The 70,309-nt window shown below is 36.7% G+C and overlaps 7 protein-coding genes and 3 pseudogenes across 8 annotated transcripts; 5 read left to right on the top strand and 5 right to left on the bottom strand.

Annotated features, from left to right (window-relative positions):
- LOC121800608 overlaps positions 1-805 on the top strand; it is a 2,712-nt pseudogene extending 1,907 nt beyond the window's left edge.
- Positions 806-1,181: 376 nt separating this feature from the next.
- LOC121800257 (NADH dehydrogenase [ubiquinone] iron-sulfur protein 6, mitochondrial-like) lies at positions 1,182-3,449 on the bottom strand. Of its 2 annotated transcripts, XM_042199831.1 has the most exons (3): positions 3,279-3,449; positions 1,599-1,676; positions 1,182-1,495 (listed from the first exon to the last, which is right to left on the bottom strand). In XM_042199831.1, exons 1-3 carry the CDS (start codon positions 3,411-3,413, stop codon positions 1,358-1,360), a joined length of 351 nt encoding a protein of 116 aa, XP_042055765.1. In that variant the 5' UTR covers positions 3,414-3,449; the 3' UTR covers positions 1,182-1,357. The 2 variants fall into 2 exon arrangements, 1 of the variants encoding a protein (XP_042055765.1); XR_006050464.1 differs by lacking the exon at positions 1,599-1,676 and having other exon boundaries at positions 1,182-1,467.
- A 16,145-nt stretch (positions 3,450-19,594) lies between these two features.
- On the bottom strand, positions 19,595-20,308 carry LOC121799801 (norbelladine synthase-like). The gene is made up of 2 exons (XM_042199284.1): positions 20,065-20,308; positions 19,595-19,984 (listed from the first exon to the last, which is right to left on the bottom strand). Exons 1-2 carry the CDS (start codon positions 20,246-20,248, stop codon positions 19,686-19,688), a joined length of 483 nt encoding a protein of 160 aa, XP_042055218.1. The 5' UTR covers positions 20,249-20,308; the 3' UTR covers positions 19,595-19,685.
- Positions 20,309-23,134: 2,826 nt separating this feature from the next.
- Positions 23,135-27,510, bottom strand: LOC121798367 (D-xylose-proton symporter-like 2). Its single transcript, XM_042197332.1, has 14 exons — positions 27,351-27,510; positions 27,036-27,136; positions 26,822-26,900; positions 26,266-26,325; positions 26,055-26,121; positions 25,841-25,965; positions 25,390-25,491; positions 24,851-25,219; positions 24,719-24,766; positions 24,552-24,614; positions 24,189-24,269; positions 23,959-24,057; positions 23,513-23,650; positions 23,135-23,428 (listed from the first exon to the last, which is right to left on the bottom strand). The coding sequence occupies exons 1-14, from the start codon at positions 27,393-27,395 to the stop codon at positions 23,297-23,299; spliced, it is 1,509 nt and encodes a 502-aa protein (XP_042053266.1). The 5' UTR covers positions 27,396-27,510; the 3' UTR covers positions 23,135-23,296.
- A 2,932-nt stretch (positions 27,511-30,442) lies between these two features.
- LOC121798366 (protein EXPORTIN 1A-like) lies at positions 30,443-45,105 on the top strand. The gene is made up of 32 exons (XM_042197331.1): positions 30,443-30,733; positions 32,601-32,717; positions 32,864-32,956; positions 33,050-33,121; positions 33,246-33,353; positions 33,433-33,515; positions 34,286-34,424; positions 34,571-34,639; positions 34,720-34,797; positions 34,898-34,960; positions 35,719-35,763; positions 36,312-36,419; positions 36,512-36,610; positions 36,771-36,974; positions 37,085-37,144; positions 38,117-38,227; positions 38,554-38,651; positions 38,788-38,896; positions 39,101-39,166; positions 39,250-39,348; positions 39,485-39,565; positions 40,427-40,516; positions 41,593-41,678; positions 41,777-41,857; positions 41,936-42,139; positions 42,408-42,474; positions 42,734-42,844; positions 42,995-43,102; positions 43,184-43,321; positions 43,516-43,653; positions 43,732-43,836; positions 44,580-45,105. Exons 1-32 carry the CDS (start codon positions 30,635-30,637, stop codon positions 44,700-44,702), a joined length of 3,252 nt encoding a protein of 1,083 aa, XP_042053265.1. The 5' UTR covers positions 30,443-30,634; the 3' UTR covers positions 44,703-45,105.
- A 563-nt stretch (positions 45,106-45,668) lies between these two features.
- LOC121800607 lies at positions 45,669-48,823 on the top strand (annotated as a pseudogene).
- A 2,290-nt stretch (positions 48,824-51,113) lies between these two features.
- LOC121798365 lies at positions 51,114-59,498 on the top strand (annotated as a pseudogene).
- Positions 59,499-59,630: 132 nt separating this feature from the next.
- LOC121798695 lies at positions 59,631-62,141 on the bottom strand. The gene is made up of 6 exons (XM_042197826.1): positions 61,963-62,141; positions 60,978-61,548; positions 60,648-60,887; positions 60,503-60,565; positions 59,988-60,409; positions 59,631-59,916 (listed from the first exon to the last, which is right to left on the bottom strand). The coding sequence occupies exons 1-6, from the start codon at positions 62,074-62,076 to the stop codon at positions 59,842-59,844; spliced, it is 1,485 nt and encodes a 494-aa protein (XP_042053760.1). The 5' UTR covers positions 62,077-62,141; the 3' UTR covers positions 59,631-59,841.
- A 3,582-nt stretch (positions 62,142-65,723) lies between these two features.
- On the top strand, positions 65,724-67,829 carry LOC121798363 (cell division cycle 20.2, cofactor of APC complex-like). Its single transcript, XM_042197329.1, has 4 exons — positions 65,724-66,078; positions 66,221-66,478; positions 66,564-66,833; positions 66,935-67,829. The coding sequence occupies exons 1-4, from the start codon at positions 65,977-65,979 to the stop codon at positions 67,658-67,660; spliced, it is 1,356 nt and encodes a 451-aa protein (XP_042053263.1). The 5' UTR covers positions 65,724-65,976; the 3' UTR covers positions 67,661-67,829.
- On the bottom strand, positions 67,684-70,019 carry LOC121798364 (protein MODIFYING WALL LIGNIN-1-like). Its single transcript, XM_042197330.1, has 3 exons — positions 69,792-70,019; positions 68,617-68,819; positions 67,684-68,411 (listed from the first exon to the last, which is right to left on the bottom strand). Exons 1-3 carry the CDS (start codon positions 69,894-69,896, stop codon positions 68,084-68,086), a joined length of 636 nt encoding a protein of 211 aa, XP_042053264.1. The 5' UTR covers positions 69,897-70,019; the 3' UTR covers positions 67,684-68,083.
- Positions 70,020-70,309: the final 290 nt, after the last annotated feature.

Below are 70,309 nucleotides of genomic sequence, written 5' to 3'. Positions count from 1 at the left end.
GCATGACTGTGATTATTGTGAGCCCGTTTTCTAGTATTGTCTATGTGCTATGCTTATAGGGACTTGACTATGCACTGATGACTGGAGGTGATGTTGCGCCACTGGGCTCTCAAGCTGTAATACCAGATGTTCGATTAGGCCAAGAAATCTAACAAGGGTTTGTTGCTTTTCATTGATGAGGCAGATGCCTTCTTGTGCGAGTGAGTCAAACTATGTTTGCCATAATCTTCATCTTCATCTGTATAAATACGAAGTCTAAATGAAGCATTATTCCATATTAACATTTGAACATCTCCAGGCGGAATAAAACCTACATGAGTGAAGCTCAGAGTTCCGTACGGGAGACCAGTCCAAGGATATAGTCCTTGCTCTTGCAACGAACCGCCCTGGTGATCTTAATTCAGCTGTTTCAGATCGTATCGATGAAGTCCTAGAATTTCCTTTACCCGGTGAGGATGAGCGTTTCAAGTTGCTTAACTTGTACCTTGATAAGTACATAGCACAAGCAGGGGCAAGAAAGCCAGGACCATTTGCCAGGTTATTCAGGAAGCAGCAAAATAGAATAGAGATGCAAGGACTCAACGATGAAATCATTAGGGAAGCTGCAGCAAAGACGGAAGGCTTTTCTGGAAGAGAAATCGCCAAGCTTATGGCGAGCGTTCAAGCAGCAGTGTATGGTAGTCAGAAATGTGTGTTGGATTCCGATCTGTTTCAGGAGGTGGTGGATTACAAAGTTGCAGAACATCATCAAAGAAAGAAACTAGCTGGAACTGAAGAGAACCTAACCAAGTCCACCACCCTTTGATGGTTTTTGTGTTGAAATTAAACATGAATCATATGATCCTTTTTCCTCTAAAGCGAGGAAGTTTTGGTGTAGCTTAGCTTAGCATCCATTGGAAACATTGCTTATATACAGTGCTTGCACCAATAATGAAATCATTATATCATTTTTTTGTTATTCTCTACCAAGATTAACTCACCTAACAAAACCACTCATGATGAAAACTGCAATATAAGCAAATGTAAACGATACTCCCTCCGTCCCTGAAAATTTGTCACATTTCATTTTCTGCACTCATTTAGAAAATTGATAATAAATAGTTAAAGTGGAGTATTTATTATCATTTTTCCAAAATATGTGCAGAAAATGAAATGTGACAAATTTTCAGAGACGGAGAGTATAAGAAAATGTTAATGCTCCAGCAGGAGCAAAGTTTCATTCAAAATGTGCAAAAGCATCCTTATTTTGAGGAGAAAGAATACTTGGCAGTAATGCCAAACACCATGTTATCTGAAAATTACAGCTTATAACAACTGGGATGACTGGCTTTTAAAACAGCACAACCAGAGAAATTGTCTAGTGATGATGGTCTTGCACATAGCGCAAACCACAATACTTGCACACAGCTGGCTCGTCCTTCTCGAGGCATATGAACTCAATTGGATGACCCAGTGCCGGGTTACTATCTGTAGTAAAGTCAAAAAGGTGAGACACCTAGTAAAACATTATAAAGATGATCACTGATTCACTATTCATAAAGAAGGAAACTCAGATATATAACAAATTCTGCATCTCGACAGAAACAAATATTAGCAACACAAACAGCAATCCTGTCCTCTACTTTGATTGGTGGAACTTCATTGATCAACTCCATTGGAGACTTTTTACTCGTATCCTATGTCAGCATCCGTAAACCATAATTAGAATACGAGACTGCATACTGCTTCTCGTGACGATGATGTGTCACAAGTGCTAATATACGAACAAACCAGGGGCAGAGTGCCAATTTCTGAAACCTATAAGATAATTTTGAGTATTACTATAACCTAAAAGTAAGTAGCAATGGACTAAGGAGGTATGGAACTATGTATACCTACAAATCATAATCAAATTTCAAGCGTATTTTTATACACTAGCCCAGATATAGCAAGGAAACGGTTTCCTAGTAGCTTGGTAAATTACACGCATACTGCCCGCTCATGTAATTGGTGTAGAGATCAATGGCCAACTCAAGATTTATCTTAATCATCAAAGCCTACTCAACCGGATACACCACTCAATACCCAAATATTTCTTATTGTCCTCTCATTCAATAGCCTAAATAGATCATACCACTCTCATATCTCTCTTCCTAAGGGTAAAGCTATGTGGCCATAATGTGGCTGGCCATAAATGGCATTTCAGTAAATATAGGTATATTTGGATATTAATAATTTAATTTTCTCATTTAATGCTTAATTCAGTTGACAATACTACCCTTAGTCTTTAATTGTAGTTTCTTTTTTAATTTATTTGTTCCACTTTTTTAGAGTAATTTGTTACTCAACTTTTTTACTACTATGTTTTTATTTTTATTATGGTATATCATATTTAGGAATAAAGAGGGAGAAATTAGTGAGTAGGCTGTGATGACTATGTGGAATTACATTTCATTATTTTGACAAATTATTATTATTATTATTATAGTATCAATTTCACTATAAATTAACAGTAAATTAATCTATAGTATAACTATTTGAATTGCTTTTATATCAATACACTGTTGTATTTACATGTAGTACTAGTTTTACCACCCGTGCTATGCACGAGACAGAAGATTTTAAAATAATAAAGATATATTAATAGCTAAATATATTAAAATAAAGTATATAAAGTAAATAATCACTAATAAAGTATATAGAAAATAATCACTAATAAAGTATATAGAGGATATCAACTGACAACAGTCGTCCATGGATATCCTGTCTATATGCGAGGATGTCAACTGACAACAGTGCAAGTGCAGACACTCTATAGCGTACAGTAGTCACAATTTCCTCTAAACCAGATTGCAAAACTTCAGGTGTCATACATAATGCCCTCTCTTCGTCTAATATAGTCAACTCAAGAAGAAGGCAATCAGAAACATCTGCAGCCGTAACAGAGACTCAATCTAGGACCGGAAACGTAAATAAGAACAGAATATTAACATTATCTTGCATTTGCCCTTCCGTTTTTTGAGAAAAAATTATTGATCTACCAAAATAATCATGACAAAAAAATCTGGAGTTTTCTACGACCTTCGTATCCCTTTCAATTGATAAAACAAAAGATTTAAAAAAACAATACGAACAAATTCGCGATTACAGATATTCAAATCGACATCAACAAAGCCCCCCGCGCCAATAAAAGCAATCATATACTGGAATAAGAACAAGAGCATAAAAAAAACTCGGAAATTTTCATCACAAAACGAACGAATAACACGAATTTCCCCAGCATATGTATAATTAGATACCTGCATCCATTTTTGGGTATTAGAGGTGGAAACTTCGCTACTAACGATGCCGCTGAGGTTCCTCGAAGATCCAGTTAGAGTTTTCATGAGGTTTGTCGCCATTGTTAATGCATTATTTCTCCAGAATGCCGCCATTGTCGAGTGTGAGGTGCAGAGAGGAGCTCGATTTTGTTCAAGAGAAAAATGGGTAAATGAAAGTGCTGTGCCTGTGCTGAATATAAGAGCATCTCCGGTAAGACTGGACGTCAAATAGCCCTCACATAGCCTTCACACTGCCACATCATCAGCACTACAATTCTCCTGCCACATCAGCTTGCCACATCAACTGGACATCAAATAGCTCTCACATAGCCTTCACACTACCTATCCACATCACTAATAACAATTATATAATTTAATTTACACTCGTATCAACATAAGGAATTTAATTTATGAGATAAATACGGAAAATTCGAATAATAATATTAAAACTTAAAAAGTACATTAATTTTTAAAAAAAAATACAATAATTTTTAAAAAGTACAAAAATTAAAATGTGCATTAATTTAAAAAAGTAAAACAAAATCACTCATCGCCGCCGTCCTCGTCTCCGTCGTCGCCCAGCGCTTCTTCACCGTCGTCGCCGCCGCCTCCGTCGCCACCTACGCCGCGGCTATTCCCGCCGGTGTCCCTCCTCATCGCCTCCAATTCTTCACGCTGGCTCTGGAGCAATACACGAAGAAAATCCTTCACCTCGGGGTCCACCGCCGCTTGGAAGTCGGCTAAGGTCTTCACCATTTGAGCGCGCGTTTGTTGGCGCGCGAAAAATTTGAGCTCCTCGGTAGACCTGCCAAGGGGGGATGTCGAATGGACCCCCTGGGAACTCGGGGTGCCCCCCTCGCAACCTGTTGCGCCCGCCTTTGGCCAACCGGGCGAGGTCGGCGACCGAACGAACAAGGAGTCGGGACCTTCTGAGCCGTCTCGGGGAGGTCTGTCGAACCACCGCTGCTGTCGCTATAATCTCCGGTATAGTTCAGTTTCGGCCTCTTCGGCCAGCCAGCGTCGACGCCTGCCCGGAATTTCTCCGACTCGTTGAGCACAACGTAGCAGTTCCAGTAGGTGAACTCATAGTACTTCTTCTGCGGATCGGGGTAGGCTCTCTCCGCAATCCTCCTGCAGTCATCCTCTGTTTGGCCACTGGTCTGCATGCGGAGGGCGTTGGCATACAAACCCGAAAATCGAGAGACGCCAGACCTGATTCGGTCCCAGCACTTCCGGACCTCCTTCCCGGTGCACGGTCTCCCTTCAGGGCAAAATGCCCTGTAGGCTGCGGCTACCTTGGCCCACAAGTTGACGATCCTCTGGTTGTTCGAAACGAGAGGATCGTCGCAGACACTCACCCACGCCTTGGCAACCACAACGTTCTCCGCGTCCGTCCACTTCCTCCGGCCCCGGATTTCCGCCTCCGGCTGCGACGACTCGCCGACCTTCTTGGCCTTGCCCTTCTTCTTACCCCGCCCTACTCCCTGGCTTTGAATGAGAGTTTCCGGAACCTCGTTCATATCAAAACCCAAGTCCGCTAAGGAGAAGGTCTCCGTATACTGTGCATCCGTTGGGGTCGATGTGTGCGAAGAACCGGTGGAAAAATCAAAAGTCGGCCGATAGGCGTTGTCCCCCCGGTGCGTCCCCTGCGCCGGGGGAATCATCTGCTGCGCCGGTGGAATCATCTGCTGCGCCGGTGGCTGCATCCCGGGTGCCCACCCCGGCATCATCTGCATAGGGGGCTGCATGCCGGGTGCCCACCCCGGCATCATCTGCTGCCACGGGTACATGTTGTAGTACCCGGTCATCGGAGGCCAACCACCTCCCCCAGGAGCCGGGGAAGTATGGGACCCTACCCCGGGAGTCGGGGCCGTCTGAGACCCTGCACCGGGAGGCGGGGGAGTCTGAGACCATCCCCCGGGAGTCACTGGAGTACCTTCGTAGTTGTTCTCCATTGCTCGTTATTGATCTTGAACAGAAAGTAAGGTAGAGAGAGTACTCGTTAAAACAAGTGGTGCGAATGAAAATGACGTTCAAAGCGCGTATATATAGTGTTTTCAAAAGAAAAAAAAAATAAAAAATAAAATCTGACGCCGGTTTGACGCCGATCCGGGACCCACAATGGCGCCGTGAGGATCGGCGTCGGAACCGGCGTCATCGCGCGAATCGGCATGGCCACGCCGATTTTGACGCCGATTTCGCCGACGCCGGTTCCAATGGTTCGGCGTCAGAACCGGCGTCGGTGAAAAATCGGCGTCGCGATTTTGACGCCGTTACTGGAGATGCTCTAAATTCGGGATAATTACATATTTTATATAAAATATTTTTATTTAGTACAAAAAATATTAAGTGTACATATTCCATACAAGTTTATTAAGTTTTATTAAGTGTTTTAAGTTAATACATTCCATTAAATATTTTAAATACCGTTAGTTAGTTTATAATTTGTTCAACTTATCAATATAATTATAGAATAATTAGAGATTCAATACAATTAATCACTCTAAAAATAACAGTAATATCAATTCTTCCAGCAATTGATCGTAGTTTAAAAAAATATTGTCTCTCAATATACTCTATTTTTTTATAATGTTCTTTGTAGAACATAGTATAAAATAAGTCCATATTTCATTATTATAAAATGGCTAATTTGAGCTTCGAACGGTTAATAAGTCAATATTTATTTTTTACAAAAAAGATTCAATATTTTTTAGTTGTATTCTCCATTGTTATATGAGAAAGCTTAGAAAATAAAATGCAATTTGTTAATTTGATGGTGAAGAGTGGTGAATTTTTTCTCTGTATTTTTCATTTTTGTGAGTAATAAAAATAACTATTTGATATAATTAATGGAATATTTTAATTTAAAACTTTTTGTATAAATCTAAAACACTGGAGAAACTTTTTGTATGTATGATATATATAAAAGTAACGGTCTTAGTGGGGACTTGACGGAATGTATTATTTTGGAACAATTAGTAAACTTTTTGTTGAGAATGTGGCTGAGCAACATCAATGCGTGTGCATGGAGATGCATGGAGCTTAATGTGGACTACACAACATCAAAGCAAGGAGTTCAAAAAGTGGTTGAGCTACCAGCCGTTAGTTAGTTAGTTAGCTATAACTAATTCTTGAAGTGAAGCCTTCTTCACTTGTTTTCTTTGTTGATTGTGTATAAATAGATGAGTTAGTTAGTTGATGAAGTTAGAGCTTCATTTTGATAGTGTAAACACTTCTTGATTCATTGAATAAGATTTGGTTTTCTCTCCCACATTCATACTTCTCCTTCTTCTCGGTTCTTGCTTCATTGATCATTCATTGTCATTGCTTTTACAACAATTGGCGCTGTCTGTGGGAAACGATCAAGAAACAGTTAAAGATGGCCGCGCGCATAGAGGCTGAGAAATTTACTGGCAAAAACGACTACGGCTTATGAAAAATGAAGATGAGAGCAGTGCTGATCCAACAAGGGCTTGCGGCTGTGATTGCTCCGGCAGACCCTGCGAATAAACGGAAGGAGCCTGCCCTTGATGAGAAGGCTCATGCAAAGCTTGATGAGATGCAATTGAAGGCTCACAACGCTGTCATTCTATGCCTTGCTGATTAGGTTTTAAGGGAAGTTCAAGGTGAGACTACAGCGGCTGCAATCTTGGCTAAACTGGACAAGGTTTATATGGATAAGTCTCTTGCTAATCGCCTCTACATGAAGAGGAGGCTTTATTCATATAGCTTCTCTGAAGATAGGTCCATAATGGAACAGTTAGAAGATTTTTCCAAGGCTGTTGATGATCTTGAGGCCATTGATGTCAAGATCAGTGATGAGGACAAGGCCATCCTTGTTCTTTATGCTCAACCTAATTCCTATGATCAGATGCGTGCTGCAATCTTGTATGGGAGAGATAAGGTTATCTCCTTGGCTGAGGTGCATGCTGCACTCATGGCAAAGGAGTTACAGAAGGGTGCACCTCGAAAACAAGATCCTCAACCAGAATCTCTGAATATCAAGAAATTCAGCAAGAATAAGTTTAAGAAGAAAGGTGAGGAACCAAAGGCTGAGAGCTCTGGGATCAAGGAGACTCGGAGCTGCCACTGGTGTAAGAAACCTGGGCATTTAAAACGTGATTGTTATGCATAGAAGAAGAAGAAGAAGGCAGCAGAGGGTGTATCTCATTCCAATGTGGTCAGTGGTGATGCTGATGAGACACATGAGGTAATGAATGTGATGGAGAGGATGAGAAGGGATCATGGATCATGGATTCGGGCTGCTCATTTCATATGTGTCCTCACAAAGATTGGTTTCAAGATTTAAGTGAGACCTCTGGTATTGTGCTGCTAGGCAACAATCAAACCTGCTCTATTAAGGGAGTTGGAAGTATTTTCTTGAGAGTTCATGATGGATCTGTAAAGAAGCTATCTGATGTGAGATTTATTCCACAAGTAAAGAGGAATTTGATATCTCTTGGAACTCTTGAGAAGAAGGGTTTCTCATTTTCTTCAAAGAATGGTGAGATGCGGATATGCAAGAACTCAAAAACAATGATGATTGCTCAACGAATGGGGAGTCTGTACTATCTGCAAGCTACTGTGGTGAATGGTGAAGCTAACTCCATTATCATAACTGATCTGAGGAGCTGGCACCTCAGGCTTGGCCATCCAGCAGAGGGAAGCCTCAAGGCACTGATCCAGGAAAGCTTGATAGATGGTGATGGATCAGAGAAGCTTGGTGTGTGTGAGGATTGCCTGCTAGGAAAGGCTAAAAAGCTCTCATTCCCTACAGGTAAACACACCTCTGTCTCACCCCTTGATTACATTCACTTAGACTTTTGGGGGCCTGCTCCAATTAAGAGTCAAGGTGGAGGTTGAAGTGGAGAAAGGGTCCTTGCAAAAGGTGTTGAGAACAGACAATGGCCTTGAGTATCTCTCAAAGGAGTTTGATCAATTTTGCCACGAGAAGGGGATAAAGAGGCATAAAACAGTACCAGCTAATCCTCAACAAAATGGAGTGGCAAGGAATAGGACTCTTGTTGAGAGAGTAAGATGCATGCTATCTTCATCTGGAGTTAGCAAGAATTTTTGGGCAGAAGTTGTTTCAACTGCTGCATACTTGATTAATAAGTGTCCAGCTTCTGGGATTCAAGGTGAGATTCCAGATGAAATGTGGTATGGAGGAAAGACTGACTACTCAAGGTTTAGACCTTTTGGCTGTAAAGCCTTTGCACACCAGAAGCAAGGGAAGTTGAATCCCAGAGCTGTCCAGTGCATCATGCTTGGATATCAAAAGGGTGTGAAGGGGTATAGGCTGTGGTGCATTGAATCTGGGAATCAAAAAGGTGATTGTGAGCAGAGATGTAGTCTTTATAGAGGACATGATGCCATATTTGGAGCACAAATCTGATAAAGAACCAGAAAATACCAGAATTCCAAATGATGATCAATTTGAGGTGGAGCTAGATGGGGTGGTGAGAACACCAGTGCATACTGAGTCTGAGAATGAGGCCAGTGATGTCCCTGAAGAAGATAATGAAGCTCAAGAATCTGAAATGGATCAGGCTCAACAACATTAGCCTGATCTAGCAATTTATCAGTTAGCTAGAGACAGACAAAGGAGAACTAATGTAAGGGCTCCTGCAAGATTTAGAGATTCAGAAATGTTGTTCTTTGCATTGCATATTGCTGAGCAATTGGAGTTGAATGAGCCAGCATCTTACACAGAGGCCATCAGGGACTAGAATGTAAGCAATGGATACAAGCAATGAAAGAAGAGATTGATTCCCTGATCAGCAACAAAACTTGGATTCTTGTTGATAAGGCAGAATTCAGAAAAGTCATTGGTTGCAAATGGGTGTACAAGAAGAAATTTGAATCAGCTGGCTCAGATAAAGTCAGGTTCAAGGCTAGGCTTGTGGCTAAAGGGTTCAATCAAGAAAAGGGGATAAACTTCAATGAGGTTTTCTCTCCAGTAGTTAAGCACAATTCAATAACAGTGCTGCTGTCAGTAGCTGCTAGAATGGATTGGGAGCTTGAGCAGTTGGATGTAAAGACTGCATTCTTGAATGGGGATCTGGAAGAAACAATATACATGTCTCAGCCTCAAGGCTTAGAGGTTCCAGGCTCAGAAGGGAAAGTTTGCTTGCTGAAAAAGAGCCTATATGGGCTAAAGCAAAGCAGCAGGTAGTGGTATTTGAAGTTTGAAGAAAGCCTAACAAATCTGGGATTCACAAGGTCACTATATGATAGCTGTGTATTTGTGAAGAGGCAGCAAGGAAAGGATCCTGTATATCTTCTACTTTATGTAGATGATATGTTAATTTCTTGAGCAGACATCCATGAAATCAATAAGGTGAAGGCTCAGCTCAAAAAGGACTTTGAAATGAAGGACCTGGGAATTTCTCAAAGGATTCTAGGAATGGATATAATCAGAGACAGAGGCAACAAGAAGATGTGGTTATTTCAAACTGATTATATTCAGAAGACACTGAGCAAATTCAAGGTAGATAATATGAGGGATGCTGCTACTCCACTGGCAGTTTACTTCAAACTTTCAAATGAGCAGAAGCCAAAGAATGATGAAGAAAAGAGGGAAATGGAGTTGATCTCTTACTCTAACATAGTAGGGAGCCTGATGTACATGATGATTTGCACAAGGCCAAACATAGCTCATGCCATTAGCACCACAAGCAGATACATGATAGAATATGGAAAGCAACACTGGAGTGCTTTGAAATGGACCATGAGGTATTTGAAAGTTGCTGATAAGCTGGGAATATTGTTTACATGAGGAAATAGAGATGAGAAAGAGCCATTGATGGGATTTTGTGACTCAGATTATGCAGCAAACTTGGATACAAGGAGATCCCAAACTGGTTACATTTTTACTCTATATGGTTCAGCAGTTTGTTGGAAGTCTAGCTTACAAAATGTGGTAGCTTTGTCAACCACAGAAGCTGAGTATATTGCCCTCACTTCAGCTGTAAAATAGAGCAAATGGATGATGGGACTAATATCTGATTTTGGAGTGAAGCAAGACAGAGTTTCAATACATTGTGACAACAATGGAGCCATCTGCTTAGCCAGACATCAGATGTTCCATGAACGCAGCAAACACATAGATGTAAGGCTTCATTTTATCAGGGATGAAGTGGAAAGTGGAAGGGTAAAAGTGGTGAAGATAGACACTGCTCATAATCTAGCAGACATACTGACCAAAGCTCTGAGCAAAGAAAAATTTGACTATTGCTGCAGACTTGTGAACTTGTTTGCAGTAAAGTCTTAGGCATTGGTGTGCTAGCCAAGGTGGAGATTGTTGAGAATGTGGCTAAGAAACATCAATGCGTGTGCATGGGGATGCATGGAGCTTAATGTGGACTACACAACATCAAAGCAAGGAGTTCAAAAAGTGGTTGAGCTACTAGCCGTTAGTTAGTTAGCTATAACCAATTCTTGAAGTGAAGCCTTCTTCACTTGTTTTCTTTCTTGATTGTGTATAAATAGATGAGTTAGTTAGTTGATGAAGTTAGAGCTTCATTTTGATAGAGTGTAAACACCTCTTGATTCATTGAATAAGATTTGGTTTTCTCCCCCACATTCATACTTCTCCTTCTTCTCGGTTCTTGCTTCATTGATCATTCATTGTCATTGCTTTTGCAACACTTTTTGTATGTAATATGTAAACGTAATACTTTTTGTACTAAATTGAAACAATGGTAAAACATTTTGTATGAAACATGTAATTACCCCTATAAATTCACACTAGGCAATCTAACATTAAAATTTCCATTTATATGTTATGTGGAGTTATATGTTATCTATTTTACATCGCATAAAAATATTTTCATATTCTAATACCTAAAATTATTATATCTGTCGGGGGATAAAGATAGAAACCTACCTATCTTCTCATTCTCTTTGTAGTCCAACTATTTGATTATTAGTCCACTCTTTAGTACTCCATTGTCCATGTTAATAGAGTCATTTATCTATTTTAGGAAGTTCAAAGTTAATTGAGTCATTTCTATTTTTAACAAAGTAATTCTCACTTTTACTTTATTCTCTCTTCATCTCTCTTACTTTATTCTCTCTTACCTTTCCCATCATCCATTTAACACACTATTCTTAAACTCCGTGCCGAAAAAAATACATCTATTAACAAGAAACGAAGAGAGTACTATGATGCAAACATTACAAATTCTTTCATGGATAAAAGATTCAACTTCTTCCTATTATAAAAATCTATGGGGTACTTCTCAACTGATCTAGCTATGTAGAAGTCGGTGTTAAGAGCATCCCCATCCATGCTCTTGCCAAATAGCATGGATGTGGGCTCGGACCCACATTTATTAATTTTTTACTCTATGCTCTTCCCCAAGAGCACCACACCCACATCCATGTTCTTCCGCATGGACATGCTCAAGGGTCCCACCATTCCATTATTTAATTTAAATACTTCAATTACTAAAAATATTTCTACAATAGAAAAATACATTAAAAATACTCGAACTACTATTACAAATTAAAAAAATATAAATTACATACTTAACTCCTAAAAAATAAAAATTACATACTTAAAATCCTAAAAAATAAAAATTACATACTTAAAATCCTAAAAAATAAAAATTACATACTTAAATCCTGAAATAAAAATTTTAATCTAAAATGATTTTTAAATTAAAATTCGAACTGTTAAAAAAATAGAAAATGCCAACGGCTATGGAGTGCTGCCATGTCGCCCTGCTCAGCGGCACGGACGTGCTCGATGTATCGAGCTGCGTCGTGCCGTCAGCAAGAGCACAGCGGCAGACATAGGTGTGCCGCGTCGTCGGCACGGACGTCGTCCTTCAGGGAAAGCACCGATAGAGATGCTCTAGCATCTCATGCTAAAATAGTACTCCTGGTCATTTATTTTAAGGCTCTAAGAAATTTATACACTAACTATTACTAGTATCATTATCTTTTAGAGATCAAAAACATTCTAACTATTTAAAAGTCATATTAATATCTCAGACTATAAGAGTATCCACAATGGGGTGCCCTATAGCCCACTCTATAAGGCGCCCTATTGCTCGCCACGTCAGCATTTTATTCTCCTACCCATTCACCTGCAGTGGGGTGTTCTATAGCCCGCCCTATAGTTTTAACTACTATTTTGTTATTTTTTATGTTTGCAAATATGTCAAGCAAAATAAAAACACAAATATGTCAAGCAAAATATAAAGGCAAAACAAATTAAAGGCAAACCCTACATTTACTTAATTAAAAAAAATGTTACAACGATAGAAAGAGTGGATATAAAAACAAGTGCACTACTATTCTAGTTCATTCCCAACTGGCATTGGATATCACTGATCATCTGCTTGAGGTATTGCGCTTCACCCAGGTCAGTGGTCTGCCTGAGGGCATTGTGAGTGTCCAACAAATTCCTTTGGGCAGCGACCCTCACCAAGTCCCCGTAGGCATGCTCCGCACACGAAGCCGGGGCCGGGGTGGCGGTCGAGGTCAGGTTCTATGAGGTCGTCGCCTTCCCCTTCCCCTTGTTCTTGGCAGCTTTGTTGCCAATGGGACGTCGGGTGGACATCGGTGTACCAGAGTTCTCATCCTCGTACATCGGCTAGTTGAGGTCCATCGGAGGTGCGCCGTTGTCGCTGCTCGTAAAATCACCGGTAACGGTAATCTTCGTCCTCTTCGACGCAAACGATATGGGCATAATCCATCCTTGGAACTTCTGCTTGTCCTTCACGATGAGCCAGGCGGAGTAGTGCTTGAACTCGTCGTACATTGATAAGTACGACACAAACGCTTTATCGCGCACATTGGTCAAACTCTTGCCGCAACCATGATCCCTTAAGCACTTCGTATACTCCGCCGAGAACCAATTGAGTTGCTTCTTCACCTGACCGCAGTGCTTGCGGAGCTGCTCCTTCCTGCGCTTGTACGCGGCCGCCAGCTTGGTTTCGTTGTACCGCTCAGTGATGCGCTCCCAGTACGCGATTTGTCTTTGGTTTTTGGCAAACACTGGGTCCTCCTTAATATCAACCCAACACTTCGTCAAAAGAATGATCTCTTCGAGGTTGTAGTTCGTCCTCCCTGGGGCGAATAATTCATTCTTCTCCGGAGACGGCAACTTCTGGGATCTGCATTTGGTTTTCTTCTTCCTTTCCTTGGGTGCGGAGGCCGAGGGGCGGGCGGGGGACGTGATACGCTCGGATTTTGCACTGTTTTAAGGCCATTTTTTGGTCTGTTTTGAGTGTCAAATTTGCATTACATGTTCATTATTTGCATATTTTATCCATTTTGGTATTTTGACGTGTTTTTGTGATTAATGTGCAAAATAGAGCTGAAAAAGGGCATAAAAACGTCAAATTCTGGAAGCTGGAGTAGAAGGCAACCAAGCGGCACGCTGGACCCATGCCAGCGGTCGCTGAAAATCAGTCCAGAACAATCAGACTCTCTCCAGCGGTCGCTAGACCCATGCTAGCAGCCGCTGGACCTGTTCGCGCGCAGCAGTCCCAGTTTAATGTTCAGAACTCGTTTTACTTTAATTATTCCTTGGTTTATATTTAAATACTTGGTTGTTACTTTGATTATTGTTTATCTCTTATCGGTGATGACTTTGAGTGGTTTATATTTTACGTGTCAATACAATATTTGTGACATGAGTGTTGATACACGATAGGAATAGTTCCTACTAGAGCTTGAGTCGGATGAACATAGAACTAAATAATTAGAATTACTAATGAGTTGATGAAATCACTACCCTAGGATTCCCTTGTCTCGTCTGTTTTCTCAAACCAAGTTTACTACAATTGTGTTTCATTAATTGCTTTCTTTATTTTTTTTCTATCTAGTTAATTACTCAACCCAAAAAATCATGTTTTTCCAAACAGTATTTGAGGCTTTGTATGTGGTAGACAATTTGTAAATTTATTTCTCGTGTTCGATATCCGGTACTAACCTTTAGCTATGCTAGATCTACCTTGTATACTTGCAGGTATTTTTAGTGCTAATAAAAAGTGCATCGGGACGGCTCCATGTCGGACAGCCTGTACGAATATGTGGTGAAATCCGGATCAATCTGGGTGTATCGAAGGGCCGGTATTCGTCAGAGCCTATACCCGGCCACCGAGCACCACCGCCGAACATCGGCAATCCGTCGGGACTATTCGGATTTGGGAAATCACTCGGATTCATTTTGTAGAGAGAAATAGAGGAAGAGGAATGGAGAAGAGTGAAATAGAAGTTGGAAAAGTGTGATATATATAGATATAGACTAAAAAAATTAAAAACGTGTCGCATCATCCGCGTCGCCCGCAATGGGGCGGAAGATGCATAGGGCGCGGACGATGGATCCGTCATCATCCGCATTGCTACAGTGACGGGCGATAGCCCGCCCGATGCATCGTCCGCCCCACTGTGAAGGCTCTATTAATACATAAGTATTTTGTCAAGCTTTAAGAATATCAAATATCATTATTTATTATCATTAATGAGACTGGAAACATTTTATACTATACTTATGCGAAATTCCCTATAGTCTTCAAAAAAAATGTCGAGGTAACTTAGAGCTTCAATCCAAAAATATCAATTATTATCTATTTATTAAAATTCTTATCAATAATTTTATGTAACATTAACACTAGTATTCACAATACATCATTCTTAACTTAATACTTTATCGGTAATTGTTTACCCTTTAAATAAAATTAATAGAAGTATATCTTAAGAACACACAAAAGTCACATCATTATCTTTCAACATGTACTCTTACAACACCTTACGCTCCAATCTAGCTCCAATCTATTTCATTCTTCTATGCACTCATCTCTACTGGTTGCAAATTACCTTTACCATTTTGCCCTATCATAAATTAACTACCACAGAGACAATAACCATTACTTCAAAATAAATCTATTTCTAACCGTGAACTACTATTTTTTGTAAAATATAGTTGAACTAAAAAGAATAAAATAACACAATAAGGTTAACTTAGCGAATCGACACTGCAAAATATTTCTTAGTCTTTGTAAATATTTTGGCTGAAAACCAAAGTTGTAACTTTGACGCAGTATTTGAACAAATGGGCTTCCAATATTTAAAAGCCCTTAGAGGTAAATTTTATTTGAATTTTGGTTTATTAATAACGCTACAAAGATTTGGATTATGTGGAGTGGCTAGTCCCACAAAATCACCTTCTTTGTCACTCGGGAACTCTGCCCCATACTTCGGCAATCTTTTGACTTTATAAAACCACAAACTTCTTGTTATTCAGTGCACTTTGATTTTAATACGAGATCTCTTAAGACATCACATTTTCAAAAGAATAACTTTCTCAACTTCTAGGATTCAAACAAGTACACACTATATAAAAGTTCAAATGATGCATGATAGGAGGGAAAAGATGAGACTATGACTCTGTGTGTGTGTCAGCTGGCCAGGAGGGTACCTAGACCTAGCTGTGTCGTTGGGTCTGTGTCTATCTTCCCTATCAACAAAAAATACCTCAACCCACTTCTACTGGCTAGTATAGTGGAGTAAGGGTCGAATCCCACAGAGATGGATGTAGGCGAGATACACTTGCGATGACATTCTGGGAGCGGTTGGTTAGCTACCACGCTTTTTTGGGGTTGAGTTTTACCTAGTCGGAAAATGAAATGGAACCTATACCCCTCCTGACCAGTAGGTCAGGGTGGGCTCTAAATGCTGCGTGCTAAGAGAAATTAAAGTGCGTGTGTAAATTAGGGTACGAGTGTGTATGTGAGAAGCTACTAGACAAAACTTACTAAAAATGACTAGACAAAAGGTAAACAGAATCAAAGGACATGCTGGCAGACTGCCTCCTGGGTGTGCAGAAAAGCTGAAAAAGTGCAAGTACAAAAGCAAAAAGCAATAAAAGCAACACAAGTGGTCCCATTCTTTGATTGTGACATTATCTTCTTCACCAAGCTAAACAACAAGATCTAAAAAACTCCATTGATGAATGATCAAGCTTGAAAATTCGTAAATGCAATATTTAACTTGAAATCGAGAACGAAAGCTAAGAAAACTGAGATCTACGCAAACTGGTCAGCGAGACAAGGTGACAGAAGCAAGCAGAAACGATTCCCATGCATTTTTTAGAAACTTAACTCGATTAAAACTTGTAAACACTCCAAGAAAACCTAGATCTAACTAAGCAAAGCAGATTCAAGCACTTAAACCACGGAAATCAACGTAAAACTACCAGATCTAGCTACTTGGCAGAAAGAAATAATAAGCAAGCTGAAACACAAAATAAAACCACAATAAACTTCATTGCATTCAAGATTATCACCCAAAAGATATTCTAACTAAGTAGCTACTGGAATCCAAATCAAAGGCAAGCAAAAACAAGTACTTAAACTAAGAAATCTTAAAAAACAAAGCAAGTAAAAGATTGTTTGGCTCATCGGAAACTGAAACTGGAGGAATTTCTGGAACTATGGCGGCTGGAATGAATCAGGCATGATGCTCCTCGCCGGCAGGTGGCCGGAATCTTCAAGTCAGGATGCTGGATTTAGATGGAACTAAGAGCTAGAGGAGCTATTCTCCTCAAAAGTGATGATAAGTCCTAAGTAAAGTGGTGTGTAGATTCCCCCTTTCTTTATGTTCAGCTCCTATTTATAGGGTGGCTTGCCCTAATTTCTAGGGCTTTCTCTTCATGTGGAATGACAATTTTGCCCTTCTTTAGATATGTGATTATTCCAAGCAAGTCCTTCCTTCTCGTGTCCAGTTCTGTAGCATCCATCCTGGCCAGTTTGCGTATTTTCTGCTCATACTGACCAGTTTGCACACTTTTCGCAGCTTTCCCACTCGAATTCCTTCTGAACCTTCCCTCCTGATTTAGTACTTCAACCTGCACACTTTAACAACTATTTTGCAGATATTATCCAATAAAGCACCTTATACTGACCAGTAACCAAGGCCTAGAATGCGACTTATCAATGCACATTTTAATTAACACCTTAGGACTGATTACAAAACTATGATTTTAAACTTATGGTTACAAAACTATGATTTTAAACTTATGGTCTAAGAAAGACAATAATACTTTACGAACCTATATTCATACTTATAATCGAATATACCTTTCGAGTTCCTTTAATCTTATGCGTGTATATATTTTTACTCATCACGATATATTTTTATCAATTGTTTACTTTACAAAAAGGTCTACACTTATCATTTGATGACTACTGTCTAGATAACAACATTCCCTTCGGATTTCCTATAAATGTGGGTCTGATTGATAAGTTCAACCTCTTAATTCTATATATATTCAACCTCCGAATGTATTTAATTTTGAATTTAGTCCTCTAGCAAATATTTTGTCCTAAGAAAATTGTAAAGAATTATAATGTGATTTATTTATTAAAATATGCAATTTACAACATACTTTAAGCTACACAGTGAAACTGGGCTGTTTCTCTTCTAGCACACGTGTAATAATCGTGCATTGATGCACCTCAAGTTTCAACATAGCTAATTGACGTTATACTGTAGAAATGGACTGAAATAATTGGACAGGCACGCCAGAGCGTAGATTTCTTGAAAGATCAAGACGTGATCCTTGCGGTGCTTAATATCTTGCAGCTATCTTATTATTATTATTATTATTATTATTACTACTACTATTATTATTATTATGGTACTAAACCATAGAATGGTAGAAGGAAGAAAAACTTGAGAATAATCACTTAAACTCTGTTTTAACTTGTTTTATCAAAAATATCGTCACCGAGCCTAAGCTAGTCTGTGTTGGAGCTGGAATGGTCAATTAATATGATATCCATGCATACTTGTGATATAGGTAGAACTAGTTCCTAGTGCCGAACCGTCGAACCAAAATATAGTTCATTATTCGATATGAAATACTTCATTTTAAGATCATTTTGGTTTAGTCTTCTGCAATGAAGTATAACAGTCTAATAATTAAGTACGTATAAAATGAAGTAAAACAATCTAATAATGAAGTAAAACATTTACTTGATTTATTTCATTCACTAGATTAGAAAAATGAATGACTGAGATTAGATCTCTAGTTCAGTCTTTAAAATTAGTTTTAAAATTAGTTCAACATTGAATACATGTACATACATATATATGGAGTAATCAGTCTTATCTCGTGCTACTGCAACAGTTTCTTATTTCTTATGCAGACATATTTGTCCGTGAGTATACCGTTAAACTTTTGAGCTCGTCGTTTCCGAACATGACAGCATCTAAGGTATTAGAATTTTAGATGTTTAATGTACCATTTATCTATTTTTTGGTTCTCCTCATGTTACCCAATTTGTCAATGGACTTTTTGAGTAAAAAAAGATCACATACGAGATTATCTTGTCCAATCAAAAGAATTTTCAGCTCAGGTAAAATATTTACTCTTGATTTCCTGGTGAATCTTGTGAGGATGCTTCGTCGATGGAGTTCATTTATTGAGTTTTATGTTTTCCTATTTTCTTTTTTCGTGATGCTATCGAGGACTATATTTTCATTAAATAATTCAAATTGGGAGTATGTAATTACATAGTGCTAGTATTTGTCAAATTTTAACACTATATTACGATTTTCATAAATACAGTTATAGCATTATAAAAATTATATATTTTGTTTTACGGTCATTTACAATTAAATTTGAAGCAAATAACAATACATGTTTATATTTTCTCATATAGTGATGTCAATACAGTTTTAACATATTAAAACTTTTATAGTTGTATGATAGTAGTATTTATTTAAATTATAGTAATCGAATTAATGACATCTGTTATGTTAGTTTTATATTAAAGAATATTTTATCCTATTCAAACTTCAAAATTACTAGTTTAATTTACAAATAAAGCTATTAATTAGTATTCTCAAAAGACACGTAATTAGGAGAGTAATTTATTGTTATAGAAACCAGTAAATGACAGTAAATACTAAATATCATGTTCCATTAAATTTACTTTCAATCTGTGGAGAGAAATTTTCTGCCGTCCACCAATATTTATCACTCACTATGTGGAGCAATAGAATTTCACATACCACTAATTCATCCTCTAAATTTTTTATTATAAACTAATATTATATGGAGTGTAAAAGTAAGAGTATGACTCACATTCCATTACTTTTTTCAATTCATTTTCTATTAACATTTTTTAAAATTCATGACGGGATAAAGTGTGAAGTTTGATAGCTAACGGAGGGAGTATGATTTTCTTGTGGCAGTTTTTTCAAGAGTTCATAGTTATGAATTGATAAAATATGAAGATTCATATTGATTGTTGTTATTAAAAGCATGGAAAAGAGAAAATGAAATACAAATATATATTAGGAGGATAGAAATTTATTTTAGTAAACATGAAAGCTAACCACATGCCCCAAATTAATAGTAGATCAATTGCCATTGTTGCGGAGCAAATACTCAGCAGAGTGTTGCATGATGGCAATGAGTGGTTGAATGGCAACGAGCGCAACATTCGCTGCAGCTTCCTCTTTGAGCTCGTACTCGATCGCATAACGAATTATACACTGCTTCTCGTTTTCCTCCACCTCTATCACTTCGAATCTATTACGATACAGCGTGAACCCTAGATCCAGAAATCCACCTTCCACCACCTCTACCTCCTTCACACGCTTCTCGTGATCCAACACCATGAATTTCTCCTTGTACGACTTCCATCCCCCTCCCATCCCTGCTCAATTAATCAATTAAATTAATTCGGATAATTACATAAATCTAGCGGAATTTAATTGAATTGAATGTGGATGGTACCTGGATGGAAAATGAGCTCGAGAATGGTTCCGGCGCCGCCGTCGCCTTGGACAACGTCGATCCGGCTGATGAGGTCGGGGAGGGCTTCCTTCACAACTTTGGGGAACTGGAGAGTGCTACAGAGCTTCCAAGCTTTGGTTGCTGGTACGCCAACCGTCATCTCATCAGAGATTGTTCCGTACATCTTCAATTTCCGGTTGTGGGGGAGGAGATGTCTATGCTCTACAAAGAGGAGTTGATAATCTTGAGATTGAGAGGGTTATTATTTATAAAACAATGGTGTGTTTGAATTGGTAGATAGGGGAATTCATAGTGCATTTAATGGCCCAATGTAGTGTTTGATTTGTTGGTTAAATTTTCTGTGCAAGGCCCGTTGAATTAATGCTGAAAATGACTGTTTTATTATCATGAAAAATTCAGTGATAATAATATGTGCAACTAGGGCTGGGAAAAATATCGAAAAAATGATATATCGCTCGTATCGTATTGAAAAATATCAAAAATTTATCGAATTTTCGATATATCATAATTTTCGATACGATACGATACGATATTGTATCGTAAGTTTTCGATACGATAACGATATGAATTTCCTTATATCGCGATATATCGTTTTATATCGAATATACGATATATATATCGATATTTTCGATATATCGTTTTATATCGAATATACGATATATATCGTATATATCGAAACATATTGAAATTCAATACATATTAAAATTTAAAATTATAAATATATATAAATCCATTTAATTGTACTTGGTTGTGTTGTATTTTGATTATGGAGATAAGAACACTATTAATTTTATTGTGTTGAAGTTTTATTAATTTTTGTGTGAATTTTAAGTTTTGAAATTATAATTTTTGATATATCGAAATATCGATACGATAACGATATTGATATTATCCATATCGAAAGTTCGCTATATCGAAATTCGATGTATCGAAACTTTCGATACGATAACGATATGAAATTCTTTCATATCGATATTTTCGATACGATATACGATACAACGTTTTCGATACGATATCTCGTATCGACCCACCCCTATGTGCAACACTATTTCAATCTTAAATTACCTGGAATTTACTAATATATCCTCAGCCTTAGAAATATAAAAATAATGTATAAAATATCTTTAAAAATCGCGCCAAGTCAAACATGAACATCATTTTGCGGACGAAAGAGTACCAAAAATCATCTTTACTAGCTTTGAAACATCACTTGAAAAGACTAGTACAAGACATAATTGATATATGTCAGTAGGTGAAATAATTCTGCAACACGTTCTACCATCATACTAATAAAAATATGAAACATCTATGTCAATAATAATTCTGCTGGTGGATAACTTCGACCTGAGCTCGATTAGGATGGTTCTGTCAGGGGCGGCGCCGCTGGGGAAGGAGCTGGAAGCGGCTCTGCTCAGCCGCGTGTCGCAAACGGTTTTGGACAGGTGAAAAGTGAAAAATAACTGATATACCTAACTTCATTTTTTATGTCCTTTAAATGATCATTTAATACCGAAAACACTAAATTCAATTTAATTACTCCCTATATTTGTGTAGAGATTATAAAAATTATACTACTGATTGATTTACTTTATTTTACTCTAAATTCAGTGTTAGGAAAATTAGTTGGGTGCGTGGAGGAATGTGAAGTTAGGTCGGATTAATTTGTCATTACTCCTTATTGATGTGTTGCATATATAACTAATCGATTCAAATCCTTATTATGGTACCACTTGCATTTAATACTTTGTCAATTTTGAATTATAATATAACTAAATATTACTTACGAAAAAATATAGTATGGACACACATGCTAGGGAAATTATGTTTATTAGTCATCCCATGAATTTATTATTTTTGTCTAATATCATGAATTCCTTGTGGTCTATCTAACCCACCTAGAATAATGGATAAACGGGTTAGGGAATTTATGTTTATTAGTCAGCCAATTAATTTATATTTTTGTCTAATATCATGAATTCCTTGTGGTCTATCTAACCCACCTAGAATAATGGACAAACCTGCTAGGGAAATTTATGTTTATTAGTCAGCCCTTGAATTTATTATTTGTCTAATATCATGAATTCCTTGTGGTCTATCTAACCCACCTAGAATAATGGACAAACATGTTAGGAAATTTATGTTTATTAGTCAGCCCATGAATTTATATTTTTGTCTAATATCATGAATTCCTTGTGGTCTATCTAACCCACCTAGAATAATGGACAAACAGGCTAGGAAATTTATGTTTACTAGTGTTATCACCTGTGCTATGCATGGGACAAAAGATTTTCAAATAATGAATATATATTAACAGCTAAATATATTTTAAAAAAACATAGAATAAATAATATAAACATATATTTACATATAAGAATATAAACTAATTATCAAAATTATTCATAGCATTATAAATAATTTTATAATAACGATTGCAAATAATTAAAAAGAAGCCGGATTCTTTCGTACTAATCTAAAGGAAAAAAATTTCCAACTCGAAATACAATTTAATACATTATCAATATGTGGAAAGAAACATACATTACTCACACATATAAGATTTTCAGTAAATAAAGAGTTCATAAGTTTTGGTGACCAAAACATTCATTTTCGCAAGTGGAAACAACATTTCGAAGCAAACGAATAAAAAATTATGGGCTTTCAACGTATCCAGCCTGCACACAAATTTTTTTATAATTAGTTGGATTGAAGTAAACAAAATAACATTAAATTTATAAAAAAAAATTCAAAGTACAAACAATTTGGATAATTTAATAAAATAATCATTAACTAAACCAACATCTCAATATATAAAAACCTCAAAAAAAGGGGGGCCAGAAGAACTTAATAGACCTGCCCCCAAAACACATATCAGGCAAATTAAGTAAAATATATATAGCCCAAAAATATGAGCCAAAATATATTAGCCCAATTATACTTCATTCTTCAAATTAGTGATCCTAAGAATTAATAGACTTAGTTCACGGTGTAGATGGTGGGACACTTATTTCATAGAGGGTTAGCATTGCTCGTGAAATTTAAATACTAGTAATACAGAACAAATGTGAAATATTACTACGGTTCAAGAATCTATTTGGACATTGGGTCCATTAATTTATTAATTTCTAGAGTAAAAAACATGGTTAAAATTCGTAAAGAAGTGGCTAGCATCGTTTACATGATAAAACAGAAGCTATCCATGAAAATGTGGAAATTAGAGAATTTTAGCTTCAATTTCCTCCAAGGTAAGCCCCTTTGTTTCAGGTATATAAAAGAAGATGAAAATAATAGCTAAGATAGCTATCCCTCCGAAGATGAAAAACACAGCTCCAGCCCCAAGCAATTCCTGCAACCACAGTTAACACAAGATTTTACAATCTAATCTGAGAGTACTAGTACATATTAACGACAAAATTGCTTCAGTGTGTACCTGCAGTGGAGAAAATGCCAATGCCACAACTGCATTCGCACCGAAATTTATGAGAACAGCGATACTCAATCCTCGTCCCCTTTGACGCAACGGGAAAATCTCGGAGATCATCAGCCAACCAATTGGACCAAATGATAGCTGCAGAATAAAAACTCCAATAGTTGATACTTGACATAACAGGATACATTTCAACCAAGGCTGAAAGAAACAAAGACACAACATGCTCCTTTACAGAATATGGTAATTACACCCATCGTTAAAGCATGAAATTATAGAAACATCTGAGATATACGATAGCAAATTTAACCACTTCTACACCCACAAAATCGAGTTCCATAGGTGAGAGTTGTTTGGTTACATCTCAGTATTGTGACCCACAAAAACACATGATTTAGACCACAGAAAGTAATGTTAAGGCAATAATGCAATATCACAAATGGTATTACCTGGTAACATCCAACGTATACGAGCAAAGCAACAACTGCCAAAGCAGGTACATCACCCAGGAAAGAGTAATACGATCCTAGTAGAACTAGAGATACAGTCTGCCATGTGATACAAGTATGTCAGCAATAAGCTAAAGAGGCCGACAACTACTGGAAGAATGGCTAAGAACTAAAGTACTCTGAAGTCTGAACATATAAAAATATATTAAAGACGTGGAGAGATTACTTACAATGCCAGATACACCTCCAAGTAGCAATGGTCTCCTACCCAGCCTATCCACAACCAAAACGGCCACCCCCGTCATAATCAGCTATAATTCAAAGGCAATTTGTGAGCATACCAGGATTACGTGTATGAAGTAAGAAGAATTGACTACAATAGTAAATAGTGGAGAATAGAAGACTGAACAGGAAACAGAAATCTCTTAAACATATAGCACATACTCGAGAGCAATGTGATAACATAGTCCTAGAGAACAATAGCAATACTAGCAGTGGTGTGGAATCCAAACTAGGAGATGTTAGGAAGAAGTTCAATAAATAATTATAACTATTAACTAGAAAGTGCAATGAATAGGATCCCAGAAACTGACCTTCAATAAACCAAGTAGAACAGACACCTTAGTTGCATCTGATGCTTCAGGAAATCCTGCACTCTACGATACAAAAATTATTAGACTTGGAGATGTGGTAAAGTCATAGAATTCAGTACTAGGCGACCACATATGTTTAGCTTTCATGGCTGATGCAGAAGTAGTACCTGAAAAATTGTTGCGGCATAGTACAACACACTTGGTTGTCCTGTAATCTGCCATTAATAGATAAGATAGTTATGAGCTCATGCTTAGGTTTGCTTCTGGAAATTGAAACCCATTTATTCTGAACAATATACCTGTTGAAAGAGGACTAGCCCACCACCAATGATAAGTGCTTTCAAGCACTTACCCTGGAATACCTCAGCTAGCGTAGCTTCTTGCTCTTCACACATGTAAGAAAGCTCAGACAAAATCTCATCCACTTTCTGAGGAGCTGATTCACCTATAGCTGCACCTCGCAATTGACATAAGCAATCTATGGCAACTTTTCTTAAAACCTGAGCATCTCCTTTTCCCTGTACCACTCGTAGAAGTATCCATCTAGGAGATGCAGGAAGCCACCACATTCCAACTCCCATTATCAGTGATAGAGGTACACTAACTCCATACATGTATCTCCAGCCAGTGACAATGTCAACCAAAAGGCTACCAGCAATATACCCAACCTAAACAAAGTCCCCAAAAGTCTTATTTACAGAACTTAAGTAGGAGTAGTTTGTAAGGATGCGTTACAACTAAATATCACAAAGTTCAGTTTATGGTAAGACAAAATATAATATGTGATTGGATAGCTTGTCTAAGTATAGAGCTTTTCATTTAAGGCAGGCTTACTTACTAGCATTCCAAGAACTATGAAGAATTCCTTAAGAGAGATAAGCCGCCCTCGTATTTGACTAGGAGCTGTTTCAGCAATGTACATTGGTGCAGCATGCATTGCCTATATATGCAAGAAAGTGAAGTCAGTTACCAAAAAAATTCAAGTAATACAACACCTTGCTCTTATTGCTTGATTGTCACTTACTTCTGGGGCCAAAATGATTTTTCCTCTGTAAGTTTCAATATTCATAGAAAACTTTACATTTGAAGATATATATACAAGTACATTTTTAGGAAATCTACTAAATCTTGATACTTGTCTCATAACAATGAGTGCAAGAGAGAAGAACTTGCAGTCATCAATTATCAGCAACTCCTCTGATGTATTAGCAGAAATGATCAAGAAAGAATTGCATATGATAATAGCCATAGTACGCACACTTGGGGGTTGTGCAGAATGATCATCTTACCAGCCCAATTCCTATTCCATAAATGAAACGCCCAATCACCATGAGAGTAAAACTAGGAGCCAAAGCTGTTAGAAGACCTCCAACAAGGTATGTGACAGCAGAAACAATCAATTCCTTTCTTCTTCCTGCAGTGTTTAGTATCAATTCATCCAAAAATTGTGTATTGACCAATACTAGTACCAATCATTTGGTCTACATTGGAAGTCATACTAACCTAGGAAGTCGGCAACATTAAATGCCAAAATTGAGCCTATCAGTGCACCATAAAGTGAGCCGCTGGTCTGCCAGAATTAGGAGGTAGAAATCAGAAAACATGATTTTCCCAAACAGAAATATGCTACAGAATAGCCCAGGCCAACAGGAGAGGGCATATAACATGTGTATGAGTGTGTGAGGTAACAACCAGGAAGGGCGAGCTTGCTTACAATTAGACCAACTTGCAGAGAAGACAAGTTATACCATGAGATTCCACTAAGTGTGGCCGACTGCGGGAATGAAACACAGAATGACATTAGAATATAATTTGTAATGAAAGAGTTCCAAGAAATAACAGGACCGGAGGGAAGAAATACAAGAGCCCAACCCAGAGAACTAAACTGCTGATACAGGAGGATTGGAAAATGCCGAATGAGACTAAAGTAAAGTAAAATAGGAATATGCTTACAGATCAACTAGTCACTTTAATTCTGTGCTGCTAGAGTTCTACAACCACGTGTGCCAATCAGTTCTAGAATATTGTGAAAGAGTGGGAAATCTTATGTTTACCTATTTAATGATCATATATTGCCGTTAACAGGCATAGATATATTGCCAGATCTTCAATATTTTACTATGTAACCAAAAATATCAACATGCTCTCAAAACTTCGGCCAACAAATAATAACACAGTAAGAAATTACTCATCAGCCACTCGATTCACTTCAAGAGACCGTTAAGAAGTCAGATTAGAACGGAAAAACCATCGCCTCCCATATGCAATACCTGAATGGAAATAGTAGCAGAAGATGTAGCTCCAATATCATAACCATACAGCAGTCCTCCAAAAGCGGGGAACAGAAACCTGACCCATGATCAAACAATTAGCCGAAAAATAATCAGCAAATCCAAGTATGCCAAAAATTATCCTAAATTTGATAATCAGATGGAAATTATGAAACCAAATCAACTATTAGCTAATGAGAAGTTGTAAACTCACGGAAGAATTGCAGAAACCACAGAATACTCCTCAACTTCGTTGCTTCCATTCTTCAATAAAGGCTCTTGCTCGGTACCAATTTCACCGGAAGACGCTTCGTCCTATCAATTGGTACAAAATAAGAAAAAACAAATACCGTCACAACGACAGGGAGCCATGGCATCATATTATCGGATAGTAACTCAAATCAGCAAATCAACATTTAGTGAAAAAAAAGGCACAAGCAGCAACTGCTTCAAGAAGAGCAAACAACTTCACATATAAAAATTGCGGTGGAATGGATGAAATTAAGAAGATCAAGTTGGCAAAATGAACCTTAGAAATGGAGGAAAATCTCGGTCGCTCGACATCGGAAGCCATGGCAGAGTTGGGAAACTCGCGAAATCAACCAAAACTAAAGCACCGCTATAACTTACATCGTTGTTGATTTAATACAATGTGGTTGTTGGGAAAAAAGAGCAAAGTATAGTTTATTTTTAACATTGTTGTTGATTTTATCGGATAGATATGTAATGTGAGTAGGTAGACACAATGTAGATTACCAATTAGTCAATTTTTTATGACTTGCAAGATGTTTTGGTCACGTGATTTTATTTATAAAGCAACATTTTTGAAGAGATGTTACTATTTGGATTCGAATGGATTATAGATTTCTGTGTACTTAATTATATTGAAGTTATGTCAGTAAGAGAAATCATGTAAAGTAGTACAGGTTTGTGTATAAAATGTCATAGTAAATTGGAAGCGATTTGTTTTTAGCTAGAAACCGTGTGATGGTTTAAGATTTGAATTTAAATTCGTGTATATTAGTACTACAATTGTCATATTTCATTTTTAATGACTCATAGTTATATAATACTATGTCATTGAACATGAGTTTTGTGAAGATTTTCAATTGATCTGATGTTAACATGGTTGCACTGTTGCGCACACACAATATCCGCTCTTGTTTATAAGTACATGGCTTCACTCCTAAAAATTCAAATTAAAAAAAAAAAAACTATACCCACCATCACCATGTGACAAACTGAAATTATGCTTATTAATACGGTCAGCTACCAGTCAAAATCATCGCTCCATCATATTGACACCCTAACGCATCACACCCGTGGAATTTAAATTGTCCACGCCGATATACTACTAAAGAGAGTATTAAACCCAACCAAAATGTTACTCTCTGTCATTTAAATGTCTCAATATTATGAGATCGACTATTAAATATTCAATTCATTTTATTAATTTATTGTATTCATATCTTATTAGTGTAAAATTATGGAGTACTCCATTTTTCTACTTCTTTATTATAATTTTTTTAAAAATTTATATCGAACGAAATTATACATTACCACTACAAGTGAGACATTTCTTTTTGACCGTTGTTTTGTAAATATGATAATAAATAGTTAAAGTGGAGAAAAAATAAAGTAAGATAGTGAATAATATAGAAGAGAGTTGCACATACATTATTATTTTACTTACTTTACTTTATCTCTACTCTAACTATTTATTATCATTTTTGCAAAACAATGTCCGATTTGGAGCGCCTTACTTGTAGCGGGACGGAGGGAGTATTTATTTATAAATGGAGGGAGTATTACTCAGTAAAACTTTTGGGTTGACCTGAGCTTCATGGACGAATCTAGAAATTCTTAGCAAGAGGGGTAAAAATATACACGAATAAATTTTAAAAATTAAAGAAGGCGTAATTAGTGAAAGATTAATACAAAAATCTGTATAATTGGTTATACTTATATGTAAAGAATGAAATATGAGTAGGGGCATTTGCCCCATCTAGCTTAATGCTAGAGCTTAGACTTTTGATCAATTATTTATTTAGTGATTTTATCCATATTATTTATTTTTGTTCACTATAGCTTTAATTTCCATTTAATGGGGTATATACATATATATTAGGGTTAGTATACTAATATAATTTATTACTCCTGGAAATATTACATAATCACACACAACATGTACGAGATAGAAAATATATTCAACATGTACGAGATAGAAAATATATTCATAGACATGAATTAAAAAGTACACATCTCGCTAAAAGATCTACAAATGAATAAGTAGATGACAAATGGAATCACATAAACTGTTCAGTGCTATTTTGTTGATTTTTTGTATTTCGCAATTAACTAAAGTGATTATAGCAAAACAACGAACTTTCATTCACTTGTGAATTTATGATATTACATACAATATGATTTAAATTTTTTACAAAATATGTATTTATATATGTAAACCCTCCATTGTTCTCGTTCATATAGTTATCAACTTTCGACAATTTAACATCACCATGGTTTGCTGCAGTGGTAAATTAACGCCGTCCAAATATCACAAATTTCAAAATAGATCATTTAGTACATCAATCGTTTAAGCCGTACATACATTTCATGGGGTCCCGTCTTAGTAGTATTAATCTAGAGACAACTGACAATATTTTGCAAAATTCAACAGAAAGTTTGTAGATATGAAAGCATAATTTTTAATTGGACAAATAGCCCCACTAAAACCATCATTTTATAGGCCTCTATCTGTTTTCCCATGTACTTCAAAAATAGGATGTAACAAATATCGCAGACTATTTGAATGTGTTAATTTCTAACGGCAAGTTTTGTGGCAAAATAATCAAATCCAATGTATCGCTTTAGTACCAAAGAGATTCAAGTGGACATTGCATGGCTGATGAATTGGTAGGATTAAATATTCCACAGTGCCACCTCACACCCTCACATCTCCATCCCACACTAGTTAACCCCCTTCACCATCCTTTCTTATTTTATCCATGTCAAAAGATGGTTGAAATCAAAGTTTTTGGCAAGAAAAAATGGCTTCTCCCGTTGATTCGTTGGAGAGTCACTGTGCGGAGGAGGATAGACGTGCAATCTACATAGAAGAATCAATGTACGTCATCCAATGTCTCTCCTCCAACTCGATGAGACTCACTTGACTTCGTTGCCGTTGATTGGTCAAACTCCATTGATTATTTCTTCCTTTAAAATGAACATTTGTTCTTCATAAATGCCCATTTTTGGCCAGAATATGTGATATTTTATTCAATTAAAGTAGATATGACAATTAACTTCTCGAGTTGAGATGTTTTTATACTATAGACACAAAGCAGAACACGTCACTTGAATGATGCATGAGGAGAACGTGTCAGACAAGTGATCATAATGAAAGCTAAACTAAATTTTCAATCTTAAACTAAAAAAGAAATAATTTGAACTTAACTTCTTATTTAAAATGACATACTATGCTTACATTGAAAAATCGAAAAGTAAGCCTCAATTCCACTGTCGTTTTTGGTATAGGCTGGATTATTTTTTGCAGAACCGGAATCGGTCAATAGGAACCACGGTTTCATGTTAAACCGATTGAACCATCCCCCATTTTAAAAATCCATCTCTCTACCTCTCTAAAACCCTTCCCTTCTGCTTTATTTTGAAGCTGTCTTTTTTAAATTTCCAACTCAGTCCTCACCCCCTGTCTCCCTCGTTTTTCTCTCATCTCAAGTTTTGGTTTAGTCGAACTCTAGTTCTCTAGGGCTTTTCGACAACTGAGCTTCTCAGTGACTAGTGATCTCATCCATGGCGGCAGAAAAGCTTCGGGATTTGAGTCAGCCCATGGATGTTGCTCTGCTCGACGCCACTGTCGCTGCTTTCTATGGAACCGGATCTAAAGAGGAGGTATGGAGCATTTGCTTTTATCATGTTTTAATTTTACTAGTGTTTGGTTTTGTTTGTGATGCCTCAACTGTATTTGTCCGTATTGGTTGGATTGGACGAGAATTTGATGGATTTTCATCAAAAATCCTCAGAAATTAGTTCGTTCTGAGTGGTTTACTCCGCACACAATGCGGCTCTCAATCACTTGACATAGTATTGATGCAGGGACTCGTGAATTTGTTTTGTGCTGTCACGTAGTATGTTTGATTGAACTGGAATAATCTGGCAGTTAGTAAACTTGTTTGTTGAGCATAGTGGTAGTGTCACAATTGCAGTCCTTTTGTTTTTGCTAACAGTGAAGCGTGGTTGTTAAGTGATGAATATTGATCTCTATTGAAGGTATAGTAACTGCAAGCTCATACGACACTCAACATTTTTTACTCATGAATTTATGTCATTTTTTGACAAAACATGTTACCACCTTTTCAAACTATTTATTTGACAACTGGAGGATTAAAACGTGCTCCATATTAAACTAACTGCTTGACAGTGCACGTAAATGAGAAATTTCACTCATAAAAACCGGAGGAGTAACATGTATTATACTACTTCTTAACAGTGCATATAAAGGAGAAAACGTCAGTGAACATCCAAGCAAATGATTGTATATGAAGTTGTGCATCCGTTTTGTTTTACTTGGCTCTTTAAAACCTGATAATAGGCAGGTATCATTTGAAATTTTTGATACACAGACATTTTAGTGAACATCAAAATGTCAAATAAGTGACAGCATATGAAGCTATACATCTGTTTTGTGTTACTATATGCAGAATGTAATCTTTTGGTTTCTCCTAATCTATTTGTTTAGATGGCCACACGGTTGAACATATATAATATACTCCATGTCAAATAAGTGACAGCATATGAAGCTATACATCTGTTCTGTGTTACTATATGCAGAATGCAATCTTTTGGTTTCTCCTAATCTATTTGTTTAGATAGCCACACGGTTGAACATATATAATATACTCCATAGCCCCTCAGAAATTTCTTTTTGGTTCAAATTGGATTTTCACAGAACTGAAATTACATTGGTTTTCTGGACTCTGGAGTAGTATGTATTGTCTTTTAATACTGATTTAGCATTATTGATATGACATTATTAATATATGAGATAATAGATATATGTTTGTTCATGTTGAAACTTGAATCCAACCATGGAAGGTGACTGCAAGAATATCTTTTGGTGTTTAGCTATAGAAGATCTTTTGTAATCGAGGTGAAATGATAGTTACAACAGAATAACAGTGTCTGCATAGAATTGTATGTTTGGATTGTATCAAGTGAGGCGTTGGAGAAGTTGGTTGACCGAAAGGTAATGTATGTGAGAGATGCAAAGAAATAATGGCAACTTCTTGGATGCTAGCAAGCCATTGCCTGTTAACAACAAGAACTGAACAAATCTCTCGAGCTCTTGATTGAAATGCCTTGAATTTTTTTTCTCCTTTCAAGATGTTTGAAAATCACCCCTCAAACCCATTTTCATAAGGCCGAACAATCTTCATATTTATGTATATAGTTTCTTGGAACATCTTTTCCAGTCCTGCAAATGGATTATGATATCTTCTTACTCATGGAGTGTGCTTTAAACCATTCAGGCAGAATCATGCAATTTGATTTTTGCAATTTCGAATGCTATGAAATTCTGCATATATTTCTCCCATTTTTTGGTCATTTACTGCAACACAGCGTGCTTAAGTTGTGCTTGAAGGCAGATAAAGCTGGAAAGATTATTAACTAGGCAATCAAATGAGGTCTCTCAGTTTCTGGGAATCTTACTCCTCACAGCTTAATAACGTTGATTTTCTTCTCTTGGGTTTCTTGGCAGAGGGCTGCTGCAGACCATATCTTGCGTGACTTGCAACATAACCCAGATATGTGGCTTCAAGTGGTCCACATTTTATCCAGTGCTCAGAATCTGAACACAAAATTTTTTGCTTTACAGGTATGTTAAGCATGTTCATAGTAATATACAGTCCTTCTTTAGTTGTGGTTCTGGGCTTATTTTCCATTACAAAATCTGCAAATATTGTTTATTTTTGTCATCAACTTGTAATAACTGATAAAAGAGATGCTGAATTTCCTATACAGGTTTTGGAAGGTGTTATTAAGTACAGATGGAATGCTTTACCTGTAGAACAAAGAGATGGCATGAAAAACTATATTTCTGATGTTATAGTTAAGGTAACTTAATCTGCAAATCACTAATCATGATATATAGTTTTTTCATAATGTGGAAGCACGAGTACTTACATTTTGACCTAATAATTTTGTTAGCTTTCGAGTGACGAAGTTTCTTTCCGGAGGGAGAGGCTTTATGTCAATAAATTAAACATAATATTGGTTCAGGTAATTTCTTGGAAGTCATTGAGCATTTGTAATCACTTTTGATATTTTGGTATTACGTTTTGGTTGAATGATTCATGTCATTAAGTTCTAGTAGTCCAGTTTGTGATTTTTCTTTTATATAAAGATATTGAAGCATGAGTGGCCAGCTCGATGGCGTAGCTTCATACCTGACTTGGTTGCAGCAGCAAAATCAAGTGAAACCATCTGCGAGAATTGCATGGCCATTCTAAAAGTATGTTGTTATGGTTTCGATCTGGGTCTGTTAATATAGATCTGAATCTGTGATTAACTTGGAATGTTTTGCTTGTCAGCTTCTAAGTGAGGAGGTCTTCGATTTTTCAAGGGGTGAAATGACTCAACAGAAGATTAAAGAGTTGAAACAATCTTTGAACAGGTAATCATGTGAACATGGTACTATATTCATTTCATTAGCGATATCCAGAGTTTTCAAAAGCACGCCTGGGGTGGGCCTAGGCACAGGGAACACGAGGCTCGATCGTGATCGTCCCGAGGTTGCGGGGCGAGAGATATTCAGGAGGTGCGGTGGGGCACGACGGGGTGATGGTAAGGCAGATTTTTGTACAATAGATTGAGTAGAAAGCACCAGAGAATTGGAGAAAGGAAGCACCAGATGGCGGCGTAGCCAATTAGGTTGTGATGTGGTTATAGAGATGAAGGTGTATGTCAATGGAGTTGCAGAGACGGTGATTAGGTCAAATCTAGAAACTGTATTATTAATACTAATAAAGTCCTTTCACAGCAAATATTTATTAAAAGCCCAATTTGAAATAATGCACATTTTGAATTTGAATTAAATAAAAAGCCTAATCCAATTTAAAATAAAAACCCTTCCACCCCCACTTCCTTTCGATGAAGCAGAAATCCCACATTGCTGAAACTGCGCTGAAGACAATTCCTTCTGATTTTATGTACTCCCCGTCACCCACACCCCTGACAATACTGTTTATGTCTCAAGAATCCAATATCTGGCATATATGCTTCCTAAAAGGCAAAATTTATTACTTAGAATCCCCCTCTCTTTTTGGGTGAAGTCCTCATGGTAGTTTGGCCTGCATTTTAGGGCGTGCATTTTATGTATAATTTCTTTAAAGTCCTCCTGTTGTATGTCGTTAGTCTTGATTCTTTTAATTTGTTTGCCTCCAGTGAATTCAAGCTCATTCACGAGTTATGCTTGTATGTGTTGTCTGCATCCCCAAGAGCTGAACTCATCAGGGCTACCTTGGCAACATTACATGCTTTTTTGTCCTGGATTCCCTTGGGCTATATATTTGAATCACCACTGGTTTGTATTCTTCCCTTTTATTCAGTTGATTTTTTAATGAAGGAATCGAACTGCATCCTTCTGATCTGTTCCAGCATCTTAGTTGGTGATTTGGACTTGTTTGCTTTATTAATCTTTGGTGCTATCTGTTCTGATTTATTTGGCAGCTTGAAACTCTATTGAAATTCTTTCCTGTGCCTGCATATCGCAATCTCACTATTCAGTGTCTGACTGAGGTAGCTGCCTGCCCTCCCTTCTAACTGCTTGATAGATGCTTTGTGCAATTATATTTGTTGCTAACGAGCCAGTTTCTCAGGTTGCTGCTCTTAGTTTTGGGGACTTCTACAATATGGAGTATGTCAAAATGTATTCTATATTCATGGTGCAATTACAGGTAGTGAAGATAAAGCTTCTCTGCTATGATCTTTATATTTGTTAGATATTACCGGTTAGTTGGTGTGCTGATTGCTGTTATGGCATTTTTTGTGTACTAGGCAATTGTTCCATCGACCACCAACTTTGTTGAGGCATATGCAAATGGCAATAGTGAGGAGCAGGTGACTACTTTGATTCCGAATTAGCTTGCGTACATCTTATTGCTAGAATGTACACCCCCCCCCATGTTTACCTTGATACAGGTTTAGTTCTGAAGTTTTTCTTGGGAAGCAAAATCACCCTGATGTTTACCTGGATGCACAACTCCCCTCAATTTTTTTTAAAGAATATATCCATTTTTCCCAAACATACCAAACCTTAGTCATCAATCGATACAGGGAAATTCTATATGAATATTGCTGCCAACAATCAAGCGGTTAAGCCAGTGATACTCCTTTCCTTTGGTATACCTTACCAATACCTGGCAAAGCAGACCAAAACAAAACAAAAGGGGGTACTCTTTTTTGTCTGGATTCGTCGTTGCACTTTTCAAAAATACCCTTTTATTAACGTAATCAAATGGTGCTTGACAAAATTCTTGTTGTACCATTTCTTTCATTCACGACCAAATAATTATATTTTTGTGTGTAGTTTCCAAATTTTCCCAATTTTATCCTTATCATTATGAAACAGTGTATTAATGTTTAGGCTTGTAGATATAGAAACTAGAAAAAATGAAAAAAAATTCTTTCAACTTTTGTTAACATGGTCAATGAAGCACCAAACAAACTCTTTATTGGGTGGGACTTGCACTTGCTGGTAAATGTAATGTACCCAAATAAAACTTTAAGACAAATGTGAATGTTATGGAGATTTATGCACCTCTTCTGTGTATTTTTTTAGGCCTTGAACTGAGGCTCATTCTTCTTTGTTTCTTCAGGCATTTATTCAGAATTTGGCACTGTTTTTCACATCATTCTACAAGGTAACTCACCTTCATTGGAATTGACTGCTACTAAATAAAGTAAAGAAGAGAAAAAGACAAATCATCCTATTGCTGCTTATTTTTGAATCATGTGGTTAACAACGGAAGTGGCTTCCTAGAGGATTCATTCAGTATGTTGATATCATCACTAAAACGTGTACATGTTTGAAGCGGCTAAATTTTGTTTTAATTTTTTTATCAGCAATTAATTATCTGCACCGTGTCCGTTTTGTGTCAATATCTCCTTTACATAAACTTATTTATTTTTATTTTGATGACTGTTCTGAATTGCTGTTGGATATCTTAGTTATCACATGAGTACATTTGTTTTTGCTAAATTGCTGGTGATTATGATAGTTCTCGAATTGTAAATTTTGTGTGTTCTATTCAACCATTCATAATATATTCTTCTGTTCTGCTGGTACTTGATCCAAACTAATCACCAGTCTCTTGGTGATTAAAGACACAAATTATAAGATTGATTATGTTCCTACTCCTTTTTTTCCCTTTTTCGGCTCACTAATCCTCTTATTACCTTGTCTTTGCAGTGTCATATACGAGTGCTAGAGTCTGTGCAAGAGAATATAACTATACTACTAGTGGGCCTTGAGTATCTAATTAATATCTCATATGTGGATGACATTGAAGTTTTTAAGGTACTACTTGTTAAACTCTTAAACATTACGTACCTCTGACTTTTGTTATTGTTGTCACCGTTTACACAATTTCTGAGTGCCATGGGTTGCAGGTTTGCCTGGATTATTGGAATTCTTTAGTTTCGGAGCTGTTTGATTCTAATCACAATCTGGATAGTCCTGCCGGGGTTGCAAACATGATGGGACTGCAGGTGGAAATGATATTCAGTGTTCCTCTTAAATATTTCGAGTATAGGGTTGTTTTTCATGGGCATTATGTTGATAATTGTTCCAGTGAATACTGTTTCTTTTGTAAAATAAGCCAAGTTAGCATATGGTGATGTGAATGCTGCATTCTTGGTTTCCAAGCAGATGCCAATGCTTCTGGGTATGGTTGATGGAAAAGGATCACAACTCCTGCAGAGGCGTCAACTTTATGCTGGTCCAATGTCAAAGTTGAGATTACTGATGATATGTCGCATGGCGAAGCCAGAAGAGGTTCTCATTGTTGAGGATGAAAATGGGAATATAGTTCGTGAGACAATGAAAGATAATGATGTTCTAGTGCAGTATAAGGTCCTCCAGATTATTTAAAACTCATGTAGCTTTTAGACTGCAGTTTTTCATGCAATTGCTTCTTCTTGCTTTAACTCTTGCGGTATATGTGCAATAATTTGAACTCACAGATAATGAGGGAGACACTGATTTACTTGGCTCATCTTGATCACGAGGATACTGAGAAACAGGTATGCCTTGCTAGTTTTGTGGTTTCTCTATGTGTGCTTGTTGATACTGTTATGCTCTGTAAATATTTGCTGTTTATTTTATGCTTCCATTCTTTTACGGATTGCCTGAAGTAGTTATGTGGTATTGCTCTCTCTAGTTTCAAGACAATTGTCCAAATTCAAACCGTTCACAAAACTTACAGATAATTATTGGCAATGTTATCAATCTCGTATGGCGGCTTATGGCGGTTCGCCTAAAAACCGCCACAGGGATATGGCGTATTAGTATGGCGGATATGGCAGTCAATAATTAAATAAATAAAATAATACTTATATATTTATATATAATTCAAAAATTAGAAAATAATAAAAGTATAACATCTAAAACTATTAAAACAATTAAAAAGCCTAAAATACAACTCTAATCTCCATGTTTCTTGCATAATGCCCCATTCCTAAATGCAGTACACACGCAATGTTGTCAAATGGCAGATATGGCGGTGCTATGGCGTTTCCATCACCGAACGCCATGCCATAGCGCCATGGCACCGCCATATCTGCTATTTGATAACATTGATTATTGGTCAACTGGTTTTGACTGGCCACGTAGAAGTTTGGATTATGAAATATTTTCTATTGTATACATGTTTCAGTTTTATGGACTAGAATGTGCAGAATTTAGCGTGTCCTTAGAATGGATATGTAAGAAGTTAATGAAGATTTGTTTCTAATCTCGACCTTATAGCATGTAGGGCTTAAGTTATACCTTGAGTGCCTGATGTAATGTTCTGCCTCTTATTTTCTTCTTTTATATGCTTAAGCATTGACCGATTATGCTGATTCTCTGAGACCACTTGTCATTGATTTTCTTCATCTTATATCCATGTTTTAATACTTTATCCAACTGCTTGCTGTCATATGGAGTCAGGGGTTTAATTTGTATTCATGCTTTTGGGCTGAACCATTGAATTTTTATCCTGTTTGTGGCTACAGATGCTGACAAAGTTGGGTAAACAACTTATTGGAGAGGATTTTACCTGGAACAATCTTAATACACTCTGTTGGGCCATTGGATCTATTTCTGGGTCAATGGCAGAGGAGCAGGTAGAGCTTGTCTGATTGCATTACTTTAATGCTGTAAAAGTAGATAAGCTTCATTTGCGTTTACTTTCTTGATATACTGTTAGAAAAGCTAGCCCATGAATGGTGTCATTGTACTAAAGATATCATATTTACATGGTTGTCCATTATGATGCTTTGGAAATTGAAATGTTGCTTGATTCTAAGTTTATGTTTAGTTGCAATTTGGCGCATTTATGTTTATTGTGGTTTCTTGATACATTGATTCAAATTTTGTTCTTTTCTGGAGCATGATGATAAGCTTGGGGGCAATTTGCAATTGACATCCATTAACTTTCAATCTTTGGCAGGAAAACAGGTTTCTGGTGATGGTAATCCGTGATTTGTTAAACCTTTGTGAGATCACTAAGGGGAAGGACAATAAAGCTGTCATAGCCAGTAACATAATGTGAGGGTTGTGTCTAGTTATTATTCTGCATGAGAGTGAATGCCTAATCAATCTATCTGTATGATTCACTGATTTGCAGACAAAAATGTGGCTCTTTGTTTTTTCTTCTGAACTTTTGCTGTTTATTTGGCTGCAGGTATGTAGTTGGTCAATACCCACGATTTTTGAGGGCTCATTGGAAGTTCTTGAAAACTGTTGTGAACAAATTGTTTGAATTCATGCATGAGACCCACCCAGGGGTTCAGGTTGGAATTGATATTCCTTTTAACTTGCCACGTTTTGTGCATGTTTCTTACATGGTCTCATTATGTTTTTGTATCATTGTTCGCTGTTATTAACATCCTGCCGTCCCAAATCCCTGATGAATCTATGTTTCTATTACTTATCATTTTCAAGTTCTTAAACTGCGTGCTGATTTGGTATTACTACTTCTTTCTACTCATTTGCAGGACATGGCATGTGATACATTCTTGAAAATTGTCCAAAAATGCAGGCGCAAATTTGTCATCGTGCAGGTTATGATACATGTTTTGTGTATTTGGCGATGATCTCAGTTGCCTTTAGAACCAAAGGAATTAACTGTCTCTTCCAAACCCAGGTTGGAGAAAAAGAGCCATTTGTTTCGGAACTATTAACAACACTTCTGACTACTATTGTTGATCTTGAGCCTCATCAAATTCATTCCTTTTATGAATCTGTAGGTCCTCATATGGTGCTTTCTAATTTATAATTTATCCTATCATAATCTAGTCCTTTTATGAACCATAAGGCTCAAGATATTCCTTTATTTTTGATAATGTTGATTTTAATTCTTGCCACCTTGTACCTTGTAGGTTGGTAATATGATTCAAGCAGAAACTGATCCCCTCAGGAGAGGTGAATACCTGCAGAAGCTGATGGAACTTCCTAATCAGGTTTGGTCCCATTGCTCCTATAATTTCCGGATGACCCTACATTGTGCCTTCCACCTGCATACTTCCTCTGTCCCACACTAAGTGATCCCACACTAAGTGATGTACTCCCTCCGTCCCATTAAATATGAAACATTTGCTTTTCGGCGCAGGATTTTATGTAGTGTTGTTTTGTGAGTTAATGAAGAGAGAATAAAGTAAAAGAGAGGGAGAAAAAAGAGGTGATGTTATTTTCATTTTAGGAAACGTTTCATTTATAGGGGAACCTAAAAAGAAAATGTTTCATTTTTAATGGGACATAGGGAGTATTACTTTTCGACACGGGATTTAAGGAAGTGATGTTTAGTGGAGACTGGAATAGAGTAGATAAGTGAAGAGAGAATAAAATAGTAGAGATTAAAAGGATTGACTTTTGCCAAAAGAGGAATTGACTCACTTACCGTGGGATGGAGGGAGTATTTGTTAGCTAACTAGGTTTTATATCCTGCATTGCATGGTGTTTGTTGAAAGAGAATGTGTGTAGTTTAATAATTAATGAATAATTTAATTTGTTCATGCAGTGTTATAGTATTGTTTAAAATATATTTTTAAATGTTTGGATTTGATTAGTGGTTCATCTTTATTTGGTGTACAATAATACAATCAATATGCAGTTGAAGAAAAATTGTAAAGAATTATAAGGTGATTTGTTCATTAAAATATGCAATTTACAATATATAAGCTGTACAGTAATTTGCTAGATTAGCAATTTACTTTGGGCATGAAAATTCTTCACTAGGAAGGGAAACTGGGTTGTTTCTCTTCTAGCACACATGTATTGATGCACCTCAAGTTTCAACGTAGCTAATTGACGTTATACTGCAGAAATGGGGTGAAATAATTGGACAGGCACGCCAGAGCGTAGATTTCTTGAAAGATCAAGATGTGATCCGCGCGGTGCTTAATATCTTGCAGGTATCTTATTTTACCTTACTGTATTATTATTATATGCTTTTCTTTCCATGCAGACCTTCTCCATACATGGTACTAAGCCATAGAACTGCTTAAGAAAACCTTGAGAATGATCACTTAAACTCTGTTTTAACCTGTTTCATAAAAAATATCGTCACCGAGCCTGAGCTAGTCTATTTTGTTTGATCATCTGATGCTTGCTTGATGCCCTGAAGTTCGAGCTGGAATGGTCAATTAAAACCCTATGATATCCATGCATACTTGTGTATATATACATATGCTTACTGTAATGTATATATATTGAGCTATATTGAGTAATCGGTCTTATCTTGTGTTTCTGTATTGTAATGCTGAATCAGTTAATTATGCGACCAAGCTGAAAAACCTTATCATCATTGAAGACAGTGAAATTCTCTATCTTGAGCAATGCAAATTTGGATTTGGTTTAACCTTTGTTGGCTGGAAACCTGGGTTTCTTTGTCATCTTTTCATAAAATTTTATTGACACTCCCTATATATGTACCTAGTACCTACAATTTGGTTATACATTTAACCAAGGTAACATTATTGTACCCATAAAAGTTCAATATTTGACGGAATCATCCTGGATGCATTTGTCTACCCCACACACCCTCTTCATAAGCTAAAATCATATACGTATGTCGGAGGCATGACAGAACCTAGTTAATGAAACCTTGTGGTTGTGTAGTTGGTATACCACTTTATAGATTAAAACCCTTTTACTTAAAGCTGGTAAATGGCATCTTTTCTTTTATATTACAAATTGACATGATTTCTATTCAAATCCTAATTTATCTTGGTCTTTTTTCCGTCTGCTCAATATGAATGGCATTTGTAGTGATTGATGTGTTAATTAAGCCAAATGTATGCCAAAAAAAGTTCATAGTTCCTAATTATTGTTTAAGCAGAAGATCAATATTATAGTTTGTTACGATAGCTGTATGTCATTGTCCAGTGCCCCTGTCTAGTTTTATTTACTCTCTACATATTGATTCTCAATATGCGTTTTTGTCTTTCTTGTCGTGGATATAAATTTATGCTCACATTTGATCCTCCAGACAAATACTAGTGTTGCTAGCTCTCTTGGGATGTATTTTATGCCACAGATTTCCATGATCTTTTTGGACATGCTCAATGTTTACAGGTTCGTTGAGTTTTGTTTTAGAATGACAGTCCAAGTTTCCCTGAGTAGTACTATTACATTTGTGTGTATTTTGATGATGGTCGAGTTGCATGGCACAGAATGTACAGTGAGCTTATATCAACCAGTATTGCCCAAGGAGGGCCCCATGCTTCTCGGACATCTATTGTGAAACTCTTACGGTATATTCTAAATCTGGAGCATTTTTTTGGGTACATTTTCAGTCTAATAGCTGTGTCCATTTCGTCCATTTTCAACAGTTCAGTCAAGAGGGAAACATTAAAGCTCATTGAGACATTTTTAGAACAAGCTGAGACATTTACAGATAAAGCTGAAGATCAGCAACATATCGGAAAGCAGTTTTTGGCTCCAATGATGGACCATGTGCTCGGTGACTATGCTCGGAATTTGCCTGATGCGAGAGAGTCAGAAGTTTTATCACTCTTTGCAACCATAATAAATAAGTAAGTTTTTCTTTTGGGTTTCTTTACAATTTGCTTGTGTCTTTTAGATGTCTATAACCGAACACTGTCTGACCTCCCCGTAACAGTGATTTGCTTGTTTTCCTGGCAACGTTCTCAGCTGTGCATACATGCAATCATCAACAGTGATTCGCAGCATAATTGAACATGATTTTTTTGTGGCTGGGATGTTGTTGCTCATATGCATAACGTTGATTTAGATCTTGCTGTCATTCATCATGAATTTTGTTCTCTTGCTTCCTTTATTCAGGTACAAGGGAACAATGATTGAGAACGTTCCTCGAATATTTGAAGCTGTATTCCAGTGTACTCTAGAGGTTGGTGAAGCCTTCGTTACATATTATTTGTTGCATAATGATAAATATACTATCATTTTAAAAATATTCCTAATTATCTTTTTTACTCTGGAAACAAGAACTTGAATTTGAAGCTATTTAAACTGCCATATGTAAATTCAGGTGTTGATCTATGTGTTAACATTTTATGCTGCCATTATTGGATACTGGTTATTTTGGGCTTTGACATCTGTATGTGTTTTCTACTATAGTTCTTTCTTTAACTATTAATTTCATTCAGATGATAACAAAGAATTTTGAAGACTATCCTGAGCATCGACTGAAGTTCTTTTCACTGCTTAGAGCTATTGCTGCGCATTGTTTTCCTGCCCTAGTGCACTTGTCAAGTGAGGTGTGTATATTGAACCAACGTTACTGGCATTTTGTAGATAAAGTCCATTTTTACATGTCGGGGAAACAACTCAAGATCATTAATTACCTATTGGTTTCATATTTCTATAGGATCATATTATTTACTTTGGTTTTTTTGCTCTTATGTCAGCAATTAAAACTTGTTCTAGATTCTATCATTTGGGCTTTCCGGCATACTGAACGAAATATAGCAGAGACTGGTCTCAACCTATTGTTGGAAATGCTGCAAAATTTTCAGGTGTAGTTTGGTTTGTTAAATTTTTATGGTGTTGATAATTATTCTAGCCAGTGCGTGATGGGTTTATTTATGGCTTTTCAGGGTTCTGAGTTTTGTAACCAGTTCCACCGGACTTACTTTTTAACAATAGAGCAAGAGATATTTGCTGTTTTGACAGACACATTCCACAAGCCGGGTTTTAAGTTGCATGTACTGGTGCTGCAACACTTATTCAGCCTGGTAACAGCATTTCTCTTTTTATTCATTTTTGGTTGCTCCTTTTGTTCCCTCTTCGTACTGGCAAACTTGTTGACTGGCAGGTCTGATGAAAGTCTAGTGGGGCCTGCATACTTTGATCACACTTTTTGTGTAATGATCTATTCGATAAACTTCTTTTGATTAAGCTTCGTAACAACTTTTTGTGTAAATTACAGGTAGAATCAGCTGCGTTAACTGAACCTATATGGGATACTGCAACAGTTTCTTATCCTTATGCAAATAATGGCATATTTGTCCGTGAGTATACCGTAAAACTTTTGAGCTCATCGTTTCCGAACATGACAGCAACGGAGGTATTAAACCAAAACTTTCTTTATGTACTTCAGAATTTCAGATGTTTAGACATTTATCTATTTTTTGGTTCTCTTCAGGTTACCCAATTTGTCAATGTACTTTTTGAGTCAAAAGGCGATATTTCTTCATTCAAAGATCACATACGAGATTTTCTTGTCCAATCAAAAGAATTTTCAGCTCAGGTAAAATATTTACTCTTGATTTTTCGTTAGTTTTTGTTCTCACACAACTCATTTCCTGGTCAATCTTGTGAGGATGCTTCGTCGATGGAGTTCATTTATTGAGTTTTATGTTTTTTTTTATTTGAATCCTTTTCAACATCTCAGTCTTGTGAGTTGGTGGGCGGGTTGGGGCTGGGGGTGCCTAAGAATTGAAATTGGCTTCACTCTGTGGGTGAAATTTGGTTTCCTATATTCATTCTTGACATACTGCTGCATGCCTGCATCTAATGGTTGTGTCATTGAGTCATTTGGTGCAGTCATTTTCTGGTACCAGACTTTCTTCCTAACACAATTCAATGTGCTCTGGTAGCAGAGTTTTGTGGTAGCCATGACTTTTTCGTTTTATTAAAAAAAATGGAACTGATGAGGACCTTGCTAGTAGTTGCTCCTTCCTTTGTAAAACAGACAGTAGCTATATCCTTTATTTTGCACAAGACAGTAGCGATATCTTGGTGTTTTATGTTCCCTTTTTGTCTATTCATTGTTTAATTCTTCTGATCTTTCTTCCACTTCTCTTTCTCATCTTCTTCCTTTGACTGCCTACCTTCTTCTCTCTTTTTATTTCTATGTGCAGCCCCTTGTATGACTAAGTCTCTGAGTTTGGGGTTTGGTGATTTCCATAGAGAATCTGCATTTGACATGTTATTATGCACCCTGATTCTTATATTGAAATTAGGCACTTGACCTTTTCATTTATGATCCAGGACAATAAAGATCTTTATGCTGAGGAAGCTGCTGCCCAGAGAGAAAAAGAGCGACAGCGCATGCTATCAATTCCAGGACTCATTGCACCCAACGAGATACAAGACGAGATGGTGGATTCATGAGCAATGGCACATTTTTGAGCCAAGGCTAGTTTGGATTTTTAACTGAAAGTTAGGCTGTGGCACCTGAATTCCTCATTCATACATTATTTGGGTTTTTCATCCGTGGATTGCCTAATCTGGCCGGTAATATTTCTGAATGAAACGAGGAAGCTGTCGGGGGTGCTGCTGAAGAAACCACTTGCTGGTTGTAGAGTATTCAGAACGTAAGTTAGGAACATGGGCATGTCACTAGAAACATTTGTGATAGGAGGGTGGGTTGTGCAGAAAATCCTCTTTTTTAGCGATTTGTACGAATTTATAAAGATTTATTCTTTAATGCTGCTTTGCAGTTTGTCTTGTACACTGATTAGTGATTTTGGTAAATACTTATTTTTTTTATACTATCTAGTTATTTTAAAATCAATTACCAAAACTGTCCTGGTTCATGTTGGTGTATGCTGCGTAGGTTGCTGTTCCTTTTGATTAAGAGGAAATTTAATTTTGGGATTTGCTTTGGTTAGTGACAACAAAAAATTCATTTAATCGGGTCTATGCATTTGTAATTATATTAGTGGAGTAAAAGTTATCGTGAAATTAAAATGAAACAGGTTGGAATGAGTTGGTCTGTGTTGGCATGAGAAAGTTGAAATTATTTGTATCAATGTAACGCGAATACTCATTTATGACGTTCATTGCGCAAAATTCCCAATAAGCCGCCGACATGTGGAATATATGGCTGTGTCTGATATTCGAATATTCATCTAACAATTGTGCACTTGCATTTGTTCAATTCATTAGTTGCATAATGCAACGTATTATTAAAATCTAATTATCATAAACAAATGGATTTCGTTGGTGGCATTACATGTTCATATAACGTATTCTGCGTTGTAACTTATAAAATCAAGGGAGTTTTTAGTGATTATACATTATCACGTAAACAAATACAGTAAAAAAATTATGCGTCGTTATTTTGTTCAGCAACATATGGAACTTAATCGGAAGGTGCCAGCTTAGATTTTGTCGTTTCATATGCTTCAAAGTTTGGTTGTTCAGATTAGAAGTGATATTTAGCAGAAATTTGAACATCTGATTATGAATTGGTAATCGCGAGAGGGTGGTTGTTTATTTTTAAAATTATTGATTCTGATACTAAAACTATGCAATCAGCAATATGCTAGTTCTTTTCATCAAAAAGTCTTTGCTAATTAATATAAATTGTGTTCTTCCGTTAAGGTTTTATGAGTTTCACATACACTTCAATTATACATGTTGTCGAATTTACCTTGAGTGGTACTTTATATCCAGTAACTCCACTTATGAAACAGTATTTTTTTTTGTAAAATACTATACTTGAGTACCACAACCCAAATGCGGCATCACATATCAGATTATTTAGTGCCAATGGTGTACAAACCATAAATTGTAGTATTATGTATCACGTTGTGCCGTGTTATCTACCTGACATGTAGAGTTGGAAAACGTACGTGATTGAATTTAAAGAACCAGCTAGAGTGGTATATGAGCTGACATTTGATTCACTAGTCTAGGCAATCAAACTAATAATAGTACATGTGCTGAGTTCACCTTTGTATTATGTAGTTAATATATTTGTGGTACACTGCGTTTTATTATTGCTTATTACGAGTGGATGTAGCTGCTACACGTAGACTCGGGTTACTATTTTGTAGGTGTGTCCTCTATAATCAGAGTCGACATCATTGTAGATTGTTGAATTTGATCATAGTAATTTCAGTCAAACTAAAATGATATGTGCAGATGATATGCTATAAGGTTAATTTCATTTAATAATTTCAATTGTCATAGGTTGTGATGCTTGGGCTGGATGCTGCTGGCAAGACAACTATACTGTATAAGCTTCACATTGGAGAGGTTTTGTCAACTGTTCCTACTATTGGTTGGTTATAAAATCTCTATTTTCTCTCTTTTAAAATTGCTTCTTGTTATTTCATTTACATTATAGGCCGCTTGAGCACATAATGTGGTTACATGTTGAACATTAGACAGACTGAGTTAACAACATAGTGGCTTGGACACATTTTGATGATGATTATAAGTTTTATCAATAGATAGTTATGCATTCCTTACACATGTTGATGAAGAAGAATTCAATCTGATCAAAGTTGTTGCTATTTTGCAGGTTTTAATGTAGAGAAAGTTCAATATAAATGTGATCTTTACAGTGTGGGATGTTGGTGGCCATGAGAAGTTAAGACCCTTATGGAGACATTACTTCAATATTACTGATGGGTTGGTAAGGTTCAATTCATTAGCATTATACTTCTTTCGACTAGTCATTGTTAGGCAGGTGCATCTTAAAGATGCCAACAACATAAGTCTACAGATAACTTGCAAATAATTCTACATGCTCTATGGATAAACTTGTTTGACCCCATATATCTTCCAAATGAACAATACCTGGAAAGCTTAATTGTTTCTGTGAATTAGCTCCTTGCCCTTTTTGAATCTGCCTGGTTTTACTAATCTATATGTATTAATTTATCTCTGTAATATCAAGTGGAGAAATATTTTTTTACAGGAAGGAAGTATCCATGGTGATTGGTGCAGAAATTGTCAGTTTTGTTTCTGATATTATGTGATAACTTGTTTACTGGATATATATGAACTCTTGGGGTCTCTGCCTTATTCTTGTTTGACAGATGTAGGAAACATTTCCTTGTTTCATGGATTTGAGTTATATATGAATTTTGCTGCGAAGATGTGAAGATACTTAATTTTGGCTGCACAGGCTTGTTATTTGTTATCTTCTATGAGATGTTTTTCACTTTATTTCAGTGCTAATTGTAATGATACACTTTCCATAATTATGTCCTTTCTTTCTTGGTCGTATGAACTTCATTCTCCCTTTGTTCCTTGATGCCATCTCTTCTGTTATGCAGATCTATGTTGTTGACTCTCTGGATCGAGAGAGAATTGGGAGGGCAAAGGCAGAGTTTCAGGTTTAACTCCTCTTGAATGATTGATGATTCATATGTGTATGGCTCATTTTCTCCAGTTGCATTATATTGAGTTGATTATTATATTCCCCAGGCGATTATCAGAGACCCATTCATGCTTAATGCTGTTATATTGGTCTTTGCAAACAAACAGGACATGGTACGCATCTCTTAATAGCGAAATTTAGAGTTTCGGGAAGGCAACTGTAGGTACTACGGCTTTTTGTGTACTAGTGCACTTCGGTTTGGCTGTGGGAGAAAGATGTAGAAATGTATGGGTGGGGGATAATTAACTTCTTTTGGAGATAGGTGATATATGAACTTTTAACTTCATGTCTGAAATTTATGAACAAGAAGCTGGCGATTAGGTTGTGTGACTGAGGTCATCGTCAAGATGAAGATGGTTGACGACAAAACAAATTTTCAGCAGGATGAGTAAATAGAATTTTTATTATAACGATCTATATGCTAGTGCTAGACGATGAACCACCTATAACATGTGAGGATGTAGATTGTTGATGAGGAATATATATATATATATAACCAATCTGTAATTCTCTGTATTATTACTACTACGGAAATTATGAAAAACGAAGTTTAAATGGGTAGTGCGATGTTTCACACTCATTAATTAATATGGATGACGTTGTACGTGTGACTGGGTTAACAAACTTAGTTCGCCAAGTTTGATAGCAAATTAAAACAATGTTTGGTTCTTTTTGTCTGTGAAGAGTCTGCTTTTTTCCGTTCAGAAAGGCGCAATGACCCCCTAGGGAAGTTTGCGACGGTTACGATCTCAAGAATAGAAAATGGTACGGGTTGTATGAAGGGTTGGACTGGTTATCAAGCACTTTGAAGGAACACAAGGCTGCTGGATTTTCTTCGGTGGGACCTTCGTCGTTCTAACATGGTTCAGTCTTGTTTGTTCTCTTCAACTCTCTGGGAACCCATACACTGTTTTGTAGGTTGATACCAGAATTAATCAAATCTGTATATTGCAAAAGCCCGAATTTCTTTGCCCCTTTTTTTTTTTACCTTAGAATCTTTTTGCAGTGTAGCCACCAAGGCCTCGAATAACACTTGGATTATGCGTTTTGTATGATGAATGAAAACGCAATTGCGTTTATGTAGGAATTGTTGGAGTGGTTTATTATATTTTGCTAATACCATCTTCCGTATTATGATCTTTAGAATGTTGAATAAATCGAGTTTCTCCACACTCCAAAATTTTCCTACTTTTAAGGCACACAGTATTGATTATTGAATGCCAAAATATAATCGAATAGCTACAAAAATATTGATATGCCTTCATAAATGTATTATAAGTGCAATTATCATTTTTATATACTCCATCCGTCCCCTATTAATTATACACTTTTGTCATTTTCATTCGTCCCCATTAATTGTTCACTTTCATATGATAAGTAGGTCTCGCATTCCACTAACTTATTTCACTCATATTTTAATCCACTTTCCTTTACATTCTTAAAACCCGTGCTAGAATCAAAGTGGACAATTAATTGGGGACGGAGGGATTATATATATTTATGCGAAGCATATTTCCTATATTTTGCCCCTTAGACTATACATTTATATGTAAATTACAACTCATCAAATCGTGTTTTCATCGAAGTTTAGGATGTAAAAAGCTGGAAGTTCGCCGGAAGTGCATGCTCAATGCTCCGTGAGGATTCCAGAACTAACACCCGGTCGGGTGATTTCGCTCCAACAAAACACCCTGTCGGGTGATATTGGTAAAGCATGCGGAGTCCAGAAGCTTCGCCCGGTCGGGCGATTTTATGTTTCAAAATGCCCGGTCGGGTGAAATTAGTAAGGCATGAGGAGTCCAGAACGAACACCCGGTCGGGTGATTGTCCACCAGCAAAACACCCGGCCGGGTGAATTTGCTAATTCACTACAATTGTTGAGTGATTTTGTGGAGCAATTATTTGAGAAATGAGGGAGAGAAACATTTGAATTGAATTGGCAATGGAGAGTTGACGCACGGGGCTGGCGGTTTACAAAATGGTCGTGGGAAGTTTAATTTGTTTATTTAATGGACAAATATTGACAGACGGAGGAGGGAGGGTGTTTTGGACGAGAAAGTAGAGAGAAAAGAAGGAAGAAGAAGAGAAGAGGAAGGGAGATCCAATCTTCATCATCTTGGAGACGGACTATCATCGACTATCGGAGAACACCATTAATCTTACGGTTTTTCTTCTTTAGCATGTGTGGCTAGTTTGTCTTCATTGCTCCTAACACTAGTAAGATGAATTGAATGTAGAGATTGTATATTTAATCATTCGCTTTTGTTTTTGTCTATGGTTCGAATTTTATATATGCTATGTTTTGATGCATCTAATGTAGTATATTTTTCGCCTCTTTCTAATGTCTCTTTAACTTGGAAATTGGATGATAACATAGATGAAAAACTTATGAATTTTACCTTGTTAAGAGAAAAATGCATAGGTAAATATTGATGTAAAAGAGTCTTTGGAGTTGAATTATTTACTACGCATCCGTGGGAGTTTAGTTCGATGAGAAGATGTTATGTGTTAAGTGTTCAGCTAACCATAATATTTGTTGGCTTTGAGTAGTTAGTCTAGTATTTCCCGCGCTTCCGCAGGAATAATAGTCTAATGAGTAGGTACTTTTGGGCTAGGTGTTTAACTAGCACTAGTACTGTAATTCTGTAAGTATGTTTAATACTTTTAGAGTGTAAAATTAATACATCATTCTCAATAACGTATGAACTTGAATATAGAATCAATGCAATAGTGATTCATCCGAATGTTGTTGAGAGCAATGTTCTTTATCTCTTGAGTTTCTCTATTTTCGTACTTTAGTTTTTAAATTTAGTTTATTAATCTTGTCAAACCTTGTTAAATAATCACACGCCTCCCTGTGGTTCGACACTCTTTTACTACAACTACATTTGTACTCTTGCAGAAAGGTTGTAATTTTAGAGCTATTTGATTTACTTGTGTGTTATTAGTTCATTGATATAAAAACTCGAAAAATACACATCAATATTTTTTGTAATTACCAATGGTATACACAGGTGGACCTAGTGACTATTCACTGCCTTAATTTGTAGGCATCTCAATGGGTGGGACAAGTGACCCAAGGATTTAAAGCTGCACCAGCGGGCCTAGTGACTATTCACCGCCTTAATTTAAAGCTGCTACATACCTAAAGACGGAGATCAATCCCCTAACCATTTAACTAAGGATGAACGAGTCGCATGCCAGAACCTTAGATTTATCATTTTTATATATAACTGTATGAGTCTGAAAAAAGTTGATTGTTTTAGAAAATTTTGTTTGTTATTTATATCTGATTGAAAGATAATAATGTTCATCATTTTTATATATAACTGTATGAGTCTGAAAAAAGTTGATTGTTTTAGAAAATTTTGTTTGTTATTTATATCTGATTGAAAGATAATAATGTAATACTATTAATCATCAGCACTCTTTCCCATCATTCTCTTTCCCATCTTTCTCTTCGCTCACGAAACAAAATATCACCTCACTTCACATTTTCAGAATCTTCTGCTCCGTCTCACAATCAAATGTGAATTTTACCCAAAATCACAGCCATTGAAGCAAGAGATGTCTTCCTGCAACTCTTCCACCATGTTAATCGGTCCTAGAACTAACATAGTTATTCAGAGAAGTCGTTTTTTCATCGGCAAGTCTGCCAAATTTCGCTGCGTTTTGGGTCCAATTTCGCCGGAATTCGCGGTCACGGCGTCTCTGAGTTCACTTCTATCTTCCGGAAACATGATCGCGGCGGCCGCAGGATCGAGCTCAGCTCATGGAACGGTGACGTCAGCGATCGCGCAACTGGCGGTCACGGCGGTGGCAATTGCTTCCGGCGCTTGTCTTTCCACAAAGGTGGAGTTTCTGTGGCCCAAAGTTGATGAGCAGCCTGGTAAAGTGAATTAGTGTGAAGCTTTGATGCTTTCGATTCTTACTATTAGCTTACAAAGATATGCCGAGTTTTTGTATTGAAGCGAATTGAAAAGCATTAACGATGACTTCTAGCCTTTATATTTGATTCAAATATTGATTTAAAGTTTTGTTTGTGCTGAATGTTTGTGAAACTGAGAATTTTCCGATTACCCCATGGTTGCACCGCCAATCACTCCTACCTGCTTACAGGTATGTCAAGTAACCAAGATATGTCAATTTTATGAAACCATTGCTATATGCTAAACTCTAATTTTAAAGGTCCATAAACTAATACGGCGGTTACTCCTACTCATTATGATTGTTGCCATGTGGCAAATGAACTAGTTACATGAATTGGCCTTTTCTTTGTAACTGATGAAAACCGACCTAGAAACAGAACTCAATGCATTGTAGAGAATTGAAGAGAAAATATTTGGAAAGGTTTGCTGAGCACTGCAGTTTATATAAAATATGGATAATGTTTTATCTTAATTTGCTAGAACCATTGGACGGAACTTTAGAAATAAGGTGGATAAAAGATATAAGAGAACTAGTTCAAGGAGCCAGGAGATACAAATTACAAATCAAAAAAGAAAAGAGATACAGAAAAGAAATCCCAAGGCCCACTGGATGAGCTTGCCATGGTTTCAATCATGTGTGTTAGATATTTTCTTGATTTGTCCTACACTGTATGTCATAAAGTATTTTTCCTTATTGATGATTATGTACGTAATCCCTAGTCATAAAAACTTATTTCATATTTTGGTGTTTGTTTATCCATTTAGTTTATTTATTCTTGATGAGTCCAAAAATGAATTATCCGAATTTTGTTAGTCCATGCTCAAAATTGATTTTTCAAGTTGTTTGCTATGTTGAAATGATGTTGCACTTTTGGGCAGGATCTCATATTCTTGATGGAGTAGATGTTACTGGGCATCCCATATTCAATGATGCTAGGGTTTGCCATCTTCACTCGTTCATGTTATTCGCACCCAAAATATTTCGCTACTGTAAGACACTAAGATTTTGCACCTGTGAAGGCAGGTGCTTAAGGCAATTGCATTTGCGAAGAAAGCTCATCATGGTCAGACAAGAAAAACAGGGGATCCCTATTTATCCCACTGTATTCACTCAGGCAAAATTTTAGCTGTTCTAGTCCCATCAGATGGTAAAAGAGTATGTAATCCCCTTTCATATAATTTTTCTTGCATTTTGTACTGCAAGATTATCTCCTGAATGGTGCAATTTCCCTCAAGTCATTAACCTATGTGGACAAGTAAGATGCATGTTGGAATTGTGTCCTTAAACTACAGATACATGAATATGAAAACTACTTTGTAAGTGACAGACGATATGGTTCAGTAGAATTAGATTTGAGGCTTGTCTACATTTGAACTGTATGTCTGTCATTTTGTGGCCTTTAATTATTATCCAATGGTATTGTGTTCTTTATTCAGGCCATTGATACAATTGTCGCTGGGATCCTCCATGACATAGTTGATGACACTTGTGAAAGTTTGGGCAGCATAGAGCGAGAGTTTGATTCTGATGTTGCAAAGTTGGTTGCTGGAGTTTCCCGACTGAGCTATATTAATCAGGTATAACACTTTCGAATATCTTAAACTCCAGAGGGAATCATACTTTACCCCTGAAGTTTCCAGAACTCTTTAGTAGCAACTAGCAAGATATCATAGATTAAAACACCTCTGAAGATATAGAGCTTGAAATCTTCTTGCCAAATAAATGTCGAATATGATGATGCATACCTGATAGCCATTTGTCCTATATCATTTTTTTACCTAAAACCTTCATTTTTACCGATCCCACCATCTTGTTCTTAATTTTCTTTTCTTTTTTTGGATTGACTGCCATGCTTTGTACTAACACTGGAAGTTACTTGCTCTGCAGCTACTACGTAGACGCCGCAGGATGAGTGTAGGTCTAGATACACTCAACCATGAAGAGGTATGCAAGTATGCCATGCTAAGTATAAACTAAAGTAGAAATTTGGACCAATAATTCTGTGACAGCTCTTTGTTATCAGTCTGTGTATACATGGTCAGTAGAATGGTTGAGGTAGCAAGACGATAGCTGAGTAAGCTCTATCTGTTCTTATGATGCCAAGAAAAATGACATGCTAAACATTTTTTTTCCTTACTAGGCTCGCTGTTGCCAAGATATAACAGAACCAATATCATGTTGGAAATATTAACTAATTAAAATTAAACAGCTAATATGTGTTCAAGATGACCAAGAGCATCCAGGGGGTCATAATGGAGATGGCAGTTATATTACTGTAAATATTGTTTTTTGTGTTATGTGCATATGATATGTTTACACAATCCTTATAGTAGTATTATTCTTTTATGTGTCTTCCTGATACTCCAAATATTTAGTGGTACTAGTGCAGCATGAGGTTTTTCATCCCTCTTGTGACTTTTGAGTGTCTATTTTGGCCATGCAAGTACTAATAGAACTGAATTAATTATATAAACAGCTTTACATTGTTAACCTGAAGAATGGGTCTGTATGAAAAACGTTGCTGAACAGATAATTTGTTATACTAAACCTCATTAAAACTGAAAATTCATTTGTCTTGCCTTTGTGCAGGCAAATAATTTACGAGCAATGCTGCTGGGTATGGTTGACGATCCACGTGTTGTTCTCATAAAGCTTGCAGATCGACTTCATAATATGAGAACCATGTACATATATGAATACCTTTGCATTTCCATTGACTTTATGTTCCACAAGGATTGAGTATTGACCAATGTTATGGATGGCGTATGGCGGCTTACGATGGTATGCCAAAAAACCGCCACAGGGATATGGCGTAGCGCTCTGGAAGATATGGCGGTTGATAAATTAATTAATAAAATATTAATAATATATGTATAGATAAATTCAAAAAATTAAAAAATCATAAAAAAATGTAAATATCAACTACAAAAACAGTTAATAAAGCATAAAGTCATAAGCAACTATATTTTATGCCTATAATAATAAGTCTTAGTTCAACCATTAAAATATAAAGTCATCATCATAATATATATAAAATCTAAATTAAAACCATCCTCAATCATCATCCTCCCCAACATAGCCATCCTCATCCTCATCAATATCATCGTCCTCCGGGTCCTCCGGCTCCAAAGAAGTAGATCCTTCTTCTTCATCCCCAACTTCTTCATCTTCCGATTCTTCATCCACAAGCTCTCTTTCTTCAACCACTGTCTGCCTTTCCCTTTCCCTATTTGGCCCTTCCCTTTTCTAGATATGGATGTGGTTCTTGAGGCTTTCCTAGAACTTGATGAGGTAGAAGTTTCTTTTCTTTTCTTAGACCTAGACCTAGTATAAGTGATAGGCTCTCCAATGCCCGACGCCTCGTACACGGTATCCCAATCAAGCGAATCTCCATCAAAAACCATATCATTGCCTTCACCTTCACCACCGTCGTACTCTCCAACCAACCACTCGTTACAGTGATCAAGGTAATCGAGTGAAAGAGGATCGAGTTGAAGGGGGGGGGCACTGACCGGCGACGAGGGGGCGGCGTCGTTTGGTGTAGCTAGGGTTTTTTTGGAGGTTGGCGCAGCTAGGGTTTATTTGGGAGAGAATCTGATTCTAAGAACAAAAACCCTAGTTTTTTGTTAATTGGGTCGGGTTTGGGCCGGGTTTGAGGGTAAAATAATTTTGGGCCGTCTTATTTGCTAATTGGGCTGAGGATTTGGGGCAGCCCAATCAAAACTGACGCCATACCTGCAATGGCACCGCCATGGCGCCTCATTCGTGGCGGCAAATGACAATCGCCATTAAAAAGTTCCATGGCAGCGTATCACTACGGCGTTTTCTTGAAACCCGCCATGCAATGGCGCCACGGCGGCGCCATAGCCGATATTTAATAACATTGGTATTGACATCTATACGACTAATTATATTTATGTTATACTACTCCACTATTTTCATTTGCCAGTTCTAGTTTTCTATTTTCCACATTTTCCTCAGCACAGGGATGCTTCTCAGCCATCTAGTTCAAATTTGTCATATAAGAACATGGGGTTTCGTCATTTAGAGCCCCTTGAACTTATATACAGTATGTGTTTTACTGTAGATATGCTTTGCCTCCCAGCAAAGCCCAAGCTGTGGCACAGGAGACATTAGCTATTTGGTGCTCACTCGCTTCCAGGCTGGGTCTGTGGCCTCTTAAAGCCGAGCTTGAAGATCTGTGCTTTGCTGTCCTTCAGGTTAGACTTAACTATGTTTACATATTTTTTTGAAGAGGAAAAGTTCCTGAAATAGATACTTTTGATCGACCTCATCTAGTAAATCCTGCATGCATCTTCATGTTGCAGCCTAGAGTTTTTCGTCAACTAAGGGCAGACCTCGTGTCCATGTGGAGCCCTAGTAACAATGGCAATCTAAAAAGAATATCTACAAAGTCGAGTGATGCTGTACATTTTCAAGAATGTGAAGAAGTTGGAGATATTGATGAGGAAAACACAAGCATGAAGGTGCAACTCTTAGATGATATAGATGATTTTTTACGACTTTAAATACTTGCTTGAGGACTGAGGTTACCGACTCAGCCTCTTTTTGATCATCTACTGCTTCATTACTATATTGATGGTTTTATTGTAAATTTCAATCATAGCCAGTGATAATATAATCAGATTCATGCAGATTACCTAACCTACCAAACAGTCATGAGGTATCTGTACCTTATATTAGCTGCTATTAGCTGATATAGAATTAGGACTGACACTATTATACGTTTGCTGGTATGCCCTATTGGTCCTTTCTACTAAAACAGTCTCGCTTGTTCTCAATCTGCAGGTTCTTTTGCAAGCTGTGCTTCCATTTGATCTCTTATTGGATAGAAAAAACGTGTAGATTTTTCTCACAATTTTGCAACATGCTCAGATACTCTGGAAAAACCCAAAGTTGTGAGAGATGCCCATATTGCTTTGGCATCACTGGTAGTTTGTGAAGAAGCATTGGAGCGAGAACTATTTATTTCAACATCGTAGGTTCTGTCTAGTTACTAATAGAAATTGAATTTTCGTGAATCTGATTTTCAGCACATTTTGTTAAATGCCGGAAGTTTACTTTTTTGTTGATTCTGTCCCCCAGTTATGTTCCTGGCATGGAAGTATCTCTATCTGGACGCCTAAAAAGTGTGTATAGCATCTACAGTAAGGTATGGATAGGAATGGGGTGTTACAAAGATATAACAGAAAATTGATCAGTTCTTTCTGAGGTTTGCGTTGCAAATTATTTGAGGCAGCTCGGTATGTCATGTGAAGGAAAGAAAGATAAACTGGACTTTGTACAGGAGTGGAACATAAAATTAGTATACTACTTTTAGCCAATATATTAACCTAGCTACTTCTTTATAGTTGGAGTTGTTTAGTTGTCCTCCCACCCCCAGCAGCTCCTTGTTAGAATTTTGACACATGCTGTGATGTATATACCTGAATTTGTATATAAAAGTTCTGTATCAATTATGCTGTCTAATTTTCTGTTCTCATCCAGCTTTCAACCATCACATTGTTTCATCTTACTCGGTAGATGAAAAGAAAAGATGCTGGAATCAGGAAAGTATATGATACCAGAGCATTGAGGGTCATTGTTGGAGACAAGAATGTGACATTACATGGGCAGGCAGTTCAATGTTGTTACAATCTACTTAACATAATACACAAGTACCTATCAAGACTGGCCCATCTTCTTTGCTGCCTGCTCATTTCTGTGATGGTCGAAGGCGATACTAATTGGCTATTGTCATCTTTTCATCTACCAGACTCTGGGCCCCAATCGACGGTGAATTTGATGATTACATTGTCAACCCAAAACCAAGTGGTTACCAGGTAATTTTTTTTATATTAAAGCGCTTCTTGCATTTTGTTTCATAATAACTTTTCTTGATGATGAATTTCCTTGGCCTCAGTTGCTTCATACTGCAGTGCAAGGGCCTGACTCTTCTCCTCTTGAAGTTCAAATAAGAACACAGGTAAAATTTCCTCTACATACTTACTTAAACTAGCTCATCTCAGGTTCTTACTGTTTTTACTTTGATTTAGAGAATGCACGAATATGCTGAACATGGGCTTGCTGCTCATTGGCTAGACAAGGAAACTGAGAATATATTGCCACCAAAGATCTTTGTAGATGATTCTTACAGTGGGGTCTCGGCAGATTTTTCTGAAAAAGTAGAAGATCAAGCTACTGTTGAGACTCATATGCCACCAAAATATAGCTTACTTAAAGTGGGTCGTCCAGTTCTTCGAGTGGAAGCTGGCCACTTGCTTGCTGCAGTTATTGTCAGGTATGACATTTCACGGACCAACCAAGACCCTATACTAACTTTTCTGCAACCGCAAGGGTTATGCCACAGGTCTTTGGAATCATTATATCAAAGGCCTGATTTCGAAACTGAACTGTGATGTTCAGCGTAGATAATGATGGAAGAGAATTGCTTGTTGCTGTGAGTTTTGGTCTAGCTGCTTCTGCTGCAGTAGCTGAAAGAAGATCCACGTGCCAAATAAATAGATGGGAAGCTTATGCAGATCTATTTAAAAAGGTGCCCAAGTACTAATACACATCATTGTTAAAGGAATAAAGCATAAATATGGTGCTATATTTTCCATTCATATTAACATCAGGTCAGTTTTTGGGAGGTGGCACAGGACCCAATTTTAACATGAATTGAAGTTTAATATCTAATCTAATTATTTCTACTATAAGTTTATTAAGGTTCCATAACAAAATTGAATTAGACACTGAAATAACTATAAAAATAGATAGATCAGTAGAGTTCAGCAACTTTTGTTATGTGCCTGAGTTTTTTCATTTTCCAGGTATCAGATCAATGGTGGTGTGCACAAGGACACGGAGATTGGTGTACATGCTTGGAAAAGTACACCCTTTGCTGAGATGGTATATACCATAAGGTAACTAAATACATTTTTTCCTTGTCCTAACAACATGTTGTTTCTTGTCTAGTTAAAGGAACACTAAATCAACATTGTATTACCGTGCGGCAAGACCAATTTGAACGACGTTTACCTACTTTCATATTGAGTTGACAGAGTGGGAAGAAGCTGAATACTGGTCTGTTGTCACAGCTGTTTTTGAGGGGAAATGGATTACTCCTGTATTTAACTCAAACTCTGAGAAGCCTACCACTGCTTTTAAATCCTCTTTGCTGGACACTGGCATCAATAACAAGGTATGGTATCTTCATGGCCAATAAGTGTCTTAATATATAACAGTTTAAAGTTTATTCCAGACCAAGTTGACCAGAATTACTCATTCGGCATGTCTGGTTTTGTTGAATAACAGGTACAGCTGCTGAGAACAATGCTTCAATGGGAGGAGCAACTGCGATCTGAAGCAGGGATGCGACAGCTAAAGTTTGACAGAAAATTTAGGAATGCAGAGTCATTTTCTCTTGGTGAAGTTGCAGTTGTGTGCTGGCCACATGGGGAGATGATGAGACTGAGCACTGGTAGCACAGCTGGTGATGCTGCTAGAAGAATAGGAGTTGATGGGAAGCTTGTGTCCATAAACGGGCAGCTGGTATTACCCAACACAGAGTTGAAAGATGGCGATGTAGTTGAAATCAGGCTATAAATATTCTCACATTTGGCCAAGTACAAAATTCATTCTTAAATTGGCCAAGATTTTATTCCACTTTGCTTCCTTGTACAATGTAAATTTCTTGATAAAATGAGGAAGGTAGGGGCAATTTCAGTTGAAAGCTGGATATGATGATAGTCAGGGGCAATTCGGCCATTTCATCGCAAGGTGATATAGTTGGAAGTTTGGATATGCACCTTTTAAGTGCTAAAATTTCGTTTAGTTGATTTTCCTTTCTGGTTCTGCAACTTATTACTTGAATTTCTACCATTTTTCTGTGGTAACAAATTTATGACTAAATTCATACAATTGTTACTTAAAAACCAATGGTTTATAGACATACATTTCACTAAAATTGATTGACATGAAGGCAATAGTAATAGAGATTCAAAACTGAAGTTTATTACGATAGGGAAAACCTTGTCTCTCGCAAAATACAACAGCAACAGTACAAAACTACAAATTGATGCTCATCAAAATTCTCATCATCGGTAGTGCACGCACAGTGCACACTAAATTTTCAAAACCTGTAAACTTCATCCCCGAGATGGAAATTCAAATAGAGCTGAGTTGCATAATTGGGTGGCTGGCCTAGTGGTGGTTTCCATTTCCATCAATCATACGGTTCACGGGAAGCACTTGCAGAGCTGATCTCTTCGGGAGTGCCTATTCCATCCAAATAACACTAAATTAGTTACATGTTGTGAATAATTAAGTCAAAGTAGAGAGAGGCTGACCTCATTCCCTTGGTTTCTTGATTTACTGGAGATCTGTAGTTTTTCCTTCAACATCTTGGTGAGCTTTCTCAAGCTTTCTTCCTCATAACTACGCAGACTCTCACCACTGTCTTTAGCTGCCTTGGTTGTTGCTGTATCTTGCATGATCGGCATTTCAGTGCCTCTGCCCATATTCTCTTTGAAATCATTCAGCAATGCCTTATTTCCCATTTCTGCAGAAGCTTCATGGACAAGAACAGCAGATGGCTGCTTGCTTGGGGAATTCTGCACCATTCCAACTGCTGTTTTTTCACTTTCTTCAACAGGAATATTTTCCGTTTCAGGAATAATACCCAAATCAACAGCATCATCTTCAGCACTTACTACTTCCTTGTCATCGTCACACACTACCTCAATCTCAACATCAGACACTACACCATCAACTGCAAAATCATCCCGACGAAGAATTTATGCCGTTAGACGGCTCAGCAACGCCACATTATCAAAAGCTTCTAAACAAAGAAACATATCAATACCTTGAGATCCTGCGTCTATCTCAACTGTGACTTCAATTTCGCATGTGGGGACATTGACAGACCCTGTATTAGAATTCTCATTTAAATAAGTTGAAACTTGGTTTAGCTAATGAAATCACAAATCTAGAATCTGATGAAAACATACCTTCACTCTGTCCAACTTCATTGCTCACATCTACTGGCACCACCACCTCTTCATGACCAGGATATTCTGTGTCATCACATATCTCCTCCTTCGGTTTAACTTCCACTGTAAAATCAATGGTCGTTTCTTCTTCACGAGTACTCTCTAATTCTAGTTCACTCATGGTTATATCCTCCTTTTCAGCTGAAACAACGTCAGCTTCTTCTTTATCTTCTTCCATATTTTCAATTGCGTCAACACCTGAATAATTACAACTTAGATCTTAATCTTTGCACAACAAATAAACATATGGAATACCTCAACAGAAAAGAAGCAAAAAAAGAAATGTACCAGTAATTCCTGAAAGTTCCTGATCCACCTCCTGATCAACACGATCTTTTGCAAATAACTCATTATTCAAAACCTCAGATTCTCCATTCTTCTCATCGCTCAACATCTGCACATTATTGTTCACTGCCAACCTGACTGATCGTCGCGTGCTGTACACTTTCTTCTCGGTCTCCTCCGCCCTTCTTCTTCTGCTAGTAACCCCCACTGCAGCAGGTGTCATCAAATCCTTCTTCTCTTCCTCCTCTACACATTCCTTCAACTGCGAATCCATTTTTAGACAAGCTGAGGCTATCTGGACTTTCCTTCTACTAGCTTGCGCCATCACTACTGGAGTTTCTACTGCAGCGACATTAGATGCTTTGGCAGCCGTTCTCCGAGTAGTACGCCGAGTGGTAGTCATTATTGAGGTCACATCTTCAGCGTCATCTTTCAAGGCATTTCTCCGACGTGTACTCCTGGCAGCCGTTGGAGGCACATACGGAGACGTCACCTCCGAGCTGTCCAGTAGCTCAACGGCTGATTGTGCGCTCTCCGATTGAGACGACTGCATAAATTCCTCAACACCTTCGACCTGCAAAATAAAAAATCAGTACAATTTCTTGAGCAATCAAGTAGATACTGTATCAGAATAAAGCTTTGCTGGAGCTGATTAAATTTCTCAATTCGATTAGATCTCCTAATCATCAACGCCTCATATTCAGCTCATTTACAATCAATCAAGTATTTGAAGAAATTCAGTATGATAACTACACATTCGATTAGATCTCCAAAGTTAATAATTATACCTTCAATTCGATTCATCCGCATATATATAAATGAAATAACTGAGCAAACAAATAAAAGCTGTCAATCAAACAATAAATGAACTAGTGTAAAGCGAAATAATTATTGTCAGATCTGTTCATACAATCTCGATCCCTAATATCTACTAATGAGCTAATTGAGAAAATAATTAAATCCAAAAACTCGTAGCAAATGAACTTACGATGTCGAGAGCTTTGAGAGCGTTGGCCATGGCGGCATTCGTCATGTTGGCTGGGATTTTATTCCTCTTGCAGAAGGCCTGCAATTCTCTCCTTGAAAGGCTGTCGAAATCCATTGCTTCAAAGAACAATTAGGTATTCCGGGAGGTGGGAAGAAGTGTGTGCAAGGAAAATGGTTGAAGGCGGCAATGGCAATAAATGAGAAGGAGAGTCTACATATATATACTGACACTGCGTCAAAGGAAATGGAAACCCTTGTCAAATATGACCGTTGGAGGTTCTCAAATTTGAATTTCGTGCATGTGTAGTAGGACTATTTTTACTATTTACTATTGGAATTAGTTAATTAACAATGTAGTACTACTTCCTATAAATGCTCAGCACTGTCGTAATTATGCAATTTCGTCACACGAAATTGTTGATAATTAGTGACTACATTACAATGATTGACGTTTCTCTTTGATTTAATATCATAACCAAATGCGACTAATTATACATGATGTCTCTAATTGTTCAATAGTTAATTACTAACAATCAATGACACTGAGTTAAACAATTTAGGTTCAATACCTGAGTTATTTCTACTGGTCAAACTAGACTTTCTATCAAAATTACTGGAAAATTTAATTTGAAAAGGAGATTACACGAAAACGCTAACTTTTGTCTTCCGTTAAAAATGGATTATAATGATAGTCAAATACATTTTTTTTACTTAATTAGTAGTATCAATTTAAGTGTAAACGTGTATATATTAACTTATTTTATTATTGCAATTTTATTAAGAGTATTTTGTTTTGTCCTTTCACACTAAAATCAATTTTATAAGAGTAACTTTTACACGTTAAATCCTAAATACAATATTATGTTTCCGTGGAGAAATATAATTATTTGTTCATAGGAAATGAATCTGAAAAAACCCTAGTGACAAAATAATTTGGAAATAAAAATTTAGTGGTTCACGTTACCACATCATATCACATGAACGTAAGCGTGAACCACTGTATCAATAAGAGTATGTCTAATCAATTTACGTTATATGAGTATGTCTAATCAATTTTGTTACTCTTATTGATTTAGATTTCAATGATTAAAATGATTTCAGTTATAAGCGGAAGACGTCATACTGATATAGGAGTATATGTAATGGTGCATTGATATGCTCCGATTATTATACTGATATGTTTTGGTTGTTATTCTTTTGGAATAAAGTTAAGTTATGCAAATTTATACTTGTTTATGATAATATTATAGTATGACTAATTATTGTTATTCGACTATTACTATAAGATAGTATTAGCATAGGTTATACTAAAATGAGTAAATGAAAACCACAATTAAAATGATAAGTACCACTTATGAGAACTCTTAAATTTATGAGTATATTCAACTTTAGTTTGTCACGTGGCAGACTTGCTAGCCTATGTATTGCAAATTGTTTAATTATCTTTGATTTCGTATAGCAAATTACTTGGAACCATATGCCGATTTGCTTGCCTTGTATCGCAAATTGTTTGTCTATGTATAGCAGATTGCCTTTTTAGGTTGTCATTTTAACCATGATGTCATCATAGTGTTCTGATTTCGTATCGCGGATTGCTTGGAACCATATACCGAGTTGGTTGTCTATATATCACAGATTGCTTATATATGTATTATACATTGTTTGCCTAAATTATCATTTTAACTATGATATCACCATAGGATTGCTCCCCTATTAGCACAATGTATAAAATATATTATTATGGTATAAATCATTATAAGTGTGCATTGTGATATGCATCACCATACAACTAGCAATAAAATATCATGATACACATAATTTCTTTAAATAATGCGTCAAAAATAATAACATGCGAGAACAAATATTAATAAATGATTAAGATGCTCCACGAATTATTGTGAAAAATGACACTATTAATACGGTTACTATAAAATTATGAATTTTGATTTAATTTTAATTTATTCAATTTTAATTTGAATAATAAATTGTAAAGCTTCAAATTTTTCTTTGTTATCTATAATTACCTTTTTATTGCAAAATTAGCGTGCACGATAAATTTTGGAGTTCTCAATTAGTAGCGGCATATATATGCATTAATGTGACAATGAAGATGATTATGCGATATCTTTTTGAGCTTAAAATTTTCAAATAATAACACAAATTTCGGTAAAACTGAAACAATTAATTTTTTTTTGAAATTTAGTAATTTATCATTCAAATATTAAAATACATGAATAAACCAGAATTAAATTACTTCATAATTTTATAGATAATTAACCCTTATTAATTTATAAGTAATATGGAACTGAACAACAAACTATCATCAAAAGCATTATAACACCAAGAAATAAGAATATCATTATACTAGTAATAGTTAAGAAAGGGACAATGCAAATTTTTTAAACATATGAAATAAGATTTAGTTAAAAGCTTATAAAATTAGACATTTAATAAATAGTAGTAGTGTTTTGTTCAAAATAATGTTAAATAAAAAAGTTAAGAAATTTAATGATTTAGACTCACATTGTTGTAATTAAGAATAATTAATCCACAACCAAGTTTGTGTATAAAATGAATTACTGTAGATAAGAATCACACGTGGTAGTTGTAATTTAGATTTCAAAATTCTATGATCGATATTAGTTATTAATTCTTATTTAAAATGATTTCCAATTAATTATATCTATATCAACTAAATAATAAATTATTCCACATTGTATAAATTTAAACAGTTAAAAAGTCACGACATCGTGCTTAATTTCTTGAAAAAACTGAACCATACATTTAATAAATAAACATTAATTTCTTGAAAAAACTGAACCATACATTTAATAAATAAACATTAATTTCTTGAAAAAACTGAACCATACATTTAATAAATAAACATTACTTATATTTACATGGCAGAATACATCCTTTAAGTCCGTCCTTTTACTTTAATTGATTATTCCAATAAGTCTTTATGCAATTTTTTTTTCATTTTAATAAATCCTTGTACTTTTATATTCGATATATTCTAATCCTTATTTGACGGAACCGTTAACTTTTCCATTATAAAATAACACATCATATGTTAATTATTTGTATATATTCCACCAAATACCCTAGTTGAAAAATATAAACATAATATAAATATAAAAAAAGAGAGAAACAAAAAAAATAAAGAATTTCAAATCGTTAAAAGAAATTTGTTGTTTGATTATTTGAAGTTCGAATATTAATTTATATTTGAAACCAAATACTACAAATTAATATTCGAACTTCAAATAATTAAACAACACATTTTTTTAACGATTTGGAATTCTTTAATTTTTTTTGTTTTTGTTTATATCTTTTTTTATGTTTATGTTATGTTCATATTTTCCAACTAGGATTTTAGGTGGAAAATATTTAAATAATTAAAATATGATTTGTTATTTTATAACGAAAAAGTTAACGGTTTCGTCAAATAAGGATTGTAATATATCGAATATGAATATACAAAGACTTAGTAAAACGAAAAATTATATAAGGACCTATTGAAATAAACCATCAAACTACAAAGACTTATTACAGTCTAAACATACATGCATGATTACCATGTGTCATATGAGAAATATCATTGTACATTTGTACACATTATTAATTTTCACATTAAAACTGTTTCATTAATTCGATAATTTTCTCGATTAATTGCGCTAACCTTGTTTATTTGTTGTAAATAAAAAAAATTAGTACCAACGGCTCTTTCCTTTACAAATGACCGTTAGCCACCTCTTACATGAATCCCCGCAATCGCAAAACCCTAATCACAAACTATATAAGACCCCCAAATCAAAAAGGCTTCTCACCAACAACCATTCCAATCGATTTCTCTGTGCTCAAATCTCAATCGATCTCTCTCTCTCTCTCCCTCTAACTAATCCAATTTTTAAACTGCTGTTATATACCAATTCTTCTTCTCTGCAGGAATTCGATTATTTTCATATTTGTCTGTCTATATCTGCTATTGTTATTGTTTTTTTTGCGCTAACATATGGAAACAGGAAACATGAACACGTCTTCCACACCGAACAAGGGTAAATCGCAACTCCCCCTGCAAGAGAAGCTCCTGCAGAGAAGAAATTCCAAGGAGAATGTATGTTGATTTTTCCCCCTTGTTACATACTAACCATACATGATTTACTATTTCCGAAAATGTTTTTGTATCTGCTATTTATCTGCATCGATTTGAAAAAAAAAGTGTTTGAATTTGTTGATTGAATGCTTCTTTGATGCAGTTGGATCGCTTCATACCGAATAGGTCGGCGATGGATTTCGACTATGCTAATTACATGCTTACAGGTAAGGAAAATCCATCTTCCAGCTCCTCTCCATCCAGAGAAGCGTACAGGAAGCAGCTTGCAGAAACCTTCAACATGAACAGAAGTCGGATTTTGGCTTTCAAGAACAAACCACCAACCCCAGTTGAGGCGATCCCCAACGATTTCTCATCTCACCAACTCAAATCTGCCAAACCACGCCGTCACATTCCTCAGGTTAATACTAATTAATGAAGAGCAGAATGATTGTTCATGTAGTTTTTGCAATATAACTTACTGAATTGGATATCTTTGCCTGCAGACTTCTGAGAAGACACTAGATGCCCCTGACATTATGGATGATTATTACTTGAATCTATTGGACTGGGGCAGCAGCAATGTTCTTTCCATCGCTCTTGGGCACACTGTGTACTTGTGGGATGCTTCTGATGGAGCTACCTCCGAACTCGTTACTATCGATGATGAGTGTGGCCCTGTCACCAGTGTCAAATGGGCTCCTGATGGAAGGCATATTGCTGTTGGTCTTAACAATTCAGAAGTTCAGCTATGGGATTCCACCTCTAACAGACTGGTGAGTTGCCTTCAAATATATATATATAGTATATGATTTCGTTTTCTGTGTTATCTTTCAAGAAGTCGAAATACCCACTCTGTTTTGTTATGGTGATACAGCTGCGAACGTTGAAAGGAGGGCACAGATCGCGAGTTGGTGCCATGGACTGGAACAATCACATCCTGACAACCGGAGGTATGGACGGTCAGATTTTCAACAATGATGTGAGAGTGAGGTCGCACATTGTTGAAACTTATACTGGACATGACCAAGAAGTTTGTGGGCTTAAGTGGTCAGCATCTGGGCAGCAGTTGGCTAGTGGTGGAAACGACAACGTCCTCCAAATCTGGGACAGATCCATGGCCGCATCTAATGCTCCTACTCAGTGGCTTCACAGGCTCGAGGAGCATACCGCTGCTGTTAAAGCGCTTGCATGGTGTCCCTTCCAGAGCAACTTACTGGCATCCGGTGGAGGCGCTGGAGATAGGTGCATCAAGTTCTGGAACACACACACTGGCGCATGTGTTAACTCAGTGGACACTGGCTCACAAGTCTGTGCTCTTTTGTGGAACAAAAACAAGCGCGAACTGCTCAGTTCTCATGGTTTTACACACAATCAGCTTACTCTGTGGAAGTATCCATCAATGGTGAAGATGGCTGAACTCACTGGGCATACCTCTCGAGTTCTTTATATGGCACAAAGCCCAGATGGGTGCACAGTTGCATCTGCAGCAGGAGACGAGACTCTTCGATTTTGGAATGTTTTTGGGACACCTGAAGTTGCTATTAAGCCTGCGCAAAAGACAAATTCAGTGCCATTCGCTCACTTGAACCGCATCAGATGATTGGTGGCAATGGAGATATATGGTTGATACAGAACTTATGTACATATATATATGTGGAAAATAATTGTAATTCATACACGGTTCTTCTTTCTGGCTTAGTCACCCATTGTGACAATCCCAAACTTGTACAGATATCAATAATATATATGGTAACTGCTTTGGGGATCTACCATATATTTTCACATTCTCAAATCAGACTCTGCAGACATGAAAGCAAGATGGTAGTAGTATTTTCTAACAAATTGGCATAGTGATACACTGGAAACAAGACAATGACTAAATAAATTGGCGCCTCGTGTGAGTGTCCTTCCTTGTGCAAGAATGAAGGATCTTGAGGATGCACGAATGAAGGATCTTGAGTATCCTTGTGATTGATTCCTTGTGCACAAACTGAAACTGAGGTTGAGCGCCATTGCAATGTGACTATGTAAATTGGCGCCTCATGTAAGTGTCCTCGTGCATGAATAAAGGATCTTGAGGAGGAAACTGAGGTTGTGCCATTGCAATGTGACTTTGGGGAGGGACAGGTGCACCACCCCATGCATTGTTGCTGTTATTTGCTGAATTCAAGGTAAGATAATAAATTAACCCCAGAATGACACTGGCAAGGGACAGCACAGCAGCTCCAGCAAAAACACCAGGTTTCACAACGTAACAGTAGTAGTTGGTGTAGTACAAGTTCTCTTCACCATGCTCATCATTCAAAGCTGCACCAGTAAGCAACAGAAGAAATGCTATGACGAATGTAAACCTGCACATACAATTAGAAAATTGATTACATAAACGAACAAACAAAACTTATAATATAAGCTCAAGATTGGATTCTAACTTTATTCCTCAGAAGTTCATCAATCCAATCCTGGTTGAGCATATATATTGTTCCTCATGTCCATTGGTGTTATTTGTTTATTTCCAAAAGCTATGGTAGTGAAGAAACTTGTAAATGGTTTAATTACCAGGAAACAATAAAGCAGACCAGAGTTGTAGTCCAATTTGAATTTGACTGATGTGGGCCTTTTCTACAACAAACGCATCGAGTTGCAACATTTATGATAATTTGAGCAATCATGAGAGTGGCTGCCGCCGTTAATCCAAGGCCTAGGGCTGGACTTCTGGGATATATACATTCTTCATGAGAGAGATTCTGGACCTGATCACCCTACAAAAACAAACAAATGATCCAATTAACTGCAACTGATAATAACTACCAGAACTGAAATTTTCAATTGATTGCTACATTTACTTATTTCTTTATACCAAAGTAGGTCACCAAAATCACAATATAAACCAAACCACTTGACTTGGCTTAAATGCGCATTTCATCTGTAATGAGCTAAATCGTCAAGCAAGGTACCTCAACAGTCAATAACTTTTCTGGTTGACGGATATATATTTAGGCCATACGAAACAAGCAATTCAGCTTTAGAGACAACATGCTACTTTCTAGCAAAGAGAAAGATGATACAATGACGATGGATAAAATCGGAGAAAATGAGACTGACTGCAGGTTAATCATGGTCACTTTCTGACCATGCTATGGTTGAAAATTTGTCAACCAGTATCATTTGCTTGACATTGCTGCTACTATGAAATCACAAGTCCAAGTAAACTCATGGATATTACAATCAACAAACTCAGTTTGTGCATTTTCACTTAACATCACCATCAAATCACTTTTAACCTTCCCTTTTAGTGAGGCAATCTAGCAATTAACTGCTGGCACTCACACTATAGATTCAGCCTACACAAACAGCATCTAATATCATCCAACCAAAAATCACAAAAACAATCTTAATTAGTCATAAAAGAAAATGAGAAATTTCATCTTCAAACATCCATTGATGCTGACTGCTTAACTAAATAAACTAAAACTAAGCTAGAGCCTAGAAGTTGGAAGCTCTAATTTATTATAGTACCAAATCTGCGGATGATAGTAATTCAATCACCGAAGAATAGCTGTCATCATTTTGTTTAGCCAATATGCAACTAATTCATTCATCTTCACCAAAAAGGGGAGAAAATGAGACGCAGAACTTTGTGTTCTGATCCAATAAATAAATCATACTAACTTCTTACTCTGTAAATCTTCATGATTCCGCAGTAATTGCAAGTAAATATCAAATCCACACACCTTAATCCGCTTAGCTTCCGCAGCAAAGCCTGTCGCGGTAGAAAGCAGCCCGAGAAATCCAACGACAGAGCATACTAGAATCACCTTTCTTCTCTCCTCCTCCATTTTCCTTTTCTTCTCTCTAATCAATTGCGACGGAGACGAAATGCCGAAGACATTGAACCGGCGAAATCTCCGGTTTGTGCGAGTTGAAGAATGTGTGGAACTGAAGCAACTATTATTGCTGCTGCTGTAGCATTTATTGCTATTACTATATCATATACGTAACTTTTTTTTATTACTTTCCGTTTGTAGTGGCTACAGAATTTTACTTATTTTTTCATTCATAAATAGTACAATTGAATTGTAGTGGACTACACATGCCCACGGTTTCCGGTTCCGCCGGTTCGGAACCTGAAACGTGGCAATTTTTTCGAATCAGAACCGTCGCATTTGAAATCGCGGTCTGGTTCCGGTTCAAGATTTTTCGAACCGTCACCGAACTGCCGGTTCCGAACGGTTCTGAACCGCCAGTTAAC

The sequence above is a fragment of the Salvia splendens genome, chromosome 4 (genome assembly GCF_004379255.2).
Source record: "Salvia splendens isolate huo1 chromosome 4, SspV2, whole genome shotgun sequence".
NCBI lineage: Eukaryota > Viridiplantae > Streptophyta > Magnoliopsida > Lamiales > Lamiaceae > Salvia > Salvia splendens.
Note: the sequence above shows the minus strand (reverse complement) of the source record. Positions and strands in the feature narration are given on the sequence as shown.

What these genes read in the sequence shown, in the direction of transcription:
- LOC121800257 (XM_042199831.1), bottom strand. Translation starts at nt 3,413, where the DNA reads ATGGCGGCATTCTGGAGAAATAATGCATTAACAATGGCGACAAACCTC. An exon ending in ATACCCAAAAATGGATGCAG is followed by an intron (nt 1,677 to 3,278) that starts GTATCTAATTAT and finishes ATGCTGACATAG; the next exon opens with GATACGAGTAAAAAGTCTCC. An exon ending in AGGACAGGATTGCTGTTTGT is followed by an intron (nt 1,496 to 1,598) that starts GTTGCTAATATT and finishes ATGTTTTACTAG; the next exon opens with GTGTCTCACCTTTTTGACTT.
- LOC121799801 (XM_042199284.1), bottom strand. Translation starts at nt 20,248, where the DNA reads ATGTACGGAACAATCTCTGATGAGATGACGGTTGGCGTACCAGCAACC. An exon ending in CGAGCTCATTTTCCATCCAG is followed by an intron (nt 19,985 to 20,064) that starts GTACCATCCACA and finishes TTAATTGAGCAG; the next exon opens with GGATGGGAGGGGGATGGAAG.
- LOC121798367 (XM_042197332.1), bottom strand. Translation starts at nt 27,395, where the DNA reads ATGGCTTCCGATGTCGAGCGACCGAGATTTTCCTCCATTTCTAAG. An exon ending in ATGGAATAGGAATTGGGCTG is followed by an intron (nt 25,492 to 25,840) that starts GTAAGATGATCA and finishes TTGCATATATAG; the next exon opens with GCAATGCATGCTGCACCAAT. An exon ending in TTCTACTTGGTTTATTGAAG is followed by an intron (nt 24,270 to 24,551) that starts GTCAGTTTCTGG and finishes TTTGAATTATAG; the next exon opens with CTGATTATGACGGGGGTGGC.
- LOC121798366 (XM_042197331.1), top strand. Translation starts at nt 30,635, where the DNA reads ATGGCGGCAGAAAAGCTTCGGGATTTGAGTCAGCCCATGGATGTTGCT. An exon ending in TGCAACACTTATTCAGCCTG is followed by an intron (nt 43,322 to 43,515) that starts GTAACAGCATTT and finishes TGTAAATTACAG; the next exon opens with GTAGAATCAGCTGCGTTAAC. An exon ending in CAAAAGAATTTTCAGCTCAG is followed by an intron (nt 43,837 to 44,579) that starts GTAAAATATTTA and finishes TTTATGATCCAG; the next exon opens with GACAATAAAGATCTTTATGC.
- LOC121798695 (XM_042197826.1), bottom strand. Translation starts at nt 62,076, where the DNA reads ATGGATTTCGACAGCCTTTCAAGGAGAGAATTGCAGGCCTTCTGCAAG. An exon ending in CTCTCAAAGCTCTCGACATC is followed by an intron (nt 61,549 to 61,962) that starts GTAAGTTCATTT and finishes TTTATTTTGCAG; the next exon opens with GTCGAAGGTGTTGAGGAATT. An exon ending in GATAGACGCAGGATCTCAAG is followed by an intron (nt 60,410 to 60,502) that starts GTATTGATATGT and finishes ATGATTTTGCAG; the next exon opens with TTGATGGTGTAGTGTCTGAT.
- LOC121798363 (XM_042197329.1), top strand. Translation starts at nt 65,977, where the DNA reads ATGGAAACAGGAAACATGAACACGTCTTCCACACCGAACAAGGGTAAA. An exon ending in GAAGAAATTCCAAGGAGAAT is followed by an intron (nt 66,079 to 66,220) that starts GTATGTTGATTT and finishes TCTTTGATGCAG; the next exon opens with TTGGATCGCTTCATACCGAA. An exon ending in CACGCCGTCACATTCCTCAG is followed by an intron (nt 66,479 to 66,563) that starts GTTAATACTAAT and finishes CTTTGCCTGCAG; the next exon opens with ACTTCTGAGAAGACACTAGA.
- LOC121798364 (XM_042197330.1), bottom strand. Translation starts at nt 69,896, where the DNA reads ATGGAGGAGGAGAGAAGAAAGGTGATTCTAGTATGCTCTGTCGTTGGA. An exon ending in CGGAAGCTAAGCGGATTAAG is followed by an intron (nt 68,820 to 69,791) that starts GTGTGTGGATTT and finishes TTGTTTTTGTAG; the next exon opens with GGTGATCAGGTCCAGAATCT. An exon ending in GTCTGCTTTATTGTTTCCTG is followed by an intron (nt 68,412 to 68,616) that starts GTAATTAAACCA and finishes TTGTATGTGCAG; the next exon opens with GTTTACATTCGTCATAGCAT.